Source organism: Nicotiana sylvestris, chromosome 3 (genome assembly GCF_000393655.2).
Source record: "Nicotiana sylvestris chromosome 3, ASM39365v2, whole genome shotgun sequence".
NCBI lineage: Eukaryota > Viridiplantae > Streptophyta > Magnoliopsida > Solanales > Solanaceae > Nicotiana > Nicotiana sylvestris.
Window position 1 is genome coordinate 198983170 of NC_091059.1, and position 72089 is coordinate 199055258.

The following is a 72089-nucleotide window of genomic DNA, read 5'->3' on the forward strand; positions in this document are numbered from 1 at the left end:
CAACGCCCCCTTGCTGGGGACCACCTCCTCGCCGTCCCCCGCGACCCCGTGGAGCACCCCTACCTCGTGGGACACCCCTACCCCGATGGTAGTCCTCTGGCGCCGCATACTGAGCCTCGTGGTCCAACCTCACGGCATCTCTCGCCTGAAACAGGGTCCGACGAGCCAACTGTGCCATCCGCCGGCCATAGTCAACGACTGCAGGGAGGTCAGTATGCTGCTGCATATCCTGTCCCAACTGGTAGAGGTGATGATGCCCAATAGCCTGTAAAATATTTAAAATATTAATTAAATAACGCAATATCACAATTATACGATATTAATAAGCCAAAGAACATACCAAGGCCTCGTGTCTCCCGGCGTATGGTCTGTAGCGCTAGCCAAGTACATGAATAGGGTTCCCGATAATCAGTCGGGTGTGACGGCGGTACCATGATGCATACATATGAATAGTGGCCTCCTAGGTAAATGTAGGTGCTGGCGGAATACGGTCAGCTCGGTGCTCTTCCCAAATAAGGACCTGCTGCTCTAGCCATCCCATATATATATCGTCCATCCTGGCACGGTCATCCCGCTGATAGTGTATAGCCACCCATCCAGGATCCCTCGGTATAGGCTGGGGACGGTGAAACTGGCGAAGCACACGCTCTGTGGCATGATACTCAACCATAGAGAAGATCATCGGAACGGAGGTGCTCCAAAGCATTCGATCGACTAAGCAATAAAAGGGCAGCTGAGCTACCAACTCGTCACTGTATGGCGTCCAGATGAACTGCCAAATAATAACAAAAAAGTGAGTATGCGCAACACAACTCAATTTAAACAAGTAAGTGTAAGTACATATCTACCTGTCCGTCCACCAGCATATCTAGCACATCCCTGATAAGGGGGAGATTATGATGAGCATCGGTCCCTCGGTAGTTCCCACCTGAGAATCCACCTAGAAGATAGAGGGAGAAACGGATAAGCCTCACCAGGCGCAAGTGCTGATAGAGGTGGCTGCAACGGCATGATCCGTTGCCAGGCCCAAACCTAAGATAAAAGGTTGATGTAAAATTTATGAGTCATTTCGACCATATAGAATTCGGAGAAATGAACAGAGTATTCGAAAATGTTGTCACCTGTAGGAGGGGCAGAAAACCACATATGTCCACCGTTGGGCCCATGCTCGCCCGGCACATGCTCCTATACAGGTATGCGAGAACAGCAGCACCCCAACTGTATTGGGGTAAACCATCCAACTCCTGAAGATGGTGGAGAAAGCGCATACTCACTTTACTCCCCGAAGTGTTCGGGAACAAGACACACCCGAAAAGTAGGAGCAACGCCAACCGCGTGTACCTCTCAATATGGAGATCCTCCATCTCGCCGGTAATGTCTGGGTGCAAAAACGCCATATGATCTCTGATGGCTGACAAAGCAACGCGACTGCCCCCAGCGTCACCCTGAGGTCTATAACCAGTAAAATGCATCATCATATCCAAAAATTGTGCACGCGTCATGGACCTAATGTACTGGGGCAGTGCTACGGCCCGTCCATCTACGCGCAGCCCGTACAAAACCTGATCATCCTCCAGCGTGATGGTGGCCTCTCCAGTGGGCAAGTGAAAAGTGTACGTCTCCGGTCGCCACCGCTCTACCAAGGCCGTGATGAGAGACCAATCAAGCTGCATCCGTCCAAGCTCAAAAATCGTATAGAAGCCCGTAGCTTGTAGGCGCGCAACTACGCGGGCATGGAAAGGATGCTCCCCGATGAACTCCCATAAATCGTCAGGTCTCCTGGGGCGGAGAGGCTGCATCGATAGCTGTCCCTCCCATACAAATGAGGACCTATGGTCGCCCTGCAACACTAGTAGTTGATCCTCGGCAGGTCCGGGATGCGCAGGCGGAGGAAAGTCCATGTCGTCTACTATAATTTAAACAAAATTAATTGTGTGTGTTAGCTTAATAAATTAAATAATTAATTATGTTTAAAATTGGACTGAATAATTATGTACGGGTTCCAGGCTCGATATTTGAGGCTCGGTAGCACCGAGTTATCCTTAATTATTATGCGTGTTAATTTCAACATTTTTAGAATTGTGTCTGTTAGCTTAATAAATTAAATAATTAATTATGTTTACAATTGGACTGAATAATTATGTATGGGTTCCAGGCTCAATTTTTTGAGGCCCGGTAGCACCGAGTTATCCTTAATTATTATTCGTGTCAATTTTAATATTTTTACAATTGTGTGTGCTAGCTTAATAAATTAAATAATTAATTATGTTTACAATTGGACTGAATAATTATGTATGGGTTCCATGCTCGATTTTTGAGGCCCGGTAGCACCGAGTTATCCTTAATTATTATGCGTGTCAATTTTAACATTTTTAGAATTGTGTGTGCTAGCTTAATAAATTAAATAATTAATTATGTTTACAATTGGACTGAATAATTATGTATGGGTTCCAAACTCGATATTTGAGTTAATTTTACAACATATAGGAATTTGTTACTTTTGTAAGTTTATTGTTATAATTAAATAATTAATTTTGTAAAGTGTAATTGGATAGAGTTTGCAGTTACTGCATACTTAAACTACATAGACTCTACGCTAAAAGGCTCTATATTTTACAACACTAACAGGCTCTATATTTTACTACAGTAAAAGGCTCTATATTTTACTATGCTAAAAGGCTATTTATTTTACTACGCTAAAAGGTCACTATTACATATAAAAACAACTAACATAAAATACAAATATGAACAACAAACAAAATAAATAATATTAATTTTTTAACAATACAAATAATTTATCAAATTTTAATAATTTTTTGTACCAAAGCTAATAAATCAATCCGGGTATAAATAAGATACAAATTTAAACACAAACATAACACAAATTAACATGGAAACACATTAAACAATACAAATATGCATGTACTATACGAGTTTCGACATAAACAAAATTGAAATACCTCGATTTAAGTTTTTTAAATTTGATTGAAATCAAATTTTCGCACCCGAAAGAAGGAATCCAAAGCTTGTCTTGTATGTGGGACCTACACTCTTTGCTCTTTAGGTGACGGGTGGGGCCCAAAAATTTTTTTTTTTTGAAGTTTACGCAGGGGGGAGGGGGGACCAGCAGAATCGAAGGTTTTGAGGTCCTTCGGTTCAGTGGTCCAAGGAAGAAGAAGGGCTATTTATTGAAGTTGTTCGCAGTATTATACTGCGTTTTACTTAAAACGCAGTATAATACTGCGAACTGATTCAATAAAATATAGTTGTGCCCAGCATCTTAGTAAAACGCAGTATAGTACTGCGATTTACAAAAAAAAAATTAAGTAAAACGCAGTACTATACTGCGAATTACTTTAACGGCAAAATTTCCGTTAACAAAAGTGTTTTTTGTCCAAAAAATGATTAAAAAAGTTTGGGACTCGCAGGAAATAAAGAAGGATAAGGAGAAAATAACTCAAGTAAACATCCTTTGTTCCCTTAATTAAATTGCAATGCAGCTACTAAGAGAGTACTGATATCTCTGCTCATTCCACACCTAAATGGCAAATTAAACTAGTCATTTTTCTTCTACAACTCATATGCAGTTGGGGTGAAAAATAACAATTTGTATGTATAGGATAATAGAACTCCTAGTACTAGCAAAGGGATTAAGAAGTACTGAAAAAGACCAATCATAGGGTCCTATCCAAGACAAAAAAAGACATCACAAACACCAGGCTGCTCAAAGAAGGTCATGGACCAAGGACTGTTTGAGGAAATCATTCACCTTGGCCTTCGAATCTTCAAACTGCTGCATGATCCTTTCATTTTCACAACGCGCAATGCCAAACTCATCCTCTTTTTTGCGGATTCTTTCTTGCAAAACATGGCATGTTGCAACACAAGCGGCCCACTCTTCATTTCCTCCAGCTCTTTCTTGCTTGTCTCCATCCCCGCGGGGTTCCTCGTTTTTGCCTCCTTCAATTTGCGACTGTCCTTGACAAGTTGCTTGGCCTGAGAGATATCGTTCAACCTTTGACTGAGCCACCCTACATCTAGGTTGGCAGACTCGAGATCTCTAACTTCATCAAGCATGGATTGGAGCTCCTTGGGGTTTATGCTTCGGAAATTATCTGTTTCCTCCAATTTCTTATAGATGTCGCAAACTAACTCCAGGAGCGATGAAGAAATATTCACTGAAGAGAAAGAGCTATTCTTTGCAATGTCTCCGTACTTGAGGAAGATTTTCTGGAGAACAGGTGCTGCTTCCTCCTTAACTCTGTAACCGTTAACCACGACGGACAGATGAGCAGGTTGAGATCCAACCTCATCAGCATCAGAAGAATAGTCATTCATAAGTGCAGCCATCCTTGTAAGGTTAAGGCTCATGGTTTTTGTTGGATGCGCACCACTCTGGCTGCTTCCGGATTCTGGTTCGGTGGCATTAGCATTTAACACCATATCAGCCTTACTTTGTGTTGCATTGTTCTCAGCTACAACTTCAGGGAAAGAAGCTGTTTCAGTGTGGTGCCCCGGTTGCTGATTCTCCACATCCAAATACCATGGTTTGATAGAATAGAATGATGATTAAGTTCTGCATGCACGGAATCATCAACCTTCTCATTTGTTGCATGAGAGATTCCAGTGATAGGGTGAGCAGGAAAGTCACAAGTAGCACTGGAAGAATACGACGCCTGTAGAATAACAAACCAAGTTTAGACTGAATTCGTTATTAAATGAAGTATACTATTTAAGCCATAACTTTATCAGAAAGGACCGCGGAAAAAATGTTGAGAAATATAAAGATTAAAGATAAATACTCATGACAGCCTCATTCTGCAGAGTCACACCCAAAGTTATATACTCCCACTTTGGCATGTCAGACACTGAACTATATTTCTCTATCTGCTACAATAATTTCAGAAGGAATATGTTTGACTGTGAAGTTGACGAGTGGCATAGTCAATAGGTTTGTGACTCCATTAGTCTGGCATCTTACGACAGGCACAGGCTAGAAGACTCCTTAGGTTTTCTCTCAAGGTTCTTCCAAGGAATTCCCCACGTCACTTGAACAACCATGGCTGAAGGTACGTTCCTTGTTTAATTTCCGTTGCGTTGGCTATGTGCATGTGTTTAAATTCTACAAGATCGCCTCAAAAGGGTCCCAAGCAAAGATGATAGTTTTTCAGATAAATCTTGCTATCACTCTCTTTTTGGATTAACAGAGGAAGCACAAATCTATCGCTCACACAAAACAGCACTGCACACCATTGAGCTTGGTAAAAGGACAGAATTTTCAAGACAAAACCACAGCTATTTTTTGCTTTAAATCACCAAAATCCTTTTGAACTTCAGTTCAGAATCTTTTCTAAAAGGAGTCATTTGCAATTTTAGCAATATGATTGAGATGAATAAACCCTCTACCTCTAAAACAGAGCATACATCCTAAAACTACTTGACCTCTTCAACACTTCTCTTAACACATTTTAGATTTATTTTTTTATTTTTATTTTTGCTAATAGACATTTTAGTTAACGTGACATGCAATACAACCTTACCACAGAAACCCTTTGTTTTCTCTGAACCAGAAAAGGAGGATATGAACACAAAAAAATGTAGAGCTGAAGAGTTTAACCGGAGGTGGTGATACTGATAGTGCAGCTTGAAGAGATGAAGCAGCGTTTAGTCTGGATTCTAGTTTCATCATTTTAACACTTTCACTCCCAGCATCATCTCTTCTTCGTCTTCCTCTCTTACCCATTTTTCTCTGGGTTTTTTTTTCTTGCTTTACTCAAAAGTTCAAATTTTTCTCTCTTTTGTTCAAATTTTTCTCTATTTCACTCACACAAAACAGCAGACGCACGCTACTTCTTTCACTCACACAAAACAGCAGACTGCAGGCTACTAAGTTTGGGTAAAGGACTGAGCTCTGCAAAAGGGCAGAAAGGATCCTCTTTGTTACACGTGTTCAAATGCTATTAATTGCCAGTACTTTTTTTCCAACAATTGTATGAGGCAGGTTTCAAAGTAATTTGTCATTAATGCGGTCTTTAGTACTTAAAACTTGAGATATCGAAAAAGATAAAATATGATGTTCTAGAAATATTGATAAATTTGTTTATATCAGAAATATTCAGAAATTTGTCTACAAAGTTTAACGACGGATCTGTAATAAAGGTCTTAAATCCCTACGGATCAGACATATGAACTATTAAAGTGGGGGAAATTAGAATAAAGAAAATGTGCAAAAGGAAAACAAGAATGATCGTAATTGACCAAAAGAGAAGTATAAGAAAAATAACACTATTATCTACCGGTAAAAGTGACTTTTACCATATACTATAAGTTACCATCCAAAGCATGCTTGCTTCAACTAACTTTTTAAGTAATCTGATAATATAAATCTTTTTTCACATTACCATAAGAGTAGTATATTAGTCAATCTCTTAAGATATATGCAGTCAACCAACCCGTTTCTTTTCACAAGCACGCTTAGATATCTGCAATTTAGGCTTAATTAAACATTCACTTAACTATTGCTTTAGCAATCTTGATGAAAGAAATGTGGGACTCTTATAGTAATGAAAATTTACGCAGCCCGCATAGGATGATGTGCAGATAGTTATTTGCCATGAAGCTTTCTAAAAGAAAAATACAGAAGAAAAATATCACACAAAGGATCCACCTCGAGACCAACGTTCTAAACTTTAGTTAAGCCCCTCTCTTTCACATTAGTCAAGCCACTCGAGAAAGTTTTCAGGAGAAAAACATTTATGCCCCGTTAGCTCCTCGCAATGACAAACATACCCCTCCAACCAGTTAGTTCTACATCCACTAAAAGAAAAACAGCACTGCAGCCGCATAAATTTATCATTTTCTCTGAATAATAATACTATTGCAAAATTTATTTCACATAGAAGCATTTGTACAAATAAAAATTGGAGAACTAAATGGAAAAATACAACACGCCCTTTGAAGTCATCTTCTTTCTATGCTGATTGAATGCAGGATCCATAAGACTTCTGAGAGCTCACATTTCATTGAAAATGCTTTGCGCCAAGCCACAAACACTTTCCTGGTATTTGACCCGACCCCTGGCAAGACGAGAGTGCTACTACCATCTTCATGTCAAAATCAGGGGTAGAGAACCAGTCTTACAAGCAACAAGAACATCCTCTGTAGACCTGAAAATTTTCCTATCGAACCATCCTATTGATGTCAGTGTATACTCTAGAAGCTCGATACAACTCCCGTTAGCTTCTCCAGCACTCTTCAAGAGAGATTACTTCAGGTCAATGTGTATAATCAGATGTGTAGATCCTTAAGCGCGTTTAGTTTCTCTAATCTCCCATTTGATGAAAGAGAAGAATCTCCATCAGCATTTAAGCCCACAGCTCCATTTGCAGCGGATTTTTGTATCTGATTGTTAGCTGAACTTGTAGCAGCTGAGCTTTGAATACCTCCAAAGTAAATCGAGTACGAGAAGTACTCGGCGCAACGAACTTTCCATCCTACAACAATGCCTCAAAAACATCAGCACCCAGAGAATCACCAAATATCATGTAAAATTGACTGTTACTGATGTATTTGACAAAAAGGTATCAACAGAAAATTAGTATACCCAGCAACCACCCAAATCAACAGAAAAGGAATACATGAAAAAAGAACAGACTACAACAGCGATATACCAAAACCAGAGTCAAAACAAATGCATGCACTTAACTTTACCTCAACAACAGGCCATGGAAAGACTTAAAGAAGCTTTGCCTATACCACAAAGCCATTTCCTCTAGGTGTCACTCCTGATGGACACGGAGGATCTATATCATTTGTTACTTTGATGCTTATAATACCATTACCCAAAATTTCATCAGAGATTAAAGGGGGGTTTGGGTGGGAGCGCACCCCCAAACACTAATTCACTGAAACACAGAGATGCATATTTTTCAAATAAACAAGCTATTAAATAAGTGTACCAAGCAAGATGGTCTCGTTCAACTCCAATGAAGATTAAGTTAAGGTTAATATTGATTAGTGTATTGGCCTAAAATAAAAGACTGTTTGGATGTAGACATATCCACTTGAGCTAAGAAGAGCAGAAACGATCAAGATGGTTTCTATGGCTCATGCCACTACTATTTATCTACGTGGGCCTTACCAATAGGAGTCTCAAGTGGATGGTAACAAAATCTATCCACTGGTGTACAAATTGTCCAGTCTCCCTGAGCACTTTAACTCTTACCTTATATGGCGACTTTCCTCCATCCAAAATTTAAAGATAGACCATATATATTATACACTGAGATGACATCATTGACTGATGCATTTATTTTCAAACTTTAAACGCTTCTACTCCTAACTCAATTTTTTTTAAACTATTCACACATCAAACTTTATAACTCCGCACAAGTAAAGAATACGTCATACTTTTTTGGACGGGGAGAAAATTGATAGAACTACAAGTTAATAGTGGTCTGAAGAAGATACACTCGGCCATTCTGAAGTCAATCATATATTCACGATTATATACAACAACAAGAACAACAACAACAGACCCAGTGAAATCGCACAAGTGAGGTCTGGGGAGGGTAGTATGTACTCAGACCTTACCCATACCTTCAAGAAGGCAGAGAGGTTGTTTCCAAAAGACCCTCGGCTTTGGAAAGATAAAAAGGAAGGGCAGCAGCAAGCACACCAATTAGAAAACCAAAGCAAAAATACAAAGATACAAAACTAAAACTGAGTATTGTAATCAGAAGGTCGAAACGAAAGCAAAGACAAGTAATCACAGAAATCAAGGAATATTCACGATTATATGCCGAGAATAAACAGTGCAGTGGAAAAAGGTTTAGTGATTTTGTCAAGACTTCTTTTTCATTAATATAGGTGGACATGCACGTAGCATATGCATGCCCCATCTTCTCATAGGTTTAAGGAATATGTATACTCTTTTACCTCTAAGGGCTCGTTTGGTATGAGGGATAAGGAATAATTAATCCCGGGCTAAATTTAAGAAGAGTTATCCGGGTATTGTAGTGTTCTTTTATCCCCATGAAAAGGTGGAATAACTAATCCCGGATAATTAATCCCGGAATAACTTCTTTCCAACCAAACGACCCCTAAGAAAACTACGGGAAAATCATGACAGGTTAACAGAACGAAAAAGAAACATTCTGTAATCTGCTTTATCAAGAAAAGGAAACCTTCTGTAATCTGGCTGTATTTTAAAGCAGAAATTTCTGGCATATGCACTGTATGACAGGCAGAAACTTCTTCAACATGTATAAGCATCATGATGCATCATCCATTGTGGACATAGATCCATAGGGGTCTCATATAACCCCATTTTAACTTGGAATAATTTCAAAAGGACAGTGAAACTTTTCAAACCACAAGGGAGTTGCTGGTCATAAAACCCAATCTAAGGATTACTGTCCTCACCTCTGACAAAAGTAACAAGATGTACAGTACGAAAAATTAGAGAAGGATGGCAATAGTAAAGAACTTACTGGATGCTGCATCACGGTCAGCCAGAGTTGTCTCGAGGAGTTTGTGAACTGTAATGCAGTCATTCAGTTTCCACGAACTGACATTTCCTTGTGCCCCATCTCTAATTTGGAGAAAAAGTTAAAATAGAGTTGATGTTTGCTAACACGCATATATAAAGAAATATTATTAGCTATGTGATGATAATACAAATTAAATGTGATGAAAGCAGAAACATACATAGGAACCAGATCATTAGCCGAGTCTAAAATCAATTTGACAGCCTCAGCCTTCTTGTTTGGTTCCAGAACATATAGCAACTCAGCCACAGCAGCCCTATGCATCAACGATTCTGCAAATAACGCGCAATGAGAAATCATATGTTCAGCAAGAATGAGAAAATACTAATGATGTAAAATATGTGTATAAAGTAATAAAGTATATTCCTGCCAGAGACTGACCTCTATGTTTTTCAAGAAAAGTGTTGTTTGCGTCAATTAGAGACTTCCCGTGCAACTGACTGAAAAGATCAATTAGAAACATAAGAAAACTTAGTCTAATAACAAGATCCAACATGTAGAATATCAACATTTATAACATTTAAACATAAGATACATAGAGAAAGGGAAGTCATCCAAGATAACCTAAAGGTAGGTCGCTCTGCTTCCAAGACACCCCAGATGAGCTTTTCAGTGTCAGTCACTGGAGTAGGCAAGGAGTCAATTTTATGGAAGAACTTTATCTGCAAGAGATCATAGTCCATATGAGAAAGAAGCAAATATGAATACTTTGAGAAATAAAGCATGAATACGATAAAACAATCATATTATTAAAAATTTTGATACCAAAAAAAGCATACCAAGCACAGATGTGATTTTGGATCATCTGCATCCAACCGCATTAAATACTTTATAGCCTGGAAAAGAGCAAAGATCAAAGAGATTGTTTATCAGTATTCACAAAACAACTAGTATTATGAGTATGTCCTAAACTCAAACTAGATGAGGGTCAGGCAAACGATTCCTCAATAACCATTACGTGACGTCTAGGTACCCGTTCCATTCTAACACTAAAATTCGTGAAACTAGGAATACTATTAAACCTCACACTCATCCTGACACCGGCATACAATCTCTAACCAAAACTAAAAGGGCCCCTATCAATCCCGGACATGGTGCAAAAGTACCAATAATAACTAAACCTTAATTCTCGGTATCGGCTATAAAGATTAATTGATTCCATGCTTTCATTATGTTCTATGTAAGTCTTTGAGAAAACTACATATGATGAGAGGTCTACCTCATCCTTTTTAACATACTCAATGGCGGAGCATTTAAGGATCTACATTGAACATGACCCAACTATTTATGGTGACATTCTCTCATTTTCTTTTCTGTGTGCGCTACAGCAGAAAAGGAAGATGAGAATTCCTTAATCCAGATACAACTAGCAATGGATAACTAATCCAGGGGGGAAGACAAGGAAGCATAGTAATCTCAAGCTGTTAACTAAATGCACGGTCACTACTATGTTACAAAGATATAGCAATATAAAACTTATATAAATTTCTTTATTTTGAGAAAGATAAAAATTAAAAATATAGAAAATTGACAAAATCTTGGGCCAAGGAAAGGAGAATTTTTCCAACCTCCAGTCAAATTATAAAGGAAACTACCTGCAACGCTAGCAAGATCTTCTGCTTTCTCATGTTTACTTCAAAGGACAGCAAATGTGTCTCCAAGCAATCTGACGAGTGCTTTAGGAGAAGTTTGAGGTACTTTGAAGCTTCTGCCAGAGGATCTTCAATCTGAAAGGTTTAGGGACAAGATAATACTCTGTCAAAATCAGAAAATATTGAGTGGCTGAAATTATAAAACTTTGTTCTTCTCCATTTTACTGGACATTTGCATTTTTTTAGCATGCTAAATGTTTGATATGACATCACAAGTAACAGATGTTGATCACTCAAAATGTCAAACTTCAAATTCCATCCAAATTCAAATCTGAAGTGCAACAACATAATCCAGCTTAATTAAATCCACAAAAAGATTATGGAATAGTTTCTCCTGACTGCTCTAAAGTCATACCAAGATATTGTGCAAAGACTGGAAGACAATTCATACCTAAAAGATGTGACAGACGGCAGAAAAGGCAATACCTGAATCAATTTTTCACCATGTGGGTCAGGATCTACAGGCTTCACATGGCGCTTCCCTGATTTAGTAACATTAGCTGCATTGGATTCCTCATTTTTAACATCTGCTTCCTAAAATCATTCAAAAGATTAAGGCACCTACACTACATTAAAATTTCCAAAGAGCAAGAGCAAACAAATTCGAGTACTTTCTTAGCTCGTGCTTCTGCTTTCCTCAGTTTTTGTTTTAATTTCTTTTTCTGAGAGGGAGGCAACTTAGACATCTCATCATCCTCTTCAGATGCTGACTTCAAAGGAGAATCATACAGCTTCAGATAGCATCTGATGTACAGGCAAAACAAAGCATAACAAGACATAAAAAGCTTCAGCAGCAGCAATTCTCAGTATGCTTGCAGGTAAACAAATGGGAAAGCTAGGACACTATAAGCAAGACTATTCCAATCTTCTACCATTCTACTTCAACAGAAAACGTCACTTATAATGCAAAATAGCACCACATAGTTGATGGCAACCAAGAACTTAAAGGTTGAGCAAGTCAATAGCCTACCTGATAGCACCACAAGCTGCTTTGCGAAAATAAGCATGTGAGTGAAGCCGATCTTGAAACTTCAGCATTTCCACGTAGGTCCGCAGAGTCATTTTCCTTAGGCAGTAAGAGTGGAAATCAAATTGGTCCTCTGTGATATCCGCATAATGCTTCTCGACCGCCAGAAATTTCTTTAAGGCCCTTCCCAGCTCACCTTGGCGAAAATAGCTTTCCCCTGATGCTAGTTCATACCTTTCATATTAAACAAGAATGGTAAGATGCTCACACACAGAACTTCAAATCATGATCGGGATCCAAGAAGAGACCTACCACATGCACTGCATGTCGTAAAGGTTATTGTGTTGATCCCCATCTTTGGTGAATAGTACAGCAGTCTTTTCAGCCAATGTGACCTTCAGTCCAGCACGAAGGAGTTGGAAGAGAAATTAGAAGCCAAGGTAATTCACAAGAATTGAGAACTCCCAGAGAAAATACAGTTAACTAAAGAGATAACATAACAAAGATCTTCACCTGATCTGCCTGAAGCATACGCTTAACACATTCGCTATTAACATATCGATCTGCAAGATCCATACACCTAGCTTCATCAGCAAGTGCAGCAGCTGCTGTCAAGTCACCAGCATGCTTTAGTACGCGGCTCTGTGTTGAACAGAAAACAAGAAAGGTTATTCAAGTGTAGATACATGAGGCACAAGCAATGATTTATTAAACAAATCTTAGGTTACACCAGGTACCAAAATCCTGGAACATGATTAAAGAATTTCAGAGGAAAGAAGAAAGTACACTTCTCCATTACTAGTCAAGTAACTAGTTCATTCAAAGTTTTCAATGTCAAAAAACTTGCCATAGTATTAATAGGCCTCTCACCAATGTGAACCTTGCAAGGTAAATTTTTGGCTTTTCTTTTAATAAAGAATGCTAATTACAAAAGACAACGGAGAATCACAAAACATGCAAGAAAATGATAATCACCAAAAAGACGAGATAAACCAAGCCACACAATTTATCATGTGTGAATAATATCTTTAATATAGATGGTAAACAAAGGCCTAATTTTGGGGCAACCAAAAAGGGAAGATGAAAGTGAGTTCGAAATCATTAACAGATTTTCAATGAGTTTGGTGCCAATACTAACACTGAAAGGGAAATTTTGAAATACAGCCAAAGCCCATACTTGGGTGAAACACAAAGGAGAATTATTGATAAAGGAGAGAGGTTACTTTGTAGCAAACTTAGAGCTTTGACAAAATGAAGAAAGTTTACTAGAAGAAGTAAAGCCTTGCAATACTTATATGAAGTAGTGGAGCTCCTTCATTTTCCAAATGATCCTACAGATCCAACTTCAAGCAGATAACATCAGAAAGAGCAACAAATAAACAGCAATTCAGAAATCCAGCAATCATCTTAAAAGCCAAAACTCATAGTTGATTTCTCAGATGTAAATATAAAACTCTATCAGCTACATTAGAAATGGATAACTACCATTCATGTTCCTTTTCCTTTCCTACATTTAGTAACAGGTCTAGTGTTATTGGATAGTGCGTAAATGTCACCAGTCTTAAATATCAATCGGTCAACTATGCCTCAATTCCAAACTAGTTGAGGTCACGGTACAAATCCTAGATTTCCTTTCCACTCTATCATCACCCATATTCATGTATTAAAATAATTTGCCTTTAGGTGTTCTCTAAAACTAGAGGTTTTTAAATCTCACACTTATCCTTACACTAACATGCAATCTCTAAGAAAACTGAAATGGAGACCGGCCAAGTACCGGTGGTAATACAAGTGTAACACAAATCGTCTTTTTCTTCTTCTTTTTTTGGATAATGGTGATGTTCGGGCCAACTTGCACGCACCTCGGCTACTCCACTGGATATCTGTTATCTCCTAACAGCACACTTATTAGGTAACTCCACCACCAAGTCTTGGATACAAGAGAAAAAATCACCCCCAAAAAAAGACGGTACGTATAGCTAGGCCGTGAACATCCAACCATCGCACTGTAAAAATTGGATAAATTCGATCTATAGTCATTAGGGCCTCCTAAAACAATCTACTAAGTTCATTGAGTTGTTCCAAAAGGATCAAAAAGGCCAATTATTAACGGAACTCCTTGTCGGCTCTAAGTAAAATACACATTTAGCCGAGGGCGTTTTTTTTTGTCCCCGCTGGGGTGAACCCCGGCTCAAGGACACCACACCCTAGGGTGCAAAATTTAAAGGATCATTTGGTTCCACTGTAAAAAAAACAAAGGGAAAGAGACTGGATAGCCCCCTTTCATTTTAGAATCTTGAACAAAGCAAAAATCCTCCAGAAAACTACTATTTACTTGACGTAGACCAAAAGAATTTAATTCAACAATTCCAATCCGTTACTTGTTTTTCTTTTGCACCAAACTAAGCAACAGTTCAACAAGGGAAAAGACTGATTTCAGTATTACTTCACAACACTTTTAGAGCATAATATTGGTTAAACATTTATGTTTGATGATATCTGAAATATGGAAGCTCATCTTCATGTAAGGAAAGTAACATCAAGATACAAATGTGGACAGTAAAGTCAAAAGGACACAAAAGTAACAAAAATAAAAAGATAATAAGCCAATATACCTTGACAGAGTATAAATCTATTACAGTTGGAGTGTGCTCAATTGCCTCGTCAATTTTAGTAAGAGCAATGTCATACTTGCCGCATCTATCATAGTGCTGCAGGAGCATAGTTATTCAGCAATTGGGAAGGTGAAAAGGAAAGAAAGAAAGGTTTGACTAATACGGAGCACACTGAGCAAACCTGAGCCAAATAAAATAAAGTCCACATAAGTGTTGAAGGGGGTTCCTTTTCCACACTGCATTTAAAGCATAAAGTTACATCTATAACTATATAACCCTAAATAAACATAGCAAAGCCCACAGAGACCAAAAGGAATCAAGATAGGCATTGAACACACGAATACAAATTACGTTTACAAGTTAACAAAGGCAAATTGTGTCCCAATTGATTTGGTTTTAGTTGAATTCTCAACTGCAGCCTGGCTAATTGACATGGCTTTTGAGATTACTCAATTACTATTACTCCAAGTTACATGGTTTTTTATATACAGTTGATAGATAATAGCAGTCAATAGTGCCTTCGAGATTCCTGAATGGCAATGACTATAACAACAGAGCATCAGCAGGAGGAATTATCAGATTCCACAAGAAAAGGCAATGCATTTGCAAAGTTTTCGAAGCTAAAAGTATTATGGACTAGCAAATTTTTTCCTATCCATGTAAATTAAAATATCCAATGTGGTCCAACCCTTCCCGGGACCATGCGTATAGCGGCTCTTTAGTGCACCAGGCTGCCCTTTATGTAGATTGAAGAATAAGAATGGAGAACAAATCATCTGATCAAATAACAAAAGGGCAAAGGCTCAGTCCTCAAGGCTCAAACTTCCTCCGTAAAGTTGTATTGACTAACAGAAGTACATTATCCGGCGAGAACATAGGGCAGTAATTGAGTAATACTGATGAGGATTTCTTTATATGAAATATAGCAATTCAGGATATTCACCTTAAATATGGTAGTTGACGTCTAACACAAGCAATACATCTTCAAGAGGATATATAAGAATTATCCCTCAGAAAAGAGCATGTATAAGAATTCCCATGAGTTCAAGTTTCATGATAAGTTTTTTGATTAACTAAAAATTGAAACTTTTCAGGAACGTTTCAGCTACCCTTTTTAAACTGTGTAACATTTTCAAAAATAAAGAAATTCAAAATATGTATAGGTAAGATAATAAGTGAAAACAAAGAGGGTTGAACAGTAACTTCAATCCATACAGGACCCCCCCCCCCCCCAAGGCCTCCCTTACCCCAAAACAAAGTTTGAGAAAAAGAGGAATAAAATATTTTAACATAGTATACAACCTATACACCACACTAGTTCCTGGATTATTAACAAAATCAAAATACACAATTGTTTGTGCATCAAAGATATAGTATGTTTTTGAGGATTGAGAAGCAAAATATAGAATTTCGATGTGATAAGTATGTAGAGTTCAATGAGAGTGATGTAGTTCACCAAAAAAAATTTAAAAAAAAAAATACATTTCTCTAACTTTTTTTCTGAGTGCTAGATGCGCAACTATATCATGTGATGTTCCGACAACTGTGGAGACTGTACATCGCATGACCATATGTCACTAACTCATTAAAATCGTGTTTCTTCTTTCGACACGCTCAATATAACATACATATACAACGCTTACCCCCAAGACACAGGAAAATAACTTCTGCTAAAATAGTTTCCAAAAAAGAACTGGAAATTGGTAATACTTATCAAGAAACACCGTAATTTCAAAATTGTATTTGAATATCTTTTTGTCCTGCCAAATTTGCATAACGCTGAATTAGCTATCACAGGAACTTCTTCAAAACGGGTCTAATCTTGACCCAGAATACTCATCAGAGACTGTCAAGCCCTCGAGGTGATCTTAAGAAGGGTTGAGATAGTACCAGATGGTAAGCACACAGACTAGTCAGGCTTCTTGCTGAGATGAAAATGACTAAGAAGCAGTTAACAGGGTCACAACAGCAATTTAGTTATTCCTTCCATGTAATTAAGAAACAAGCCATAGTGCAACATAGATCAAAAAAAGGGGCATTTTTATACCTCCCAGGGTATCCACCAGTACTCTTAAGTGACTGCTCAAGCTTCAAAACCAATTCCCCTAGAATATCAGCCTGTAAGAGATTTAAGAGAAGCAAACATTAATCAAAAAAATAAGCAGGATTACATTAACCATGCAATTCTCTTTTACGTCAAAGCAATCAAGGAGCATCTGCACTAACCTTGCCAGGATGATCATATAGAGGATGAAGGTCAGAAAACAAAGAAGGAACTCCCTACATATGCATCAGCAAAAGAAATATTAGCTCAGCTCTAAGACCAAGGAAACCCAACAGGATGAAGTCTAAATACTTTTGTCAGAAGAGGTCGAATATAATTTTCTGCAGCTTCCCGAAACTTGTCATCTCGGAGAAAATCAAGTGGAATTCTCTGCATAAGAACATAGAAAAAGGAAACAAAGGAATAAGAAAAAGAAACAAATAGACAGAGAAGTTAATTATGCAAACTGAAAAATGATGTTTAATAAGATCATCACTTTTCCTACATCAGAAAAATAAGATCATGACTTGTCCACAAGCAAACAAAGAGAATATTTTGGCTAGTACTACACAAGAGCTTCATTTTCTAGTTATATTATTTTTTGATAACCGAGAAATCCTCGAGGGCTAGAGGCGCATGATTAGACGGTAAATAATGCCATAATGGGCCCACTCCTCTACCCTTCTCCACTTAAAATACATAAGTGCCCCTATTACAAGGAATATAACATTAGAAAGTGAGGAGCAATGTAACAAACGTGCAACTAAAATCTCCAAAGAAGACCAAGTTGGAAATCCTTCACCAAGAACACTGTCTTGTCCTTAGTTCTTTCATTGCATGTGACATAAACTATATGCTACAGCCAAAATGTTATATCCTACACTTGCTGAACATATTCAGTGAAACGCAATGCTTAGGACATAAAACAAAATACTGAGCCTGTGCAACTGAAACGCAATGCTTAGGACATAAAACAAAATACTGAGCCTGTGCAACAGTAGAATATCAACAAAAGTTTGCTGTTTAACATTAAAAAAGGTGTCATCAGTCATGTTGAAAAAACATCAAAAATGTGCCATAAAGGCTAGCATCAGCAGAGATCATTAAGCAGGATAAAGCCAATTACCTTTACGGCAGATGATCTATTATACTGCTGGGCAAGTGCTCTGTACAAAGTTTCTAATCTATCAATCTCATCAGCGGTATATTGCCCATTTTCAGAACACAGTCCCAAACATCTTTGTAAACCTTCATAGTATCTGAAAGTTACACAGAACATATGGCGGGGACAGTTAATTCATCAGATTAGAGTAAACACAAGAAAAATGTCGTGTTATTCAAGAAAATAAAAAGTGCAGCAACATGAGAAGTACAAATGCATGCCTGCAATTATAAGAAACCAGTCCAACATACCCGAGTCTGAGTGTTCGAAAAGAGGGAAATGAGAAGAACCAATGTAAAATTAAAAGAACGATTTCATAACTCGATCCAACTTAATATTGATTCCTTTCATTGACTTAACAGAGTTATACAAACCAAACAGGCAACAAAGGAAGTCTCAGACTCACCTCCCCTTTCTCTTGATTACCTTGTACCCAACACATACGAGGTATGATGTTTCATTTTAGACCTTAGATACCAGGAAATACCCTTACCCAACCTTACAGATGTTCCTGGCCCTTGCCAAAACCCTTAAAGGTTGCTCCACTAGCACGTTCACGGGTAGTATGGAGACAGAAATAGGAGAGTTTTTTGGGATAGAGAAAGACTTTGTACAGTTGGGGAATAGGCTTTTATCCCTTGTTTCCTTTTGGTGCACCCATGAGGTGCAAATTTGTATAGAAGTTTGGGTGTCTCCTGGGGAGGATCATTTTGTTTTTGTAGGTTCTCTACTTTTTTGGTATGTGACTTGCATACAGGAATTCTCCCTATCTTTAATGAAGTTATTTACCTAATCAAAGAAAAGGGGTTAACCTGGACGTTGAATCATGAGGTGAACAATTATTTTAGGTATTTTTGCTTAATTTGTACACTTCGCAAACACAAACCAGACGCTACGAAAACCAACTAATTAAGAAGCTTGTTAGATCTTCTCAGTAGTTGCATGTGTTTTTTTTTAAACCTGATTTCTGCTGAAAGGAAAGAGAACAACAGAGAAGACCTCCAAAACAGAAAGGACAAAAGAAACCAAAAAAAAAAACTGAATGGATGCAAATAAAGACAAAACACTACATCTTCCGAGTATCACAAATCAGTTTCTTCCTGATGTTCCAATACAGTTTACTAAACAGCAGAAATATGAATTGGAAAATCCCATTTTGTACTTGGCATAATTATTGAAAAGAATGACTCAGGAGAACCGCACCAAATACAAATCTTGAACCCAACACGTGATTTTGAAAGGAAAGATTTGCACAAATAGAAATGATTTAGGTATAGTTTCACCTGATGACAGTGATTTTATTAGATAAATGCTACATCACAGCAAAGTTCAACAAACAAATTAGATAATTATGTACCTATAATTGTCAGGATTCATGGTGAGAAGCACTCTGAACAATCTTTCACCTTCCTCGAAGCGGCCAAGCTTCAAGAGAATTGAAACTTCTTGCTCCTTAAAGGCCAATTTGTCAACCTAAGGCGGCAAAATATATAGTCAATACCCATTGCCAATTTGAAAACAATTTCATGGGACTAAATTTTATGTACTCACCATCTTTGACTCCTTCTTGTGTAATTCTTCAAGAGCCCTCTCAGGAAAGCCACATTCCTCTAATAAAGAGATCTGAAACAGTTCATACGCACACATGACACTGAAGTTACAGGAATAAAACAACATCATCTTCACAGGCAACTAATATCTAAAAGCTTCATACTCAACAATGCGAGCATCAGGTTATCCCAAACAGTAACACCCCCCCCCCCAAATGAAAGAAAACACTCATCTACATTAAATTACTAGCTAAACAAAATCAGTGATTAAAGAACCAAAATGTTTTTACATGACTCATGATCATCCAAAATGTTCTTCCCAGATATATAGCAGGTTAAGTATTTTGCATGACTATACCACGATTCTATAGCTATCCTAGGCAGCACTTTCAGGTTATCCCAAACAGTAATAATCAGAAACATTACAACGGATGTGTCCAAAGTGCAACTATGGGATATACTTCACGGATAGACTCCTTTCTGCATATGGAGCTAAATCAACCCCAATGTATATGAAAGGTAGAAAACCTACACCATCTGACTCATTTTATTGACAGTACATCCCTGAAAAATTTCCAGCTTGAAAAACTATTCTCATTCTACTCCATTTAATTTCTGAAACAGCAAATTCTAAATAAATCAGGCTATGGTAAGTTTCAAGCCTAAAAGTGCAAAACCTTAATAGTACCAAACTAAAGCAGATCTGTATTTTGCACAAGAGTCTTTACTGCAGCCAAACACAGTGCCCAGATTAGGAAAAATCTTAAACAAAAGTAAAACCCTATTCCTAGCAGCGATTGTTACCTTGTACAGGAGCATCTCCCCATGTTCACAACGTTCATTCTCTGGGGGATAGTCATCATCAAGAGTCCCTTCGTATGCCTCGAGGATATCAACAGCTTTTGATCCACTAACAAATAACAAATGGAACTACCTCAACATGCACAGATTAGATAATAGAAGTATAGAACTGAATGATATTGAATCTCAAGGGCCGAAATATTTGTGAAATAAATGGTATAGCAGCAACAAGAAGATACTATTACCACCATGCATGAAACTGCCTAAACAACCAAGTATTTTCAGGCAAAAGAAACTTACTAAAGATTACAAGAAAGAAAACGATTAACTTCCTCTTAAACACTAGATAATAGAAGTTTTGATGATGCAATATATTCACCCAGTAGCTATATCAGACTTCAAATGTTATGACGACTTTTATTTCTTTTCCTTTCTGGTCTATTTCATTGCTTTTCAACAGCATAGCAGTCCATGCCAAAGTGATAAGAAAGACTCAAACAGTACAGCATACCAAGTGATAAAACATTTCTGGTATCTTCATGCTTCAAGTATCTTAAAAGTCGTCTTATTTATTCTATTGAAGCAAATTAGCTAAATGATGAATATGACTTAAATAACAAATTAACCACTTAAGCAACCTAAATGTTGTCCACACATAAATTCAAAAGAGGTGCTATTACTGGAATCTAACAAGAGAAACTGAAATTAAAAGAAAAAAATAAGTAAGAGGACTCCAAGCAACTGCCAATTTCCTGATTTGTAGATTGGAAAAAAGAATTTCATTATTGTAAAGTCAAATGTCTTCAAAATGTATATTTTTGCTGTAGGAGGAACATTGTAATTATTTTATTTTTTTTTATAAGGAGGGACATTGTAATTATTAAAAGAAGTTTTATTGGACTTGGACTCCCTCGTGTGATAAGAGTCAAATCCACATTTTGCAGGCTTTTGCTACCTCCTTGGTACTGATTAGCAGAAAAGATCAACTCCCAATTTCCATTCAAACAATATTTAGGTGTTGATATTATCCCTCACATATGTTGAACATCAAAATGAACAACATATAATGCAGCAGTCCTCAAAGGGCATCAAAAGAAAGTCAACAGGAAGGAAACACACGTCTAAATTCTAATATATCAGTAACTATTTCTTCCAAACTAGAAGCAAAGCGTACTTTGAGTTTAAATGATGAGCAACGGCAAAGCCGATCCAATTCATACGATGATTTGGTTTTAGAGTGAGCAATTGCTGTCTTGTTTCAACAAAACCTTCCAAGTCACGCATTTGTGCCTGCAAAAGAATCAACGCATAAATTGGACAGAGCAGGATAGGTGAACTTAACAATGAACGGAAAAGGTAGTCGGCATGACAGAATATATTATTCTAGAGTTGGTACTGGATAAGCTCTTAGTTATAAATCTAATAACTAAACTTTTAAAGGCCGATGATTAGTAAAGAAGCCATTCCGCTGACTAAATTAGACAGACAAAGATGAGATCAAGTAACCAGAGCAATTCACAGAAGCACATAATAAAACAAAATATGCAGTCCGTATGGGCCAGACTTTCACATTTACAAGTTTCTGAAAAATCAGCAGCTCTATGTAATAAGCAGTGTCTTAAGAACCCAATTGATGAAGATGACAGATATGCCACATCAAATACAGTACAGTTTTAAGAAGAGCACACAAAGGAATTGCTGAAATGCTATAGAGATAATAGATATGAGCATAAGCACATGTCAAATTGCAGTTGGACCAACAACAGAAGGAATGGAACACCATCACTGTGTAAGACTCCAGAAACAGCACTTGGATCAATGAAAGAAGGCATAAAATACGTAATGAGAAATATATTTGTCACAAGGAAAATCACAACAAATATGCTTCCAAAGTATGTGTGAGCTTGAAAATAAAACTAAGTACCAATGGAAAAAATAATGGCAATAATTATAACTGTATATGACGAACTCCTAGTTCACCCTTTTCTAATACAAAAACTTCCTATAAAATCTGCTTACTATACTACTTGTGGAGCAGCTTTACCTCCTTAAGGGACACAAGGGGGAAGAACTTAAACACATAATATTAAGCACTAGCAAACACGTTCATGAGGCTTTAGGTTTGACGAGCTCAAGGGGGAAAGAAAGATAAATTGAAGTGCACAAATGTTCAGAAAGAAAGAAAAAAGAACAAAAACTGAAACCAGATCAGTTATTAAGAAGAGTCTCACCTGAAGAAGGGATAGGTCTCGCAATATCTCAATATTGTCAGGATCAATCCTGAGGGCATTTCGATAGCACTTAATTGCTTCTCGGTACTCTCTATCAGACCGGTATAGTAGACCATAAACATGCCAGCAAACGTGGCTCTTAAGGTCATTCTGCAAAGATAGAAGGGCAATTAATTCCAAAACATCACAAACTAGAATCCAACTTAAAGGACTAGGAGTTTTTGTTCTGAAAATTCAAAAAAAAAAACAGGAAAGAAAAAAAAAGGCAAAAACTACACCTTCAATCCAAGCCGGACAAGTTCGTATGCTTCTGACTTTCTGTCCATACAATTCAATGTTAATCCTTTCATTGCCAATGTTTCTGGTAACCACAGCATAAAGTAAAACAATAGCATCAGCATTTAGAAAGCCACAGAGAAAATGATAGTCATCAAGAATATGGGTGTCTTATCGATAAACAGTACATCAGCTACCACATCGTCAAAAGCCACACTGGTGATAATATCAGGAGATGAAAATAGATTATGGTTTTGTTAGGGTCTTTAGGGTTTTATGGGAGACAACAATGACGTTGGAGAGCGAACAGGGAATTAGGTTCAAAGGTTCTGTGAGGTGGTTCAGTGCCAAAGTTCCAGATTCATTACTCCTAATGACAGTGGCCAAGATATGTAATCAGATCTGAGGGCTTTCATAGCTTAGTTGAAGTTGAAGCCATCTAGTTCGAAGTTGATCCACAGACAACGGCCACATACCAAGGCTATCAACGTCACAGCTGGTGGTGGACCTGTCTAAGGCAGCTCCAACAACAGTGGCAGTGGCGATAGTTGCAGTGACGGGGGATACGGCAGTAGAGGTGGAAGATACATTGGTGGGGATACGGCGGTGAAGGAGGTAGATACAGAGTTGGTGATGGTGGTTAGGGCAGTGAATACGGCACTTGGAGGTGGTTGATTTTTTTTTTCTTTGATAGGTACTTGGAGGTGGTTGTTATAGTGGTTGTGATGGTTGATATGGCGATGGTGGAGGTAATCAATACGGTGGTGGTGGCAGAGGCGGCATGGTTATGGGTGAGGGTATCGCAGTGGAGGAAGTGGGTGTCTCAAGTGTGTTATTGCTGGGCATTTAGTAGTAGTTTCTTGAAGTGTGGGAAAGGAGCATTTTGCACGAGAAATCCCCAACGGTAATTGTTTAAATCTGGTAGAAACAATAAGATAAGTGTGTATGTCCACAGTTCACAAAATTTTCTATGCTTTATACCTTTTAGTAAGTCATTTCATTTTGAACTGGTAAAGTGGTAAGCTAATGATTTCGACTGATCATTGCATGTGGCCACCATTTCCTTTCTCCAAGTATGATCAGGATATAGTAGTCCAGTTTGGAATTTTTGGAACTGGTACTGGTACCACAAGAACGCACTTTCTGTACACATAATTATATATGTTTGGAAAATCGATCAATTATCAACTGCTAGCTTTAACTACCCTTTCAACAAAATAACCCCTATATATATTGCTCAAGCTCTACTCCTCTATCTCTCACCCTGCACACACATGGTTTCACGACTTGCACTAGAACTTATTGAATGATAGCAGTTTGAACGGCAAATCCAAAAAAATTAAAGGATAAGAGCCCAGATGCCTACAGCCTTTGACTCTCATAAGTAGCCATCCTTCATCCCTTTACCGATTACAAAGTTCTCAACCCCCATTTCGCCAACAGCTGACTTCTGCATCTATCAGTGCCAATTTATGGATGTCCCCGAAAGACCAACTTCATCCATCACTGCTACTGAACCAAACCTGACTGGGCCTAAAGACTCGTAAATAACTGGCATGTGTGTGTGTTTCTCCATCTTCATATCATTAAGCAACAAAAAGGAGAGTACATAGCACCAACTAGAAATATGCCCTCAAGTTTAGGACTTCTAGCCTTGGTATCAAACGAACTCGTTGCTTCTCAGATGGCTATTATGTCCTACTGCCTTCCAGCATCTACCGCGGAGAGAACAAGCTAGATGCTTTAAACAGGTGAAGTTAGTTAACTATTTCAAGCTGACACTCTACCATGGTAGAAATGGCTTTAAAGTTGAAAGTCACCACCGCATATAGATGTACAAAAGAATTTTAAAATGAACAAACAGATGTTTATGTCCAACAGAATCGTCACCTTTTTTAAAACTTTCATTCTAGATATGCCGCAATAGAATTGGACTTACCTCCATGATCAGGAAATTTCTTGAGAATTGTGTCAGCAGCTTTCAGTCCTTTTTTATACTGCTTGGTCTCGTATGATTTCTGCAGGAATTGAGAAATAGGGTATCAAATTAGCCATATTTTCAACAATCATAACAATGACCAGAACAGAATAAAAGTAGTGTCAGATCATCTTTTCAAGTCAAAGTCAAAGGTAGTCAAAATGAGGACATAGATTCCCAATAAATTAACTTAGCTGTCTTATGTGGTTAACTAAGCTATGTTAATATTAGTCAGATAACAAAGTTAAATTTTATTATTTTATCAAAAAAAGCTATTTTCTTATGACTTGATAGTGAAGTCCTACAAGTGACTCCTGCTACTTTACGACCAAAATAAACTTGAATGATTCAAAAGCCTAAACTGAAGCTTATCATTGGCATCGGCAATTGCCTCAAACATTACAAATAATGGCATTCAAAATGAAGTCTATGCATGTCAGCCTGCAATCATAATCTTCTCTACATCACATGACCAGATAGGAAAGAAGAAAATTCTAACCAACTAACTCAACACGAGTACAAGGATGATGACTTGTGTCAATGGCAGAGGAATACAAAGCATTAGCATTATTAAAATACCTTTTTCATGGAAATAATCTCAATTTTAAGATTATTCAGTCGGCGCCATTTTAAACTCACTCAAAACAGATGCTTGATATGGAAAACAACAACAATAATATGTCACTCCATCCAAAGAAGTATTTTGACCGAATGAATAGTCACCAGTATTAGTTCAAATTGGCAGAGCTAAGTGAGGATTGAAGTAACATTCAAAATTCAAATCAGACATCCAAATTCGAATGTTTCAATCATCTTGAAAAGTCAATAAAGTAACTGGCATAAAATCTAGGGTTTAAAATGGACAAAGATTACGTGTGAATAGAACTTGATGCGACAAATAAAACTCGATTAGAAACAATTCACTATAAAGCATAGATTGAAGTAAAAGATAGAATTAATTACTTACAACGATGAGTTTGAAGAGGTTGGCCTCCTTGGGAGGAAGCGAAGCCCCCATTTCTGAGATAGTGAAAGATGGTTAGATTGGAAGTGGAAAGTGAGGGCTTCTTATAATTTAAGGGCTGCGATAGAGAAATAGGAAGGTGGAGGGCATAGGAAGAGTGGCTTTTTATCTGCTGCAACCCGACTCAGAGTAAGGAATTAGGCAAGTAGAAGCGCTCCAGGCTTATGAATCAATATAAATAAATGAGGGATTTACTACTCCTATATCAATTAAAACCTATTACTCCAACTTCCAACTGGAATGGCTAATTATAGTTCTCTTTATAGAGGGAAAATTAAATATTTTCATTTTAAATATTTTCATTATAAGATAAATTAGTATCCATTCCATATTTATTGACATAATTTTTTTTTTCAAATTAATGTGCTCGACTGTTCGTTCAACCATTATTTTATCTTATTGTTACTCTAAATATAACGTTTGTTTGATTGTTACTTCCGTCGTTACGTAGCGAAAAATGTCACTTTATGGAACGATCGATTTGGTGTGGTCGCATCACTACTTTATTTTTTCCTCTTATCGTGTCCTTCCTTATTATTAAATAATTCCATTTTATCCATTACCCTACCTGTTTATAAAATAATTCTATCTCGTATTTTACTTTTTCTTTATAATATTACAAGTTTATTCTTCATATTGTTGGTGCATGACATCGTGAAACGACCACAAATAATACAATCGATCCAAACATTGTATACATCAAAACAATACAATACAATACAGTACGTTATAAAGTGATACATAACAACCATCCAAACATGTTGTTAGTGAAAAATAATGGTAGCTCGGTACACTAAACTTCCGCTATGTGCGAGGTCTGGGGAAGGGGCGGACCACAAGGGTCTATTATACGAAGCCTTATGTTGCATTTCTGCAAGAGGCTGTTTCCACAACTCGAACTTGTGACCTTCTGGTCATATGGTAATAACTTTACGTTATTATTGGTTATTTTTTGTTTCTAAAAGATAATTTAGATTAATTTTTTCGTAAATGTAGAATATGTTTTAATTCAAACGGCTTTGTTTTTGTCCTTTGGGCAAAAACTCTTCCAAAACCAAAAAAGTAAGAGCTTTCAAAAAAGTAATTTCTCGTGTGAATTAACAAATTTACAAATTCTCAATTGTGTTATTTCTCATAATAATAAAAAAATATTAGTGATATTTTGCAAATTTATTATTATAGTAATTGATTAATACGAAAAATTAAAAGAAAGCATGAAAAAGAAAATGTCAACATCAACGTAATCTTTAAACGTTTAATCTTATTTTTATAGTTTGGTGAAGAAATCCATTGTGTTTAGCCTCTGAACTAAATTGAAATTATTTTATTAAATAGACATTAGCAAATGTGTGTACAAACACTCAATTACTCAAATTCATCAATCACAAACAAAAAAGATTTTTATGCGAACAAACAATTAATTTTTAAAAGCATTAGTAAAGAAACTATTTTCATCTTTAGTGTAGTTTAGTTTTTTGTTCTTTTAATTTATTATTATTTTCTTATTTTGTTATTGTTATTATTATTTATGTTAATTTATTAAATTTTTCATATTTTTAAGAAATTTTGACATCAGGGTCAGTCAAATTCGACCTTAGTTCTATGTGTTGATTAAGCTTCACTTTTAGATGGGCTGAAAATATCGAATCTTCTAATTCAAAACGGTCAATCGAATCTGGTATATTTTTCACGTTCGTAGAAGTGCTTTTATGTTACTGTGTTAAAAGCCTACGCTATATATATATATATATATATATATATATATATATATATATATATATATATATATATATATATATATCATACTATATTATAAGTAGGAGGCTAGTTGAATGACACAAGTGTGTGTATCATACATAATTAGTGTGTGTGACACAAGTAGGAGGCCCTAACTCTAAAGTTGAATGACACAAGTGTGTGTATCATACATAATTAGTGTATATTTTAGTATATTTGGCTAGTTGTAATTATTTTTAGGCCGAGTGACCAAATGTGTTAAAGCCCAAAATATTATATAGTCTAATTTACTAAACTACAGATTGTATCAGCCTCAGAATCCATCCATTTTAACATTTTTAATTTAAATAATGTTTTGTTCATTGCACTTATTTAAATATTAGTTTGCTTTTCTTCTTTCTATTTTTTAATGGTGATTCTAAGTTTGTTTTTAGGCTTTTATATATTGAATGATTATTATATATACCTATAACAGTATTTGATATTTAAATATTTTTTGGCCGTTACAAGCAAAAATTATCCAAAAATTAATTTTTTTTAAATGTTACATATAAAATATAAGAAAATTATTAATATTAAAATATTCAAAAGTGCATATTTCACAATTAAATATTAAAGAAAGTTAATACATTATTAATAAATTTATAATTATTTAGACTCTAAGAGACACATTTCAGAGCCACTAGAAATTTGAATTCTTTCAAGATTGATGGAACAACTGTGTAATTATAACTTGTTTTGTATATTTTAGTCTCCTACCAGTAATATAACGCTTCAATTGGCAAATATTTGTATTCAAACATTCAGCAAAAGAGTATCTGATAGCTTTCCCTTAGAGGCAAATAGTTGAATTTTCCAGCTCAGTCTAATTAGTAGTAGTTTCAGGTAAGAAAATTTAAACTTATTCTTGGTGATTTTAGAGATTCCACATGACTATTATAGAAGGGCAATTTTATAAAGAACTATAATTATTATGATAGATGTTGTTGTTATAGGTAAAAAAAAAAATTATAAAAAGATAAAATATAACATAAAAAATCAATTTCGAGAAAAACTTGACTTATATAGAAAATGACTTTTATATAAGGTAGTTATTATAGAAAGGCCTCACTGTGTAAGCTCTTGCACGTATAATTTATTTAGCAGATGTTATGAGATTAACATAAAATGAACTCCAAATAGCAATCATGGTTCTAAGCTTTCCCTTCTTTAATCTCAACATTCTAAATGTGTCATATTTTTCATCTCAGTGAAATATTCATATTCAGAGTTATTGTTGATAGATTCGCGAGAGCAGTAATGCTATATTTTAAATATTTCAAATAACTTATTATATGTACTTTGCGATAAAGTTGATAATGTACATATTTACTTATATTTCTCCATTTCTATTATTTATTTTGTTAAATTCTAATAAGCTCCAAAACACATACACGAATAAATATTATAACTAATATTAGTCATTATCACGTAAGTTTAAAAAAATTCAAAACTATTAATGATTATAGCAAATTCGTACATGCTTTATTCTTTACATTGCATTTTAAACCGTAAAAGGGGAAAAAAGAATGGAACTTGTAATGTATAATTGAACAAGAAAATAATCAAACGAACCATCAAAACTAATGGTGTGCCTAAGAGATTGTGCTCATGTCGCGACCCAAAATTCCTCCGAAGGAATCGTGATGACACCTAATTTCTAAACTAGGTAAGCCTAGTATTAACAGAAATAACATTGGTATTCACTAACTTCAAATTAGATAACTCTAAACACTTAAAATTCTCAAAACCGGTAGTACAAGTCATAAGTCTTTCTAGGAGTAGTTATACATAATAAATACATCATTGTTCCGGAACAAAAGGAACCAATTGAAATAAGTACAAATGAAGGTGACTCCGAAACCTGTGAACGCAGCAACAGGTTTACCTTGAGTCTCCATCGCGACGATCCGCGCAGCTACTATTGATCAAATACCTGGATCTGTACAAAAATGTACATAAGTGTAGTATGAGCACACCACAAAGGTACCCAGTAAGTATCAAGACTAACCTCGGTGGAGTAGTGACGAGGAACAGTCATGATACCTACTGGTCAAATAAATTGAACATGATATGATAATAAACTATCAAGATAAAGATAACAAAGTAATATCAACAATAGGGATAAATCAAACTACAAACAGTAAAGACAATAAAGGGAAACACGGATGGAAACAAAAGATAACCAAGTAAATTAACACCAACATAGCTGGGACACAAACAAATAAAAATGTGCTCGAATAAAGAAGGGGATGTTAACTCAATCAATCACATCATTTCCGATACACAATTATGAATCCTCGATGTCTCATATTAACCTCAATTTCCAAACCTTTAGCACACATGGCACCTTGTGCCCATATATTTCTATCTCACTTTGCACAACAACATCCTCGTGCTACCCAGTACATAATGTACGTAACAAATGCAATTAAGATGTTCGAGGGGTCTCATTTATACAGCATAGGGTAATTACAGTTTCTAAACCAATTAGGAAATTAGCGAGAAGGATGAAGTTATTTTTAAAAATCGCTTGAGTGAAGAAAATACCCCTTTCAAATAAAAATACAACGTCGAATAGATTATCGCCTTTAATATATGTTTTATTAAATTAACACTTAATAGAAATTTCTTTTTAAATAAAATACAACCTCAGACGGTTTAAGAAAAATTTAATTGAGAAACTAATTGAAATAAAAATATAACAATTATTGGAATTTGAAATATTGAAATGTATATATAAATACGGCGAGTTCAAATTTAAAAGTCATACAAAGTAGCGTAATATTATTTCCTTTATTTTAAATCACTATATTACTAACAACTTAGCATGACATGAGGAAATGACCCAACGTAGTAAATTTACTTTGAAAATTAATTCATCAGAGTAATAGTTTCAGGATAAGAATTCAAGGAACAACGACAAGTCAATAACTCAATGTCAATAACTTGATCCTCAAAACTCAGTGAAACCCGAAATACAAATTATCAAAGTCTTGAACAAATAAACTAGGGTCTTTTCAGTATCCAGCTATAACCAATCCCTAAGTGAAAATGTAAAACTACTAAATAACTTGCACAGTCAGAGAGGAATACATAAGCACATATATTGATGTGGCGCGCATCCTAATCCCACTAATCCTCCCTTATTCCTCCGCAATAATTATAATAAGAGTAAATAGTATATATATGTTGCGGCGCGCAATCCAATGCCACCAATCCTCCATTGTTCCTCCGTAATAATTACAATAAAAGTAAATATAATATATATATATATTGTGGCGCGCAACCCGATCCCACTAGTCCACCTTTATTGCTCCTCAATATATCACTTTTATTTCTCCTTTTGCGGTGTGCAACACGATCCCACGTGTCCACCCTTACTACTCCTGCTGCGGTATGCAACCCGATCCCACCAGTACACCCTTATTGATCCTCAATATATCACCCTTATTTCTCCTGTTGCGGCGTGCAATCAGATCCCACCTGTCAACCCTTATTACTCATGTTGCGGCGTGCAACTGTAACGACCCGACCGGTCATTTTGAGCTTTTGCACTTCGCTCACCAGTTCTCAGGCATGACTCACCCCATGTGATGTATTATGACTTATGCAAATCGTCAGTTTTGGTTTTCAGGGTAATCAGAATGAATTTGGAAGAACAGTTCTAAGTTTGAAGCTTAAATTTGAAAGATTTGATCAAATTTTGACTTGTTAGTATATGATCTCGGATTGGAATTTTTATGATTTGATTAGCTCCGTTAGGTTATTTGGGACTTAGGAGCATGATCGGAATGTATTTTGGAGGAACGTGGAAGGTTTAGGCTTGAATTGGTGAAATTGGAATTTTGACATTTTCTGGTTGATAGGTGAGATTTTGATATAGGGGTTGGAATGGAATTCCGGAAGTTAGAATAGGTCTGTTATGTCATGTGTGATGTGTGTGCAAAATTTCAGGTCATTCGGACGAGGTTTGATAGACTTTTTGGTAGAAAACAAAATTTGAAGGTTTTTGGAATTCTTAGGCTTGAATCCGATGTGATTTTGGTGTTCTGATGTTGTTTTGAGCGTTTCGAAGATTGGAACAAGTTTGAATGAGGTTATGGGATATGTTGGCATGTTTGGTTGAGGTCCCGAGGGCCTCGGGTAAGTTTCGGGTGGTTAACGGATCAATTTTTGGACTTTGGACTTGGCAGTTTTGCTGATTTTTGTTTCAGAGATTTTTGTTCATCGCGTTCGCGGAGGGTGCATTGCGTTCGTGAAGGGTGATTTCTGCGGTGATGATTTTGTTCTATGCTTTCGCGAAGGAGATGACGCGAGCGCGAAGGTGGAGGTAACATGTGCATCGCGGACGCGTTGGACGCCCCAGGCCCTTGAGCTATGCGTTCGCAATTATTATCGCGTTCACAAAAGGCTGGAATGGCGAAGTATCACGTTCGCATGGCAGCGTCCGCGTTCGTGAAGGGAAAAGTGGAGAGGCACGAGAGGGCGGTCGCGTTTGCGAAGAAGGAAATTTTGCCTGGGGCAGAATGTTTAAAAGCGGGTTTTCGCGACTTTTGGTCTATTTTCTCCATTGTTGAACGGTTTTTTGAGCTTTTGAGAAGGATTGAAGAGGGAATCGAAGGGAAGCACTTGGAGGTATGATTTATGGACTTAATACTCAATCCTAATGTGATTTCTACCTAATTAATCATGAAATTTGTGAAATTTAAGTCTAACAAATTGGAAGTTAGGGCTTGGAAATTGGAGATCTAAATCTAGGGATTTGAGGGGTCATTTGTGGTCGAATTCTGATGTATTTGATATGTATGAACTCGTGAAGTGCAAGGATTTTAGTTTTGTGATTTTTATCGGAATCCGAGAGGTGGGCCCGGGGGTCGGGTTTGGCCAATTTCAGGATTTTTGATGTAAATTGATTATTTTTGAGTGGGCTTTGTTCCCTTAGCATATTTTGATGGTATAAATATGTTTTGGATAGATTTGGAGCATCCGGAGGCCGATTCGAGAGGCAAAGGCATCGCGGGCTAGAGTTTGGACCAGATAGAGGTAAGTAATGATTGTAAATATTGTCCTAAGGGTATGAAATCCCGTATTTCACATCGTTGTGCTATTTCAAGGTGACACACATGCTAGATGGCGAGCGTGGGGTCGCGTACTATTGGGGATTGCGACGTAGTCCGTCCCGTATGATTGTTTTTACTGCGTATTTGATTGAAAACTATTTGCTATCATCATATTTTGGGTTGGATGCCATATTTGGGCCTCGTGCCAACTGTTTTGGACCCTTAGGGGATTTTTACTACTATTCATCACTGTTTTGACTTCATATTTGTACTCAATCATGCTATATTGTACTGTTTTCATAACTCAGTCATATTTACTCTATTTTGACATCTTAAATGATATTTTGGGCTGAATATTGTATTTTACTGTGTCCGAGTGGCTTTGAGAGATTTCTGACTGAGTGAGGCCGAGGGCCTGTGTTGTGAGGATATTATGGGATCGGGTTGCCTGCCGCAGTAGTGTTGTATTGATTCATGATTATGAGGCCGGGGGCCTGATTTGTTACGCCATGAGGTTGCTTGATATGAGGTCGAGAGCCTGTTTGATTATGCCACGAGATGGCTTGTTATTGCGCTTGGTCCGTAAGGGGCCCCTCTCGGAGTCAATACACCCCTAGTGAGCGCGGGTACCAAGTGTGAGTGATATGATGTAGCCTGATGGGTTGTTGTTGTTTCATGTTGTTGCCCGAGGGTCTCTTCTTGATCCATGTTTGCCTGATGGGCGATTCTTGATTTAGACCTTAGTGGCAGAGTCATCGAAGTTAGCAAGGTAGCTGCCCGACGTTCGCATCATTGCTTTTCTCTTACTTGTCTTCCTTACATTGTATTTAGGATATTATTAGATCCTTCGTTGTATTCAGACCTTAGTAGATGCTCGTGACTTGTGACACCCCGATGTCGGGCTTGTGTATTTATTCCGCACTATTCATTTAAACTTACATTATGAGATATCTGATTAATTAAAGGCTTAAAATGATTGTTATTGATTAAATGGTTAATTTGGGAGTTGTGTTGGCCTAGTTTCACGATAGGCGCCATCATGACCGGGTCGATTTTAGGGTCGTGACAAGTTGGTATCAGAGTCTAGGTTACATAGGTCTCACGAGTCATGAGCAGGTTTAGTAGAGTCTCATGGATTGGTACGGAGATGTATGTACTTATCTTCGAGAGGCTGCAGAACCTTTATGAAAAACTTCACATTCTTGAATTCTTATCGTGCATCCTTAATTCATCTTGAAATATAACTCCTTGAATTCCTTCCACGCATTCGTATGTGCGCATGGGTGCTCGGTATTAGTTGTGCATTGACGGCTTGCGATTCCCGGATCGAGGGGCGAGATGTGATCTCTGTATGTTGATGTTGTTCTAGTCTGGAGGACTTGAGGCCGGATTTTGCCTATAGTTTGAGCTCTGAGGCATTGATCGTGTGAGCATGTGCTTCTGGATTTATATGTCCGATAGTGTCCCTATTAGTGGTAGTGATGACTGTATAGCTACATGACGAATGTGATGTGATTGTGAGATGTGTTCATATGAATTGAATGAGACGAGAAGGGTCTGCCTGAGGACAGAAAGAACTATTTGGTACTTGATTTCCATTTTGATTTGAGGTATAGCCCTAAGTTATGGGTTTGTTGAAGAATCTTTTCATCTTGTTTAGTTAGGGAATGAAGTAGATTTCATGTCATGATATGAGTTCAGACTCGGGAAGATTAAGTGACTACATGATGTTTATGACAGTGGAAGGGTATAAAGAGATGTTAGTTTGAGACGAAGCATGCGGTTTATCTCCTACGGGGTGTCCTGGGGGCGTGTGATCCCTATGTTGTTTTGTAGCGAGTCCTCCTTTACTAGTGAATTATATGTGTTGCAAATTGAGTTTGGATCGCATATGAGAGTTGTCTTGACTGTTACGAGAGTTAATGCGAGATTTGTAGAAGATTTGAGGTACTAGATGATTTGTGTTGCACGAGCTTATGAAGGACTTAGTTCAATCTCACTATGGTATTATGGCAGTAATATAGTATGGGTGTTGTGCGTTATTTGTGTTTTGACCTATGGCTTTGAGACACGTGGGGGAGTCTGCTATTGATTAGTCAATTGCACGGTTATGTGCTATGTTGGTTCCAGTTTGAGGCATACGGGCGAATTTGTAATGGCTTACGGAGATTGATACCGAGAATGGCTCGAGTAAAGGAAAATTTTGACAAAGGTTGTGTTATGCTTCATAGGTGTATGAGAATCACGGAATGTCTTGAGTGTGTATTGGTAAAGGATGTGCAGTGCATAGAACAGGAAGTTGCTTGGTTGCATTAAGGTGAGGTTACATTCTGCGGTGTCGGGGTGCTAATGGAGCACAGGACGTCGTCCTGTTTGATCAGTCTAATTGCGGTTTGAGTAGAATGGGTGACTCTCGAGAATAGTTCTAATGGATTCAAGATTTTACATGTAATAATTGGAGACTTCAAGTTGTATAATCGGATAGAAATTGAGGTTTGCATTGGCGGGTGTCAAGACTCGTGGTATTTCTATATCATTAGGGGAGTCTATATATCAGTATCAGGAAGGTGAAGGTAATGGCTTTGGGTTCGCAGTGAGTCACTTCAGGGTAGGTATTGTGAGTGTGGTGCGTTTGGGAATATTTAAGAGAGTATCCAGCGGCTTAGGAGCCTTAGACGGTGTGGTTTTATGCTTGGGTCTCGTGCGGTGAGTCTGGGTTGAGGAATTGTGGTGTTATAACAAGAAGAAATATCAAGTTGAAGGTAAATCAGAAGGAACTTGGATAGATAGGATAACTTGGTAGTAAGCCGGATCGGCATGGTAAGGATATGATTAGTTCTTTAGATGCTTACGAGGTAATGAGTTTCTGCAGGTGTTTCGCGGCAATGCTTTTGGGTTTTAGTGACATGCGTAACTTGGTTGAGTTAGAAGGATTCAGTCCTGACGGTTTAGTTTTGTGCAAATAGAATTCGGAGAGTTCTTGATGGTTTCTACCACGGTTAGAGATGTATATTTTCTACTAGCATGAGGAGCATGAGATGTATAGCGATTTTCTTCTAGATGGGATTAATGGAAAGTTCTTGGCTAGTTGAGTACGTAGTTGCTTGTGGCTCTAAAAGGATATGAAGTTCTCATGTTTATCCTATGATGGTATGGTATATGCGGTATGTTGTGTAGGATTGAGATTTGCATGTGTAAGGTCACGGTTCAGTTTTGAAAGGAAGGTCACAAACTCTTAGGTGGCATAAACAGTTCAGATGACTAGGGAAATGATATTATTAATTGGTGTGGCTTTATGAGGGTATACGGTTCAGAAAAAAGGTAATGTGATTGAGTTGTTGATACTTCATTAGTATTGCGGCACTCTCTTGTTGGATCGACTACTGATATTCGAGTTTGCTTGGTAGCACAGAAAAATTATAGGAGTACCTCTCGTGGGATGATTGGGTATTAGGTGTGTTGTATATTCGAACGGTGGAGTTGGGATCAGATATGGTAATGCACGTGCGGTATGAATTTGGAGACTGAGAGTTCTCATAAACAGGTTAGGTCGTGGTTGTGGACAACATATATCGGTCTTGTGTGGTAACTATTGGAGGTTTGGAGGCCCGAGTGGATCCTTGTTGCTTAGTATGCTAGATTTTGGTGTGATATTGGGTATGGACTGGTTGTCTTAGTATTGTGTTATTCTGGGCTATTGCGCTAGGGCGGCAACGTTGGCTATGCCGAGAATGCCACAGATTGGGTGGCGAGGTACGACAGATTATGTTTTCAGTAGGGTGGTTTCATTTTTGAAGACCCAGCAGATGTCTGGGAAGGGTTGTTTTTCTTGTTTGGCCTTCGTGATGGATGGCAGTGCAAAAACTCCTACCATTGATTCAGTTCCGATGATGAGAGATTCTTCCGGATATGTTTCCTGTTGCTGGACATGTCGTCAGACAGGATTGTTGATTTTGGTATTGATTTTGTGCCGGGAACCGTAGCGTGTGGCACCGGCGGAGTTAAAAGAGTTGAAGGAACAACTTCAGGGACTCCTTGATAAGGGGTTCATTGGTAGGCCAATGTATATGTATGTTCTAACTTGAGTCGGTTTGGTTGACTCCGAGTTGTATTGTTGAGGGATATATTGATCCGATTGTTGTTGAGCTTATTAATGACCTTGGGAGATCTATGAGTTACCTTTACGTGTGGCGAGGCATTGGTATTTGTTGGTTATAGGCACATGTGGTGCGGTTTTAATTAGGGCCTCTCAATGGAATTCGAGCGGGAAGAGTATGGGGTATTGCTCGGCGGATGGCGTATCGATTGTGTCCTTTCGGGTTTGTATAACGTTATGTCAATTGCTTCGTTGTGGTTATGATGATTTGCTTTGGTTCTAGACATCGAATTACGCGTGGTTGTCAATTTTGAGCACAGTGACTTGAGGTGTTTCATGTGGGCCAGTGTTTGGATAGGGTCGCATATTGCAATGAAGTTATGTGGAGGTATGATCCTTTAGGTTAGATTTGTGTGTTCTGTTTCTACGATGTGTGACGGTTTATCAATATTGCGTGTGGTGGTAATGGTTAGATTGCGGTATAACTCTCTCATTTGAGTCATTTTCATGATTCGAGTATGTTCGGATTGTTGCTTATTGGTGCGCGGATTGCACGAGTTGTGGCTTTAGTTTGTATTGATGTAACATGTAACCATAGTAGTTGTGTTGGATTAGATGAGATCGTTGAGATCTATAATAAATATAAACGTGTTCGATTTCAGCATGTTGGGAGGATAATATCGAGGTTCGACTCAGAAATTTGCTGTGGTCCTTGCCAAAAGAGAAGAGGCTTCACGAATGGTTGATCTGAGGAATGGTTATGACTTTCTACGTGTTTCATTTATCATTAGCAGTATACGGAAGTGTTGGAGTGAGGCTTTATTGGATAAGAGGTTTATTATCGATATTCGGTTGCTTTGAGCAACTGCCGTGATTAGAAGTTATCGCTATGAGTGGTTGAGTTATGGGGTATATCATGTAATTGCATATGAGGTTGCAGGTGTGGTTTTTACAACTTTTTTGGGCTTATTCAGAGTATAGATGTGAGATTCTGGACGTAACGATGATTTTAGAAGTGGAGGTGTGGTTCTAAGGTTCATGGGCTAGGTTGGATTGTGAAATTTCAGTTACATTGTGTTATCGGAACTATATGAGATAGTATGTGCATGGTAAGGTTGCACATCAAGTTGATGGTTTTCGGAACAACTCTGGGTACGTTCGAGGACGAACGTATGTTTAAGTGGGGGAGGATGTAACGACCCGACTGGTCGTTTTGAGATTTTTCACTTCGCTCGCCAGTTCTCGGGCATGACTAGCCCCGTGTGATGTATTATGACTTATGCAAATCGTCAGTTTTGGTTTTCAGGGTAATCAGAATGAATTTGGAAGAACAGTTCTCAGTTTGAAGCTTAAATTTGAAAGGTTTGACCAAGTTTTGACCTGTTAGTATATGATCTCAAATTGTACTTTTTATGATTTGGTTAGCTCCGTTAGGTGATTTGGGACTTAGGGGCGTGATCGGAATGTATTTTGGAGGTCTGTGGAAGGTTTAGGCTTGAATTGACAAAATTGAAATTTTGGCATTTTCCAGTTGATAGGTGAGATTTTGATATAGGGGTCAGAATGAAATTCTAGAAGTTGGAGTAGGTCCGTTGTGTCATGTGTGATGTGTGTGCAAAATTTCAGGTCATTCGGACGAGGTTTGATAGACTTTTTGATCGAAAACAAAATTTGAAGGTTTTTGGAATTCTTAGGCTTGAATCCGATGTGATTTTTGTGTTCTGATGTTGTTTTGAGCGTTCCGAAGATTGGAACAATTTTGAATGATGTTATGAGATATGTTGGCATGTTTGGTTGAGGTCCCGAGGGCCTCGGGTAAGTTTCGGGTGGTTAACGGATCAATTTTTGGACTTTGGACTTGGCAGTTTTGCTGGTTTTTGTTGCAGAGATTTTTGTTTATCGCGTTCGCGGAGGGTACATCGCGTTTGTGAAGGGTGATTTCTATGGTGATGATTTTGTTCTACGCATTCGCGAAGGAGAGGGCACAAACGCGAAGGTGAAGGCAACATGTGCATCGCGGACGCGTGATTGGGATCGTGTTCGTGAAGAGGAGTGAGATCGTTGGGCGCCCAGGCCCTTGAGCTATGCGTTCGCGAAAGGCTGGAATGACAAAGCATCGTGTTAGCGTGGCAGCGTCCGCGTTCAAAAAGGGAAAAGTGGAGAGGCAGTGAATTTGGTCTACGCGAACTCGAGAGGGCGGTCGCATTCGCGAAGAAGGAAATTTTGCCTGGGGCAGAATGTTTAAAAGTGGGTTTCGAGACTTTTGGTCTATTTTCTCCATTGTTGAACGCTTTTTGGAGCTTTTGAAAAGGATTGAAGAGGGAATCGAAGGGAAGCACTTGGGGGTAAGATTTATGGACCTAATACTCAATCCTAATGTGATTTCTACCTAATTAACCACGGAATTTGTGGAATTTAAGCCTAAAAAATTGGAAGTTAGGGCTTGGAAATTAGAGACCTAAATTTAGGGATTTGAGGGGTCATTTGTGGTCGAATTCTGATGTATTTGATATGTATGAACTTGTGAGAGTGTAAGGATTTTAGTTTTATGATTTTTATCGAAATCCGTGATGTGGGCCCGGGGGTCGGGTTTGGCCAATTTCGGGATTTTTGATGTAAATTGATTATTTTTGAGTGAGCTTTGTTCCCTTAGAATATTGTGATGGTATAAATCTGTTTTGGATAGATTTGGAGCATCCGGAGGCCGATTCGAGAGGCAAAGGCATCGCGGGCTAGAGTTTGGACCAGATAGAGGTAAGTAATGATTGTAAAATATTTTCCTCAGAGTATGAAACCCCGGATTTCACATCGTTGTGTTATTTCGAGGTGACACACACGCTAGATGGCGAGCGTGGGGTCGTGCACTGTTGGGGATTGCGACTTAGTTTGTTCCGTATAACTATTTTACTGTGTATTTGATTGAAAACTATTTGCTATCATCATGTTTTGGGTTGAAGGCCATATTTGGGTCTCGTGCTAACTGTTTTGGATCCTTAGGGGATTTTTACTATTATTCCTTATTGTTTTGACTTTAATTATGCTATATTGTACTGTTTTCATAACTCAACCATATTTACTCTGTTTTGACATCTTAAATGATATTTTGGGCTGAACATCGTATTTTACTGTGCCCGAGTGGCTTTGAGAGATTTTTGACTGAGTGAGGCCGAGGGCCTGTATTGTGAGGATATTATGGGGTCGGGCAGCGCACCGCAGTAATGTTGTATTGATTCATGATTATGAGGCCGAGGGCCTGATTTGTTACGCCATAAGGTGGCTTGATATGAGGTCGAGAGTCTGTTTTATTATGCCACGAGATGGTTTGTTATTGCACTTGGGCCGTAAGGGGCCCCTCCCGGAGTCTGTACACCCCCAGTGAGTGTAGGTACCCAGTGTGAGTGATATGATGTAGCCCAAGGGGCGGTTCTTGATTCATGTTATGTCCGAGGGGCTGATTACGAGGGATTGTGAGGTAGCCCGAGGGGCTAGTTCTGTTGATATTATGCCCGAAGGGCGGTTTATGGTACATATTTTGCCCTAGCGGTTGTTTACATTTTCTATCAGTTTTACTCACTATCTTATCACTCATTTGAAACTATGGAAAGTTATTTTAAAAGGTTTTTACCGGAACTGAGCATGATTTCTGAAGTAAATGATTTCTGTACTGTGTTGGAAATGTCCTGCTTTTGTTGTAGCATTTTCACGTGGTTTACGTGTTTTCTTACTGCTCAGCTTTTATTTACTTTTATTACTTACTGAGTTGGCGTACTCACTTTACTTCCTACACCTTTTGTGCAAATTTAGGTATTTCTGAACCCGCTAGCGTGTGTTGATTGCTTAGTGGCAGAGTTATCGGAGTTAGCAAGGTAGCTGCCCGACGTTCGCAGCACTGTTTTTCTCCTACTTGTCTTCCTTACATTGTATTTAGGATATTATTAGACCCTTCATTGTATTCAGACCTTAGTAGATGCTCGTGACTTGTGACATCCCGATGTCGGGCTTGTGTATTTATCTGCATTGTTCATTTAGACTTACATTATGAGATATCTGATTAATTAAAGGCTTAAAAATAATTGTTATTGATTAAATGGTTAATTCGGGAGTTGTGTCGGCTGGCCTAGTTTCACGATAGGCGCCATCACGACCGGGTCGGTTTTAGTGTCGTGATAGCAACCCGATCCCACCAGACAATATCAATTCTCCCTTATTCCTCCTCAGTAAGTCACCCTTATTCCTCATATTGCGACGTGCAACCTGATCCCACTAGACCAAAGCTTAAATCAACAACAACAACTCAATAACTCAATTACAAGAATTTCTACGACCAAGAGTATAAGTACACGACAACAAGAGAATCACGTAAAAATCAAAGGAATACAACAGCCTTTACAAAAACAACAAGACATGTAAGGCATGTGATAACTACACAGGTAATCACAACAATTTAGACAAGTAGCACATATGCACAGAGTCATAGAGGAACTCGCAATTAAGAAGTAACAAAACAACAAGAAAGACAATAATTTCAACTAATGCAACTAAGGCCAAACAACGAGCAAGAGATAAATAAATGCTAACAACATCATATAGAGCATGTAAGTGTGGCTAACAACAATATACCACATATTATGATAATTTGATCAAAGACATGAAAAAAAGACTAGACAATCTAACCGGTCAACACCACATATAAATTGTGTACCCACTCGTCACCTTGCGTATACAGCTTTCCATATCAAGATAGCACAATTGACTCAATTCCTAAGGGGTGGTTCCCCCCACAAGGTTAGGCAAGATACTTACCTTAATTCGGCCAATTCAATACTCAATTTAGCTTTTCCTTTACCAATTCACTATCGCTCGGCCCAATCTATCCAAAGAAGACTTAAATACATCAAACAATGAAATAGGAAATAATTTCAATTAACAAAGCTATGATCCTTATACAATTTGTAAAAAGTAAACAAAAGTCAACTCCCTGGGCCCGCACCTTGGACCCCAACAAAATTTACAAAACCCGAACACCAATTCAATTACGAGTCCAACCATACTTGTTTCACTCAAATCCGACTCTGAATCAATATTCAAAACTCAAAAATTCACTTTATGAAATTTTGGGCAAACCCCCCAAATTTCACTTTGAAATCATCAATCAAATGCCTAAAACGAAGATAAATTTATGAAATATAACCAAAATCGAGTATAGAACACTTACCCCAATCCATATAGTAAAAATCAACTCCAAAAATTGTCCAAATCCGAGCTCCCCAACTCAAAATATGACCAAATGAACAAACTTTTGATATTAAGAATTTTTGCTCAGCTATTCTGCCTCGTTTTGCATGCCAAACGATCTTGAAACTCGCTTTTGATGCCTCCAATTGATTCCTTGTAAAATTTCAGTCAAGTTAGGCTTTTGAATCACTCCATTTGACCTTATAATGAAAGAGATATGCTGGTTTCAATATTTGGAAATAATGCAAATTTTTAATTACGAAATCAGTGGAAATTTCGTAATTAATCTGAAAAATCTGGCAGCCCAATTCTTAGCAAAATAACCATAAAATCCTCATATAATATCCAAATTGGATGATTCTTTTTGATATGGTTCCTTAATTATCATACAGTTCTAATGCTTCAATCAAAACAGAAATCAGAGCTCATTTATTTAATGTGGTACCATTTATGCTTGAAGGAACGACGTCGAAACATAATAAAAACGAGCGCAACACAACCCAAACCTATCCAAAACTCACCCAAGCCTCTCGGGACCCCGTACAAACATACCAACAAGTCCCATAACAAAATTCAGACCTACTCGAGGCCTTAAATCATGCATAACAACATTGAAACGACGAAACGCACCTCAAATCAAACTTAATGAACTTTCAAACTTTCGACTTCCAAAAACTCGCGCTGAAACATATCAAATCAACTCGGAATGAACTCAAATTTTGACACAAGTCCTAATAAATCATAAAAGCTACTTGTGCCCCGAAACTATCGAGCGAAGTGCAAATTCTCAAAATGACTGGTCGGGTCGTTACATTTCTCCTCCACTTAAACATGCGTTCGTCCTCGAACGTGCTCGGAGTCGTTACAAAGCCATCAACCACTGCATGATCCCACCATACATACACCCGTAGGTGATTCCCCATCACTCAAACCTATATAGGACTGATAATGCAACTTAACTGAAGGTCTCACCTCATTCTTAGTTCATAACCTTAGGACAGAACCCAAACCTCAACATCTGAAATTCATCAGAGGACCCGAATCTCGCATCATCTCATTGTACACACCTGAACAAGTCAAATCGAGCCATAATTCCAACCCAGGGTACAAACACACGATGTTCCACATCAACTCAAATGCTTGTAGCAATAAGTTCTGACCACCATAGCTGCCCAAATAACATTCTGGACGTCGGCACTACGCTTCACATTGAATAGAACCTTGTTCCGGACCTCCATAATGCTACCTATGATAAAGAAACATTTGGGGACTCATAACTGCCCATGAAGTCAATAAATCAAGAAGCTCTCTCATCCGTCAAGGGCCATTGCCGAAATCTTAGCAGAAACAGCCTCATAATTCCAAACACTCCTCACCCCAATACGATAATGCGAATCCCATGTCTAAGAACCTCATCTCAGCCAATACAAGCAGCCCAACTAACAACTCATCACGGAATCACACGGATTCTCACGCCAACAGAGCTCGTACACCAACTCAACAATAACTCAGTTATGCAATACAAATAGAAGGAAATCAAGGTATAAGGATTATCTAACAAATATAACATATGTAACAACAAAAGTACAATTTTATTGAATCATCCCACAAAGGGAAAACAAAACATCAAATAAACACAAGGAAAGGGTATCCCACATAACATCTACTGCGGCGTGCAGCCCACTCCCTGATACTCATCAAGCCAAAGTGCTCGGGTTCACTGATCACATGAGTACGATATCAAACACAGTAGAGTGCCCAAGTATAACTGTGGAAAAATGAATAGAATTAACAAAACATGGAAGAAAGCAAGCACAACTAAGGTGCAATGAAGCAATCAACATCACGAGGGCCATTTTGCCCACATCTCCATAAGGCCTGAACGGAATTACAACATGTGTCGAGAATAATCATATGATCTCTCAACAAGGAAGGTTGTATTTGCAAATACGATCTCTCAACAAGGAAGGTTGTATTTGCAAATATGATCGAAATATGATCCAAGCTTATCCCTACTAGTTTTGATTTTTCCGTTCACCGGAGTTAAGGTTCCATCAAGACAGATTTCGTTTCTGGCATGGCAGATAATTTTTTGAGCAATTTTCTTTTTTTCTGATTGGGCAGAAAATATGAAGACATTCAAGGAGATGGTTTCTGGAGAAACCTTGTCCTCAGATGAAATTCAGCTACTGTGTCGCATGTTAGCCAAACTTAACTCCACTAGTGTTGCCACATTCATTCATGTGCAATCAGGTACTACCTTTGCTGCTCACTTTAATTCTTGGATTGTTAATTCTGCTGCAAATAGACACCTTCCAAAGGCATTCAAAACTATTCTCCCTATCTCAAAGGAGACAATGTTAAAATAGCCAATGGTTCTTTTATTTGTTTTTTTTTTTGATTTGCACCGGGTGCCCATCATAACATAAGAGAGTAGCACATAACATAGGCCAGGGGTACAAATAATATCCATTCTGCTCGGTAACATATCCGTGATAACAATCTCACAAGAGCACACAAACTTGACTTGATATAAAATACATATTCTCGTTGAGCTTTCAAACAACCCCCAACTGAATCCTGATCCTTCCTAATTAGGTAAACATCCTTCCAAAAGTCCATAGCAACCTATCGATAATGTATGCTACCAGTTATCCCATTCTTACATGCCTTCACAATCTGCAAACAAGAAATAGCCCACATATGGGGACATCCAGCCCCCAAAAACCTAAGGAATACCAAAATTTTCGTACTCAAACTCAACTACGCAAATCAAATGGCTGATACATCACTCACACCCCATCATCTTACTGAAGCACCCATATAGATTTTCCAGCCACGTAACAAAACCTGAACCTCAAAAGCCTCAAGACCCAGTAATCACCATGCCACTAGCCACACATCTACAACCCAAAACTCAAGATCCTTTCCAAAATGCACGTTTTTCACATATGCTATCCAATAATGCCAACATTCTATTAAATTCTGATATCCATACAGGAGAAAACCTTCATGTACAACATTTTCCTTGTACCCATAGCAGACAACCGACTCAAGCCGTGGCCAATACCATCGAGAACTCTCTGAGATTCGCCCACACGCAACTAAGCCATCAAGACTGTACCTCCCCACTCAACCGAGTCACACAAACCATCCAATCCAAGAGTATTACCACAAATGTCGGTAGAGAATTCCCATTCAAAAGGACCAATTACCTCCATTGTTATGCTGACCCAACACCACAAAGCTTACCCATTTCTTCGGATACTCCTTGTCTTTCTGCAAGGGTAATACTTCTCCCCATAAATGTGCAATGGTTCCAATCAAAATCCAAGTACAGATAATCCTAGTATGAACCACGTAGCTTAGAAGCTCATAAACCACCGCATTTCCTTTGAAGCACCCCGTTCTACCGCAAACACGATTGCCCATGCTAAATAGACCTTCTGTGAATCTAGAGTTATTTCTTCGACTCCCCTTGATACTGAAATGTAGATTCATTAATGACGCAGAAACATCGTAAGCCCCAATATCATCCCATGCAAGATCTCAGGCCTTAGTCATATACAAATATCGGAAACCTTCCAATACCACATATATACATACCTCAGGTCATAACTGATGCAAATTTGACTCTGCAATCTGAATGATGCTAGTGGACTCCTCCACTTGGCGCGAAGCCATAGAAAAACAATAAGTGATGATCCGCAAAACTAACCTTCATAGCTCGCACAACACCAATCACAAAGTACTCCAATACCAACAACTATCCTCAATCAACGTCCACCTCGTGACCTTGCCATAATCTTGACGACCGGTCAACCAATTAAACCTTCTCAAGCTCGTACTCATCAACCAGATGTCGGAACCTGGTGTACCCCCATATGAACAACTGAATAGCCTCTCAAGACCTCTGTATATTCAATTTGGATGACACGTTGAGACAATGTCTGAGCATCCCTGACTCAGTCGTAGCCTGTATGTAGCATCACGAACCACTTGAGCATGGCGGACACTGAGAGCACAATATCATACACGAGTGGATGTAAAGGAACACAAGTTATATTGTATATGGTAAAAATCAGAGAGTCCGATTTTGTGATTGTTATGGCATCTCGAAAAGACCGCCCCCAGAAGGATCGAGGCTCAACTCGGGGTTCGACCCCGAGGGTTCTCAATGATCGACCTCGAGGCAGTGCAAATAAATGGCTATGATGGACAAATGGGAAGTTCCCAAGACACGAGATTAAAGCTGACCAAGTCTATTAGTCTAGTTCAAAACTCGTACCGTGGCATTAAATGGATGTACCAGCCATATATCTTTGTAATAAATGTATTTGTACTATGTTGGGATTCTCCCTCATATATAAAGGGGACCCTTGTCATTTTGTAAGAGAACAATATACAACATTCAATACAAGAACATTCTCTGCTCTCTAACTTAAACACATTCTTCCTTGATTCTATTATTTACATTTATTGTGTTTCATTAATTTTTCTTCATTTATTACCCATTATTGATCATAAAGATCTCTTATCAAATCTCTTAGAATTGTTAGACCTTCATCGACTGGTCACTGCCTAATGCTTAGCTCGACCTCGAGGCCCCATATAGGCCAGCTCGAGGCCCCATATAGGCCAGCTCGAGGCCCCGATTCTCAGCCTCTCGGTTTGCTTAAACACACTGCCTTCAAGCTCTTATCTTATTTTCTAGTTTCACACTTAGCATATATTGCCTAACAATTAGCACAAAAACAAATTACGTAGTTTTAGAACCACAAAATCAAATCTAATTGTGATTACCATTTTCAAGGTAAACAGTTTGGCGCCCACCGTGGGGCTAAAAATAATAGTGATTGTTTTCTTGTTGGTTTACTACATAACGCAAGCTATCTTTCACACTTTTTCTTGTCCAAGAATCTTTGATTTCAAGTCAAAATGTCTAACTCAGTGAACGCATATGAAAACAACGGTCTTGAGGACCATAGAGAGAATGGTGTAGTTGTTCCAGGTATCTATGTGCCACCACGAAACCTTGAGGATGCACCAGAACTAATTACCATGGATGTGGTTTCACGCAACTCTCAATACATCGATGGAAGCTCCCACACTGACAGGAGTATACAGCAAGAAAACCAACAAGAAGCTTAGGAAATCTCAGCGCGAGAGGAGCAAGAGGTTAGCCTTCATGTTATTTTTGAGATGTTACTGGTACAACAGTTGGAGATTGATCAACTACAAAGCCACCAAAAAACTCCAAGCACAACAACACTGGAAACGGCTCATCGAGCCGGACAGGTACCGGAAAGATCGAGTAACAACGGGTCACCAGCCGACCCCGCTATTATAAAGATACTTAAGGACCTCACAAAGAGGATTGAATCGGGTGAAAGATGATAGAAACCAACGACAAAAAGGTGGAAACCTACAATTCAAGGGCTGATCAGATTCCGAGCGCACCCCAAATCCTGAAGGGCGTTGATTCAAAAAATATCGTACAAAAGCCATTCCCGTCAAGTGCGGCTCCGAAGAATTTAGAATGCCCGATCTCCAGAAGTACAATGGGACCTTGGACCCCAATGAGCACGTCACTGCTTACACTTGTGTCGTAAAGGGTAATGACCTGAAGGATGACGAGATCGAATACGTCCTATTGAAGAAATTCGGGGAAACGCTTTCAAAAGGGGTGATGATGTGGTATCACAACCTATCCCCGAATTCGGTAGACTCATTTGCCATGCTGGCAGATTCTTTCATAAAGGCACATGTCGGCGCCATCAAGGTGGCTACAAGAAAATTCGACGTCTTCAAAATCACGCAAAGAGAAAATGAGATGTTGCAGGAGTTCATATATGGATTTCAAATAGAGCGAATTGAATTACCACCAGTCTCTGATGACTAGGCAGTGCAGGCCTTCACCCAAGGTTTGAACGAACAAAGCTTAGTGGCTTCGAAGCAGCTGAAGAAGAATTTGGTTGAATATCCCGCTGTGACTTGGTCGGATGTCCACAACCGATACCAATCAAAGATTAGGGTCAAGGACGACCAATTGGGAGCCCCTTCGGGCTCGGTATTACAAGCAGACTCCTGGCAAAGGAGCCAAAGCCAAACAAGGAAAGGTACCAACCATACACTAAAGATCGAAGAAATGCCCCAAGGTGTAACATACCCCAAAATGACAGAAGGACAGATCGAGGTTAGAATCATCGGGGACTCGTGAGTAGAGCCATATTCGACAGACACACAGGACCGACGGAGGCACCTCGCTTGTCAGAATACAACTTCAGCGGTGACATCTTAGACACCGTATCTACCATCGGTAAAATCAGAGACACCAGGTGGTCGAGACCTGTACTATCAAATCCGTCGCAGAGGAACCCTAACTTAGTGTGCGAATTTCACGGCAAACACGATCATAGGACCGAAGATTGCAGACAGCTCTAAGAAGAAGTAGCTCGACTACTCAGCAAAGGACACTTCTAAGAGTTCCTTAGCGACTGGAAAAAATTAGTTCCGGGAAAGAGAGGTGAACAGGAAAAATGAAACAGATGAGCCGCAACATGTCATCCACATGATCGTTGGAGGAATTGATATCCCGCGGGAACCCATCGTCAAAAAAACAAAAATATCCATCACCAGGGAAAAACGAACTCGAGGTTATATACCCAAAGATGCTCTCACATTCAGCGACGAGGATATCGAGGCCCTGACTCAACCTCATAACGATGCCTTGGTAATTTCTTTCCTTGTGAATACATTTCAAATTAAGCGTGTGCTTATGGATCCAGGTAGCTCGGCCAACATTATCAGGTTAAGGGTGGTGGAGCAGCTCAGACTGCTCGACCAGATCGTGCCCGCCTCTCGAGTCCTCAACGTATTCAACATAGCGAGCGAAACAACGAAAGGGGAAATCACCCTCCCGGTCAACGTGGCCGGCATGACCCAAAATGTCAAATTCCATATTATCGAATGAGACATGAGGTACAATGCCTTGCTCGGAAGGACATGGATAATTGTATGAGAGCAGTACCATCAACCCTTCATCAAATGATGAAGTTTCTGACAATGGACGGAATAAAACCTGTGTATGGGGAACAACATGCAATGAGGGAGATGTTCGCGGTGCACGATGTGGCATCAGAATCGACGCCTTCAACATCAAAGGAGCCAAAAGATAAGCAAATAGTGAAGTAGCAATCACGAGACACACTCTCAACTACACCCGAATAAAACAAGCAAAGGACCGTGTTGCATCCCCGAAGCAAACGTTTGAAGCATATATAGGCTCAAAGCGCCATCACCACTAAGTTATAACCGTCTCCCTTTTTATTTATATCTTACGCTAACCTTTGTGCAGGTGTCCGACCAGAACAGTCGAAGCATTGTCCTGCTCGAAGACCTTAAGTTTTAAAGTATGTGTTGCACTCTTTTCCTTCGATTGGATTTTATCCCAAGAAGGGTTTTATCGGCAAGGTTTTTAACAAGGCAATACCTATATGCTACCTAAGGAGAACTCAACAAGTATTCAAGGCTTCTCTTCAATCACCTCGAATATTTGGGGGCATCCCCCCGGGAGATCACATTCTCAGAGAAGTCAAGAATGTGACAAAAAGGGTCTCGATAGGAAAATGATATATCGGGCCAAACGGTTGAACTAAACGTGTCCGCATAGAATAACCGAACCATTGACAACGAAAATATGTATACTTGTGCCAAGTAATCAAAGAATATTTTCTCCTCCATCAAAACGCTTTACACTTCAAAGAAGTCTGCCATTTCCGAAAAAACGGCTCTAAAGCCAGAAATTTCCCGAACACTCGGGGACTGACGCCAAAAACTCGAGGCCATATGACCTCCGGGTTGGAAACTTAGAATTCGTAAGCCCTCAATGAGGCAATACCTAGTTTATAAGGAATGGCTCCATAGCCAAGAAACTTTTCATATCTCAGGGACTGTCACCGAATGTCACCCCATCGATTTGTCGAAAAGTCGAGGCTATAAGACCCCATGCAGGCAACCTCGAGCTCGTATGACCTCCATAAGGCAATACCAAATGCATAAGACCTCAAAAAAGGCGTGAATTATACTTGTACCAAGTAACCAAATCTGCAAGATCTCAAGTAAGACATGTTTAAAATTTTAAGACCTTACAAAAGGCATAATCCCGATCTTAAAGTTAAGGTTATACATTCGAAATTGTAAGACCCCTAAAAAGGCATACCCTCGATGTAAACGCCGAAACTACTTCACTCGGGGACTAAAAGGTTACGATCAAACGCAATGACTATGGTCACAAGGCTTCGGCCAAACCCACGCGACTTGGGGACGCCCGATCATCACTATAAAATCACAGGTCTTCAAATTGCTTTGAAAATACTTCAAAAAGAACCAGTTAATCAGGCTACCCTCGGCATAAGCAAAAGAGCTTCGATCGTATCAGCTCCAAACAATAGGCTTCGAAACAATCCAGCCATCGAGCGAAACCTCCTGAGGTGCTCATTTATTGCTACATAAAGGCTCACAATCGATTCTCTCATCGAGCCGTCGAAGAGTCGGGCAAACACGAAAACTCCAAAAAGTCTTTAACGAGGGAAAACAAAGCCCACATTAGAGGTTTATCGACCCAATGCGTAAGAGCCACTGTTGCCAGTTTAAAATTAAAGGTCGTACTGACCTAATGCGTAAGAGATACTGTCACCAGCTTAAAATTAAAGGTCCTATCGACCAAACGCATGAGAGCCACTGTCTCCAGCCTATGTTAAAGGGCGTATCGACCCAACGTGTAAGAACCCAGACGCCAATTTACATTGGAGGTTGTACCGACCCAATGCGTAAGAGCCTAAGAGCCAACTTAAAATTCAAAAACTTAAGGGTCGATGAGCTCGAGTCGAAATCTGACTCGGAGACTGAGCCTGAAACAATTAACTAAAAATGCCTAAGGGCAAATGCGTAAGAGCCTACGAGCCAGCCCAACAAGCCTTAGGTCCGATTTACAAACCTATGGATTTTACCTCAAAGTCCAGTTCACCTGGCCAATCATCAATGAATATATAATTTCACAACAAAGAAAGACATGCACAAGCAGAGGGAAATGCATGAAAGATAAAACCGAAAGGTTTCCTTTTATGCGTAAACGTGAAAAAATACAAAAACTCCATTTACAAAATTCTCTAAGAATACTGTACAAAAAATTTAAAAGAAAAAGCATAGTCTATTTTCCCCTCGGGAACTGCAGCCCCATTGGCCTCTTCTCTATTATTTCGGCATCAGATATGAGGAATTTAGCGTCGTATTCATTTGCCTTGGTCTGTGCTATCTCTTCCGAGAGATCGAAGCCCCTAGCGTGAATATCTTCAAGAGTTTCCCTCCGAGATTTGCACCGGGCATATTCATTGCTTCTTCTCTCTCGATTGGAAGCACCTCTCAACTTAGCCCGAGCTTCGGCAGAATCTTTTAAATAAACAGCCACTTTCTTGTCGGCCTTAGCTTGAATCTCTTTAGCTTCAACCCGGGCGTCCTCGACCTCGGCCTTCATCTCCAAAAGGTCGAACTCGAGCCTGGCAATCATGCTCGTCTGAACCGAGTGTTCTCACGGGCATTCCGGAGCTGCACCTCGAGGGCAGAAACCTTGGCCAAAGAATCTCTTGGTCGCAACATGGTTATCTATCTAAGCCCTTATCCTGTTACACTCATACTTGGCCTGACCAACCTTGCCCCAAAGGCATTCCAGATCCTCTGTCTTGTTCTGTAACTGAAGTGTCAAAATATTAATCTTTGAGGATAGAAGAGGAAGCGGGCATGCCCTCGAAGCAAAGGTTACCTGTTTCTCAAGGTGGCTTTCATAGTTCAAGCTTCGATTCGCCTCGTACTGTAGGTATACCAACTCCTCACCCCTTTTATCGCAAAGAAGCCTGAGGGATTTCTCCCCGTCCAAGGCTTTTAGCAACATGGCTTCACGGCGAAGCAACTCGGACTTAAGCTTGTCGAAAGCCTACAAAAAGAGGGCTCAATAAGGAAATGAAAGTGCAAAACTGAAAAATCAATACAATCGACCAAAACTCACCACAGAATAGAGCCGCTGAGCCTCCTCAAAAGTCAAACGTACATCTACGGCCTGGTTTCATTGGCCCTAGCAGAACCGCTCCCAATAGGAATATGATCGTTCGAGACCTCGCTTAAGTTAGGCGGCCCCTGGCCTCGAACATCCCTCAAAGTACCTTCGACGGGAAAAAAAGACGGCGTCAGAAAATCCTTGTACCTCAAAGTACCTTCGACGGGAAAAGAATATGATGGCAGAGGAGGAACCATTTTTCTAAGGCCAGAAGCCTCGGGTGCTGCAGGCTCAGCCGAGACATCTTCTCTGGGCTTCCAGCAGGACTTGTCTCGCTATGAGCACCTCCATCCTGCGAGGGTTCCTTTCGTTTGTTATTATTCCTCGATCCCGAAGCCGACGACCCTTCCTCCTCCCTGAGGGAGCACGATCTCACCTTAGGAAATTCTCCAATACCTGTGATGGCGGAATTAACACACATAAAAGAAAGTACCTTTCAAAAAAGAATAAACTATGTAACACGTACCATGGTGTTTTGCCTTCCATCTACCCTTTGATAGGTTTCGCCACTTGTGCTCATCGTAGGTCGAGCGAGCTGCCAGCTTCCAAGCCCAATCCACCAGGTCGGGGATCTTGTATGGCATCCACAGGACTGCTGCAAAAAAAAGAAAAAGAAAGCTCCTTTATGAAATCCGCTTCCACCATGAGCAGAAACTATAAAAACATAAGTGTACCACTTACGTGTGACATTCCATTTCTCAGGAAACGGTAGGAACTCCATGGGGATAATATCGATAGTCCTTACTCAGACGAATCGATTCATCCACCCCATCTTCTTCATCATCAATGACAAAGGGCCTGGATCAACATCGCAATGTTATCAGGTCTCAGTGATTAAAGGGCCGATACAGCCTAATGAGATGGCTAAGGGTGAACTCAAGCCCAACTTCATCCGCAAAGAACCTCATCATCAATACTATCCTCCAGAACGACGGGTGAACCTGTGCCAGGATAGCCCGATATCTTTGGTAGAAGTCGAGCACAACCCTATCAAGAGGGCCCAACATGAAGGGGTACGTGTATACTTTAAAAAACCCCTCTACATGAGCCATAATGCTCTTTTCCTGGGAAGGTACCTGCAATACCACCTCTTCCCCCATCTGCAGTCTCTCCTCACTACCTCGAGGTGTCCCTCTCCTATTGATGAAATTAATCTCGATGCATACTCTCAATGGCCCTGAACATTGGGAGGCCTCTCTAACGAAAAATCCCTCTTTGAGATAAAGCCTCTCGGGGTTAGCTCACCGGACATCGGTGGCGTACCACCAACCGAGCGGGAAGCGAAGGCGAAACTCTCCTCTACTGGGTGAACAGGTTTGGGCGTGACAGCTATAACTGTGGTGGAATGAGAAAAGGGAAATGAGGGCTTATGAGAAAGCTTTGAATTAAAAAGGTAAAAGAGTTGAAGCAAAGAAGAACTCTATGAAAAGGGATAGTAGCTCAAAATAGCGAAATCTTCAAAAAGGGAGGAAACAAACTCATATATAGAGCAAGCGCCGACTGTCCACCTACTCTAAAGGCCAATTAATTCCGACTAGGCCATTATTACTTTCGGGGAAGTATACCGGCGGGATCATCCTGGGCGCTTCATGGCCATTCCATACAAGTGATTCCCGTACTAATCCAGCCTCGAGATGGTGCCCAATCTCGATGATCTCTACTGCCATAAATATAGGCTCTAAGGAGCCATCAACGTCAATCTAGCCTCAAGATGGTGCCCGATCTCGAGGATCTCTACTATTGTAACTATGAGCTATAAGGGGCCATTCATATAAATCTAACCTCGAGATGGTACCCTATCTCGAGGATCTCTGCTATTACAAGTACGGGTCACCCGATTCATTGGAGAATCGGGCTACCTGAGCCCGAGACAGTTCTCACTCGAGAATTATTAGTAAAGCCTCAGGGCTATTTTCGCCTTCAAATCTATTCAAATGCTCTCTCAACTACTTTAGCCCAGGGGTCATTCGAGTTTAAGAGTATCCTCATTCAGGGACTATCTATGACGCCTTAGGGCTGTCTTCATTTTTTAAAGCAAGTTTTCGAGGCCGCTCGAGTTCAGGTAAACTCTTACTCGGGGACTATTTGAAAAGGCCCGAAGGTTGTCTTTATTTTCAGGTGACCTAGCAACTCCGTCTCTCGAGGAATATCAACAAGGCCTAAAAAGGATAAGTTTGTTCTAAAATTTGAAGCCCCACTCTCACTCAATTCGAAATCGGAGGTTCCGACGACCTAAGTTTGTATCGAGTCAATCCGGACTTAGACCTATGCCAGGTTCGGTATTCAGATCGATCGGTAAAGTCACATGCTAAGATTCTTTACAAACGCAGACAAAGGAAAATCTAGCACAAATCAAAGACAAATTGAAGAAACATTTTTGTATTAATAAACGATGACTACAAAAGCCCACGAGGGGTCCTTACATAGAAACAAAAAATAACAGCTAAAAGTCTAATCTACTCTCGGAGGTGAATCCTCGAAAGCAATATCTGCGAGAACCATTTCCTCGGGGGACCCATTTCGATCTTCATAACGGCATCTTCAAGAATCTCGAAGAAGCAGAAAAAGATAAGGAAGAGGTTGTAGCCTATCAAAGAGCAAAAGCTTTCAACAGGCAGGGAAAATTGTGGCTTGGTGAAAATTTTGGCTAGTACGGGTCTCGTTATCACTACTATTGGGAAGCCACTTTTTGAGACATTGCACCGGTGTGGGATGAAAAAGTTAGTAGGTGGCACCATCTCACTCCATGGAAAGCAAAAGCAGTGAAGCACCACACCTGCTTGAAGTTAAAAGAGATGAGCAGAAGCCCCTCTATCTTTATTTTGGGCCAACAACAACAACAAACCAGTGTGATCCCACTCAGTGGGGGAAAGCTCCGAAAAGAGCAATGACATAACTGGCGAGAACGTTGCCGTGTGACCTTACGATCACGGGCTTGAAACATGGAAAATAGAGTTGGATGAGGATGAAGAGAAGGAAAGAGTTAAAGGCTGTTGAAAAATGACTAGATGGAGTTTTGGTTCAAGAAAGCTTCCATTTATAGAAGGGCGGTAGCGTAACCAATGGCGCAATCAATGCCTTGGGGAAACGTATTAGCAGGCGCAATCAATGCTTTTTGGGAGACGGATCGGCGACGATATTATCGTTTTGATAAAATAAACCGGCGGTACAGTGAACACTTTTGGGAAGATGAACCGATGGGACGTTTCAGTTATCACAAAAGCTTACATCATAAGTGTGACGTCATCATGAGAGGCTCGAGGAAGACGATGTCAAAATCGTTTCTTATCATTTTTCATTATAAGAAATGCGGGGACTATCTGTATACGGTAAAAATTAGAGAGTCCGATTTTATGATCATTATGGCACCTCGTAAAGACCACCCCTAGAAGGATCGAGGCTCAGCTTGAGGTTCGACCCCGAGGGTTCCTAATGATCGACCTCGAGGCAGTGCAAATCAATGGCTATGATGGACAAACGGGAAGTTCCCAAGACACGAGATTAAAGCTGACCAAGTCTATTAGTCTAGTTCAAAACTCGTACCGTGGCATTAAATGGATGTACCAGCCATATATCTTTGTAATAAATGTATTTGTACTATGTTGGGATTCTCCCTCATATATAAAGGAGACCCTTGTCATTTTGTAAGAGAACAATATACAACATTCAATACAAGAACATTCTCTGCTCTCTAACTTAAACACATTCTCCCTTGATTCTATTATTTACATTTATTGCTTACAATTATTGTGTTTCATTAATTGTTCTTCATTTATTACTCATTATTGATCATAAAGAGCTCTTATCAAATCTCTTAGAATTGTTAGACCTTCATCGACCGGTCACTGCCTAACGCTTAGTTCGACCTCGAGGCCCCAATAGGACAGCTCGAGGCCCCGATTTTCAGCCTCTCGGTTTGCTTAAACACACTGCCTTCAAGCTCTTATATTATTTTCTAGTCTCACACTTAGCATCTACTGTCTAACAACTAGCATAAAAATAAATCACGTATTTTTAGAACCACAAATCAAATCTAATTGTGATTACCATTTTCAAGGTAAATATATATGTTTCGAGTTGAATCAATATCGCACGATAAGGAATGGAAGAAGTGAGATTATCCTAATAGTTCTGTAGCCTCTCGAAGATAAGTATAGAAGTCTCAGTACCGATCCGCAAGACTCTACTAAACCTGCTTATGACTCGTAGCACCTATGAACCTAGAGCTCTGATACCAACTTGTCACGACCCAAAATCCCTCTGAAGGAGTCGTGATGGCACCTAGTCTCTAAACTAGGTAAGCCTAACATTAACAGAAATAACATTGATATTCACTGACTTCAAATTAGATAACTCTAAACACTTACAATTCCCCAAACCGGTAGTACAAGTCATAATCCTTTCTATGAGTAGTTATACTGTTGATACCCAATTTTTCCCTATATATCTTCAATATACAATATACCTTCAAAATAGCATATATATATGCATATATAATCATGTCCAAGGTTTTTATCATTTTTCTATAATTTTAAAGGTTTAAATTGATTTATTTTCTCTCTTTTTATCCATAAAATCCCCAATAATTATTTCCAAAATTATTTTTTTGATAATTAATCTATTTGATTTCTCTATTTATGCCAAAATATGGTTAATGTAATTTTTAAATATTTTTATAATTACATTTAGTATTTTTAAAGTTAAATTGCATATAATTGCAATATTAGCTCTTTTAAGATTTAATTATGTTTTATATGCATAAAATTGGATCCTCTATTTTTAAATTGCTAATTATGTATTATAAATTATTTTAACATTTTAAAACTATTTTTAGAAATTATATACTATTTTCTATAAATTAAATAGGGAAAAACTGGCTATTTAACTTATAGCCAAAATTGGCTTTCAATTCTAGCCTAAATCAAACGGACCCCCAACCCAATTTAAAACCCACCTACCCCCATTAATCTTGACCGTTGATCATTTAGATCAATGGTCCTCATTCCTCTTTCCTAAATTAAACCCAAACAACCCTCCCCCCAAACCCTTTCATTCTCTCATTCACTCAACCGGTCTCTCATCTCCCTCTCTCTATCTCTGGTTCTCTCTAGAATCTTCTTTTTTCTCATCCTCTCCGATGTACCTTATCCATCTTCTCCGGCCATCTCCCTGCCGGAATCCATGGTGTTCTCGCCACCTACCAGCCTTATGGCTCCCTCTTAAACGTGTGTCATCGTTTTGAGGCCTCCAAGTGAACCAGAGGCGTTTCACTCGCCTCCCATGGTTTCTCATGCCATTTTCCGGCCATCCATGGTCGTTCTAGTAAGATCCATGACTCCTCAAGCTAAAACCGGTAACATTTTAAGGTTTTCTCACCTTCTCTGGGTTCTCCGAAACCCTAACTCTAAAAATTTTCCGATTTTCTCTTAGATCTATCTTAGATCTGTGTATATCATGGGCTTTTGGTGTTTTCCTCAAAGGTTTTTCCCGATTTTTTCAAAGTGACTTTTCGTCTTCAAGACTAGGGTTTCTTAACCCTTTTTTTGACTTCTCCTTTTATTTTTAGTACTATCATATGATTTTACTATGTTTAAACGGTTTATTTATGTTTTTTTTCTACCTGATTCATCACGTTGAAAACCCTAATATTTTGGTTTTATCCGGGGTTCTGGAACTGTCTTTGTTTATTTGATTCGATCAATTTCTTTATGGTTAGACCCTTTTCTTTGTTTATCTTGACCGATTCTAAGTTCTTATCGCTTTTAACTCAATTCTGTTAAAAACTCTAATTTCTTAAAATTTTCTTCACTTGTTACTGTGAGTTTTAAAGACTTTCTTTACTTGTTCTATGTGTTGGCCTGATCTTGTTTACCTGTTGTTGTATGTTAGATTGGTTTTTTCACTCTGGTTCTTTGTGTTAGCCATGACTACTTGACTTTGTTAAGCTTCTGTTGATTACCATGCTTCGAGTGGGTTCTTTTTGGTCCTTAGCCTACTCGTGTTACTTCTGTATGATTGTGTTCATCTAGTTTGTTCACCTCTTGCTTCTTTTTGTCGACATGGCTGACCTTGCATGTCTGATACGCCTGTGCATTCTTCTCTATTTATATGTCGAAATGCAGAATCATGACTCCCTATTGATTGATCCTGATTTCCTTAAATTATGGTTTGATTGCAAGGTTTTCTTATAAACCCCTAAAATTTTACTCGTTTGTTTAAGTTGATTGATTCCATTCCTTTATTTGTTGTGGTGCTTCAGTCTTGCTGAATCCTTTCCTCAAATTAATATATTGTGTACTTAGACTCAATCATATGCTCTATACTTTTACTACCCCTTATTTGGTAAAAATCAATCTTTCTCAAATTGATTTTCTTTCCTTAATTATCCCTGCTGGTATCCGTTTAAGCTGTAATTCCTTGATTAAAGGGGAGTACTTGTATTAATTGGATTCTAATTGTGATTACTTCCATAATTGTGCTAAACCTTTACTTGTTACCTTATTTTCTACCTATTTTTCAAAGCTATAAATACCCTAAGTCTTTTATTAACAAGACACCAGACTTGGCTTTCAAAAAATCCCTCTCTCACTTAAAGAAAAGTTATGTGTTATTCTACTACTATTGGTCGGCTGCAAGCCAAGACTAATCATCTGTAAACCTTGGTTCCTTCATTTTGTTTACCTCTATCTTCACTGGTATGTCCTAGTTTAATTTAAAGCCTCAGCAACAACATGTTTCAATTCCCGCTTCAGTTTCTTTTATTTTTGGCCTGCTTTTACTTGTGGTCTTATTGTGAAGTTTGTATCTAAGCATGCTGATATGATTCCCCTCCTTTTAAATTCATGTAATTGAAGCATGCCTGGACGATTGTATTCTTTTACCTACTGTGCACTTACCATTTTGTGAATCCCAAATCCCCTATCCCTTATCTATGTGTTTCATGACTGGTTTGTGATTATACCAGTGTCCAACGATCTCTGAGCATGTCCCTACCAGTCCTAATACTCCTGCTGAGGTCAGGTGTTTATAGTCAATATATATGTATCCCCAAATCCCCTTTTACCCCATGTGTGATTACTGAATTTATCCATTTGTTGTGTGTGGTTTTACCATGAAGTGTTTGAACTTTGTCTTGCTAATACAACTTCTTTCAACCCTCTCTATTACTGATCGCTTTCAAAATGGATATGTCTGTCCAGTTTTTAAACAAACTCCTTTCAATTATGTGTCCTGCATATCACTATACTCTTAGAATACTAGGTTTTGCCCCTTTTTTGTGAGCCTTGACTTGGGACCCTTGAGTTCCCTCTGAACTTGGACACATGAAAGCTGGTCTTTCCACACTGCACTTACTCTGTTTTGGCTATGAAATCTAGGTGTGAGCATTGCCCGGGATCCCTTGAAATCCTTAGAGAACTCTAATACACCTAGATATGAGGAAAGCTATGAAACCATATTGGCACTTGAGGTCATTGATTATATAACTCAGAGGGGAAGTCCTAATCAGGCTTCCTATAGTGTAACTTCTTATTTTTCATTGCTACTTATGTAATTCATTTCGATGTTAGTCTGTAATAACCTATTGTAAACAAGTATTGGGGTTGGCTAGTGAAAAGGGATGGGGTAAATTTGCATGCTATAGTTGTTAAGGGGTAGAAAACATGTTGTTAGGTTTATATTCCTAATTGTGCAATCGAAACCATGCTTAGGGTTCATACATGCATTAGAAATCATGCTCTTAGGTCTCATGTTTCTTGCTTCAGCATCTCATCTGTCACTAATCCATGTTTTGTGTCTATCACTTAAAAATTCTGCTCTTAGTACGATATCAACATTGGCATAAAAGCTGTTACTCTTGTACTTTCAGAAGTCTTACTTCAATAATTCTGCAACTCTTGAGTGCATTTAGAAATCATGCCTTAGGGATTCTTTTTTTTAATAACCCTGCCATCTGCATGTGCATATTAGATATCATGTTCTAGGATCCTGTTTGCATGTTGTTTAAAACGCCTAGTTACCAATTCATGAAAAGGTAAATAAAAAAATATAGTAATCTCACCTTGTGATGTTTTATGAATATAACTGGTAATAATCTCTCCATTCGTATCAACTAGAACAATATGCTCTTAGGATAAAATAATTTTCACACTGTTTTAATAATTCTGAATAACTGCTACATACTATTTTACGCCTAGGTAATCCTTAGGTAATAACTTTAAATAAAACCATAACCGTCTCTGTGATTAGTGTTTAATTATCAACTGTTAAAATCAGTAGACAAGCCTGATTCAGACTTCTTTTCTGAGACATATAATAAATCTGGTTCTGCTTTCATCACTTATATACCATGCATAGGATTTAAATTTAGACTTTAATTGTGTATGAGTCATGCTATCTATGTACATTACCTGTGGAGGTATAATTGAGCCTTTTGTTTGTCTTCCTTGCTTCCCTTAATTGAAGTCCTACTTGTCATTGTATGTCGCCTTAGTATTTTGCCTTTAAACTTGAGGGTCTACCTAGAATCCCCTTCTTATATGATAGGAGTCCTAAATTCCTCCGGGACTGATAGGAAGGGACGGGTAACAGCATGCAATAGGGGTCAAGAACAACTCTCGTTTTAGTTACCTTCACGGGGTGGGAAATGGTAGATATGGATATGATGATTGGTGCGTTAATACCACGTGTAGCCCCTCTTTGAGGAGTGTCATACCGGGTATTGCATAGATGTGATTCATATTATAAACAAACCTAAGACCCCCCTCTTTACATTCATAAGCCTGCTTAGATTGTAATTCTTTTCAAATTTCGCTCTTCACTAATTGTTTTCAAACACCTATGTATTTAAATTTAAATCCCCTACTATTTGAGTCATACTTGTTTATTTGCTACTTGTACAAATTCACGAAAACTGTTTGGCCGGGAACCACACTAGTGGATCCTGAGGGATGCCTAATACCTTCTCCTTAAGATAATTTCAAACCCTTACCCTATCTTTGGTTACCAAACGTAGTTATAAATAAACACTATAGGTGCCCTAACGCATCTTAAAATCGTTAGGTGACGACTCTTCAAAACTGCAAACCCCCTTTTCCCAAAATGAGTGAGTTGTCCCATACCAAAATATCATAAACCCAATTTTCGCGGAGGAAAAAGGGGGCACGACATATACATAATAAATACATCACTGTTCCGGAACAAAGGAACCAACGGAAATAAGTACAAATGAAGGTGACTCCGAAGCTTGCGAGCGCAACAACAGGTTTACCTTGAGTCTTCACCGCGACGATCCGCGTAGCTACTATCGATCAAATACCTGGATCTGTACAAAAAATGTACATAAGTGTAGTATGGTCACACCACAGCGGTGCCTAGTGTCACACCTCCTTTTTCCGCCCCGCGAGGGGACAAGGGAGTTTTTTCCAATTAAAGGACAATCGAAACGGGATTTGTTTATTTATTTCAGAGTCGCCACTTGGGAGGTTTTAAGGTGTCCCAAGTCACCAATTTTAATCCCGAATCGAGGAAAAGAATGACTCTATATTACAGTCTACGTACCAGAAATCCGGATAAGGAATTCTGTTAACCCGGGAGAAGGTGTTAGGCATTCCCGAGTTCCGTGGTTCTAGCACGGTCGCTCAACTGTTATATTCGGCTTATTTATCTGATTTTTAATACAATTATGAACCTATGTGCCAATTTTATCTTTTATCCGCTTTTATCGTTCACTGTTATTTTTATAGGACTTGCAACGTCGTGAAAACATATCTCGAACCACGTTACATCAATGCACCCGTGGTTATTGATATATCTCGACTCGGTTGAGATTTGGATTTGGGTCACATAAATGTGCACCCGAATTAAGGAAAATAAATTATTTAAGGCGCGCCTAAAGCAACTAACGCATGGTTGTTTTAGGAAGAGGTCGTGAAGGTTCATTAAACGGCCAAATCCAAAGTCTAGTCAATGGTTATGTATTTATTGAGGGCCCCAGCGATGCGTGATTTATTTGGCGAGGCTCGTCTCATTTTATTTTAAGGATAAACCTACAGTGACTACATTTCTTCTATTAAGTTTGTCTCTAAAAGCAAAAGAAAATTTCTTAATTAATTACATGCTGAAAAACGTAACTTATCAGTTATTAAGTTACGACTAATGTGAACGGAAAATTGCGATCGCGTTTGTACAAGGAAAACTGCTTTAATTCTACATTCTATTATTTACTAATGCTAGAACATGAGATAGATACACAATAATATCAAAAACAGATTAATTATTCTCCGATTAATTTAAACTAACATTATTAGATGAAGAAATTATACATATGCAACCTCATTACTCATTAATCATTCAACTACATCTTTATACAAAGAAAGAAAAATTATATTCAACCACAAATCTAAACAGGAGGAATTCAACAGGAACAAAGCCTGATTAATATTTCATTTTTTGCTTCAAGCCGAGATTGTACAAATGTGTACCTGGAAACAGCAGTACAAGAACAAAAGAAGGAGAAGTCAGCAGCAATAATACCACAGCAACAGTAGGTTCAGCAACACCGCAAACCAGTAACAACCAGTAGAATAACCCAACAACGGATTGAAAAATCAGCGATCCCAAAGTGCAATCGCAGTCAAAGCAGAAGAGAGACGGATACAAGATGCAGTAGTTTACTGATTTTGAATAACACTCGAGAAAAGACAAACAGAATTTATTCAAGTAGAAGTTCAAATTGCATTTCTCTTTTCAAAACTCTATCACACTTCTTCAGATTTTCAGAATGTATTACTCTCAAAGAATATTCTCCCCAAAAATCTCTCTAGAAAATAATCCTCCTCAATCTTCAAGTCCAAGTCTAGTCTCGTCTCATTCAAGTCTAAGTCTAGTCCCCTATCTATGTCAAGAATAACTCTTATTTATAGCAAGACCTTGTCTTGAATTCCCAACCCCAAATTATTCCCCCAATGGCATGCTTTGTCCCACTTATTAATGTTTTCTTTATTTTAAACCTTGTCCCCCATGCCTACATTAAATAATTACTTCATCCCCAACCCATTATAATTTGTCCCCCATGCCTACATTAAATAAATACAATATTCCCAACCCATTATAATTTGTCCCCCATGCCTACATTAAATAAATACAATATTCCCAACCCATTATAATTTGTCTTGTCCCCCATTATGTTAAACAAGTATATCAAAAACCTCACCCCATTATATTTTGTCCCCCATGCTTAACATAAAGAATCAAAATAATGTTCAATTACCAAACTGCCCCTCCGACCTTATTGCAATTACCATTTTACCCCTGAACGGATTGCAATTTATCAAACTACCCCCATCAGCTCTAAACAATCAATTAATCATAACTTAACCAAAATATAGCCAAGATGACCAATTTCTCAACAATCTTCAACAACAAATCATATGAACAACACAACTCCAAATTAATGGAAATAAATTAACCATATCGGGAACCAATCCTGGTTAATTTAGACCAAAAATGGATGAGCAAGGATACAACAATATTAACAACACAATACATGATTCATCAACGAATCAAAAACCAAAACATGAACTCACATTAAATCACTGGATTTAACATGAACTTCAAACAAAGATGAACATGAACTAAATATATTTTTAAACAACAAACATGACGGATTCAAATGATTCAAACAACATTAATAATTTCTGGAGAATACATAACACATGAAACAAATTGAAGAAATAATTAATTAAATTTCAATTTGAATCTAACAAACATCAAACTAACAAATATTTATCTAAACAATAATACAAACATGAAAAACAACTAATTAAACTTTCATTTGAAATCTGAAAAATTAATTTAACAAAGCACATGAACAAACTAAAAAAAAATTAATTCAAACGATAGACATGAACAAAACAAACATTTGCCGATTTTAGATTCGAGAATATCAAAACAAAATACGGACAAAAATAAAACTCAAAATCTACCAACCGAATTGAAACGAAGAACAACGACCATCCAACGCCGAACTCGGACAGTGATCGACGACATCGACCAAAACTCGAATAATGAAATGGTGGCCTCTAACCAGCAGGTGCGTCTCCTCCATGTACGCAAGTCAGAAGTGAAGAAACAAAGGCAGCTGGGGGTTTGTTTGGTTACGTGAAAAAGATGAAAGCAGCCACAACAGTGTGGCCCACTTGGTTGATGACGACGCAGCGGCGACGGGGGCTTGGGAGCTCAACGGTGGACAAGACAAGAGCAGAAACGTGGTCGACGCAGCAAGCAAAAAGCTCAACTAGTCAAGCAGCATCAATGGGGTTTCAGGAACAAAAGCAGCGGCGAGAAACAAAGGCAGTAGTTGCTCGTCGAGGAAGGAGATGAAGCGGGCAGCGGTGGGTTTTTAGGTTCTTTGGTTGAGGGTTTTTCGGCGAAGCAACGGCGGAGGAGCTGGTCGTGAGGCGAAGAAGATGAAGCAGAAACAGTTGATTCTGGATGCAGCTCGGTAGCAGCAGCTCGGAAGCAGTGGTCGACGAGGGCAATGGCGGACTGCTTGGTGGAGCTGGGCAGCCATGGATGTCGAGCTCAAGCTCGAGCTTGACGAAGGACGAAGAAGATGAAGTGACGACACTGTGTGTGGAGCTGACGAGCTGTTTGTTGGTGGCGTTTGGACGTGAGCGAGTGGGGTCGAGGGCAGCCATGGTTGTGTGCTTGGAGTTTGGAGGAGAAGAAGCAAAAATGGAGGGGGGGGGGGCGGATGGTTTAGGTCTTTTAGGGTTTTGTTTTTTTTTTTTAATTTTTTTGTTTTGTTTTGTGTTGGACAAAAAATGAAGAAGGGGTGTTGGGTATTTGGGTTAATGGGGCGGACCGGGTCGACCCGGTTTGAAGTGGACCGTATCATGTGGAAGATTGGGCAATTATTTGGGCATGTGGTTTGAAATTGAAGAAGTGGCCCAATCCGTCTTTGTATTTTTGTTCTCTTTTCTTCTTTTATTTTTCTAAAACTAAATTCTAAAAATACTTAAATTATTATTAAGAACTAAATTAAATTATAAAAGCTCAAATTAACTACCAATAACAATTAACGCACAATTAAGTAATAATTAAGCATAAAATTGTATATTTGGACATTAAATGTTAAAAATGCAAAAGATGCCTATTTTTGTAATTTTTAATTTTTGTAAAACAAACTTAATTACTAACAAATTGTAGAATTAAATCCTACATGCAAAATGCGACATATTTTTTTGTATTTTTTATTAATTTAACAAATAAACATGCACAGACAAACACAAATAATTATCCAAAAATGTCACAAAATTCTCAAAATTGCACACCAAGAAAAATCATTTTATTTTGCATTTTTTGGGAGTAATTCTCATATAGGGAAAAAATCAAGTGCTTACACCTAGTAAGTATCAAGACTAACCTCGATGGAGTAGTGACGAGGAACAGTCACGGCACCTACTAGTCAATTAAATTAAACATAATATGATAATAAACTATCAAGATAAAGGTAACAAAGTAATATCAACAGTAGTGAGAAATCAAACTACAAACAGTAGAGACAATAAAGGGAAACACGGATGGAAACGAAAGATAACCAAGTAAATTAATACCAACATAGCTGGGACACAGACAAGTAAAAATGTGCTCGGATAAAGAAGGTGATGTTAACTCAATCAATCACATCATTTCTGATATACAATTCTGAATCCTCAATGTCTTATATCATAACCTCAATTTCCAAACCTTTAGCACACATAGCACCTTGTGCCCACATATTTCTACCTCACTTTGCACAACAACATATTCGTGCTACCCAGTACATAATGTCCGTAACAAATGCAATTAAGATGTTTAAGGAGTCTCATTTATACAACATAGGGTAATTACAGTTTCTAAACCAATTAGAAAATCAACGAGAATGATGAAATTATTTTTAGAAATCGTTTGAGTGAAGAAAATATCCTTTTCAAATAAAAATACAACATCGAATAGATTATCGCCTTTAATATAGGTTTTATTAAATTAACACTTAATAGAAATTCCTTTTTAAATAAAATAAAACCTCAGACGGTTTAAGAAATTTGATTGATAAACTAATTGAAATAAAAATATAACAATTATTGGAATTTGGAAGATTGAAATGTATATATAAATACGGCGAGTTCAAATTTAAAAGTCATACAAAGTAGCATAATATTAATTCTTTTATTTTAAAGCACTATATTACTAACAACTTAGCAAGGCAGGAATACATAAGCACATACATTGATGCGGCGCGCATCCTAATCCCACCAATCCTCCCTTATTCTTCCGCAATAATTACAATAAGAGTAAATAGTATATATATATATGTTGCGGCGCGCAACCCGATCCCTCCAATCCTCCCTTATTCCTCCGTAATAATTATAATAAAAGTAAATAATATATATATATTGCGGCGCACAACCTGATCCCACCAGTTCACCTTTATTGATCCTCAATATTTCACCATTATTTCTCCTGTTGCGGCGTGCAACCCGATCCCACCTGTCCACCCTTATTACTCATGTTATAGCGTGTAACCCGATCCCACCAGTCCACCCTTATTGCTCCTCAATATATCACCTTTATTTATCTTGTTGTGGTGTGCAAACCCGATCCCACCAGACAATATCAGTTCTCCATTATTCCTCCTCAATATATCACCTTTATTCCTCATATTTCCGCGTGCAACCCGATCCCACCAAAAAAAAAGCTTAAATCAACAACAACAACAACAACAACTCAACAACTCAACAACTCAATTACAAGAATTTCTACTACCAAGAGTATGAATACACGACAACAAGAAAATCACGTAAAAATCAAAGGAATACAACAACCTTTACAAAAACAACAAGATATGTAAGGCACGTGATAACTACAAAGGTAATCACGAAAACTTAGACAAGTAGCATATATGTATACAGTCATAGAGGAACTCACAATTAAGAAGTAACAAAACAACAAGAAAGGCAATAACTTCAACTAAGACAAATAAGGCCAAACAACGAGCAAGCGATAAATAAATGCTAACAACACCATATAGAGCATGTAAGTGTAGCCTAACAACAAGATACCACATATTATGACAATTTGATCAAAGGCATGAAAAAAAAGACTAGACAATCTAACCAGTCAACACCACATATAAACTGTGTACCCATTCGTCACCTTGCGTACACAGCTTTCACATATCAAGATAGCACAATTGACTCAATTCCTAAGGGGTGGTTTCCCCCCCCCCCCCACAAGGTTAAGCAAGATACTTACCTCAATTCGGCCAACTCAATACTCAATTTAGTTTTTCCTTTACCAATTCACTATCACTCGGCCCAATCTAGCCAAAGAAGACTTAAATACAACAAACAATGCAAGAGGAAATAATTTCAATTAACAATGCTATGATCCTTATACAATTTGTAAAAAGTCAACTCCCTGGACCCGCACCTCGAAATCCGACAAAATTTACAAAACCCGAACATCCATTCAATTACGAGTCCAACCATACTAATTTCACTCAAATATGACTCCGAATCAATATCCAAAACTAAAAAATTCACCTTATGAAACTTTAGGCAAAACCCCCAAATTTCACTTTGAAATCATCAATCAAATGACTAAAACAAAGATGGATTTATGAAATATAACCAAAATCGAGTATAGAACACTTACCCCAATCCATATAGTGAAAATCACCTCAAAACTATCCAAATTCGAGCTCTCCAACTCAAAATACGACCAAATGAACAAATTTTTGATATTAAGTATTTTTGCTCAGCTGTTTTGCCTCGTTTTGCATGCCAAACGATCTCGAAACTCACTTTTGATACCTCCAATTGATTACTTGTGAAATTTTAGTCAAGTTAGGATTTTGAATCAGTCCATTTGACCTTATTATGAAGGAGATATGTTGGTTTTAATATTTGGAAATAGTGCAAATTTTTAAATACGAAGTTAGTGGCAATTTTGTAATTAATCTAAAAAATCTGGCAGCCCAATTTTTAGCAAAATGACCATAAAATCCTCATACGATATCCAAATTTGACGATTCTTTTTGCTATGGCTCCTTAATTATGATACGGATCTAATGCTTCAATCAAAACATAAATCGGAGATCATTTGTTTAATGTGGTACCATTTATGCTTAAAGAAACGATGTCGAAACATAAGAAAAACGAGAGCAACACAACTCAAACTTATTCGAAACTTACCCGAGCCCCTCGGGACCCCGTACGAACATACAAACAAGTCCCATAACAAAACACGGACCTACTCGAAGCCTTAAATCACACATAACAACATTGAAACGACTAAACGCACCTCAAATCAAACTTAATGAACTTTCAAACTTTCGACTTCCAAAAACTTGCGCCGAAATATATCAAATCAACTTAGAATGACCTCAAATTTTGCACACAAGTCCTAATAAATCATATAGAGCTACTTGTGCCTCCAAACAATCGAGTGAAGTGCAAATTCTCAAAATGACCGGTCTGGTCGTTACAACTCATGTACTTATAAATTAGATATTCAATCAATCTATTGCGAACTAAATCAAAACTTATTAAAAAAGAGTTTCATTATGTAGGGTTGTCCAGATAATATTTTGAAAATGTTTCCGAAAAAGTAAAAAAGAATTACAAAGAAATGGGTCAACAGTTATGACTTAACCTTCGCTAATGAGTCATTTGGTATAAAAATAAGTTATGCATAGATTAGTTATACAAGCACTAATATTGCAAAGATTAACTTTAACAAGTGTTATTCATTATACTGTATTAAAAACTAGACGTGTAATGTATAGCTTAAACTTGTGCTTGGCTTAAAACTGTACAAATATTTATTTACAGTTATACCCGTGGACTTTTGTAGGATTCTTTGTCTCATCTAAACTAACTAAACAACATTCTTTAGCCACCAAATCATATTTTATAATATTTTTCATTAAATCAATATCTGAAGGATTGAAATACCCCAAGAACAATTTAAGCACAAGCAAAAAATTCAGCAAAAGCTATATAGAAGAAATTTATTAAACTAGGGAGAGAACTTGGTAGGAGGCTTTTTCACAACTCATAAACTCTTAAATCTCTCTACATCGTAGTTATCTCTCCACAATAGAAAATATGTAGTAGCACCCTTATTTATAATACAGAAAAGAGCCTAAACTATCCCTATTGTTTACTAAATGGTTTACAAATACCCTCCGTCCATCTATTCGTCCGAAAAAGCACACAACGTTATTTATATACCTAAAATTACCCCTCCTTTTAACGGCAGCAGGCGTAGGCCCCACTTTTAATGCGTTGGCAACAATTTATTAAGCCACGTGGCTCCTAATTTCACTTCATACATATGGTTATAATATACTCATCCCATTTGTTTGACCCGCCCCATCTATTTGACCTGCCCCATCTTCCAAAAAAAAAACATTTTCATTATTATTTTTCCATATAATTTCTATGGGTAAAACAAGAAACAAACTCATTACAAGTAATGTTAATATTCAGAAAATTTCAAGCACAGGCACATGGATTATCAACGACCACAACATCCTCTTCACCGGTCCTAAAAAGCAAATATCTGATCGACAAACCCAAAACGACGGCAACAAAATGCCGCCGTTAAACGACATAATAGCCAACATAATCATATACCCAAACACCGAATTAATCCCAAATAGAATCGCCATCACAAATCTTGCCGAATTCCACACACCGCCGACAGTCGGAAAAAAATAAAGAAGAGGGGTATTCACGACGGCGTTGGACGACGACAGAGGGTAGTTTTTCTTGGAATTTGAAGAGAGAATCTTGAATCGCTGACGGCGATCTTCCATATACTGATAAAAAATAGAGACGATGAAACAAGCGAGTATAGCGAGGCATCGCTTGACCAAGAATCAGTTCTCCAAAAATCAAACAAAAGGGTCACTTTGTTACCCCAGTAAAAGGTCATGTGCATAATTTTTGCTTTGATTTTGGGTTTTTGGAATTGTGATCGGAAGAGGAGGAGTTTGAGGCAGGGTTTTTGAGGAAGATGATGGGTTGGTTTTAGATTATTTGATTTGTTGAAGAAGTATGGACCTTTGAATTTGTTGTGTTTGATTTTTTGTTGGGGTGGGGGAGTGTTGGAGTAAGAATGATGAGAAGGTGGGGAGAGATTAAGAAAAAGATAAAGTAATGGGTCGGGCAAATAATTGGGCAGGTTTGGTTAATGGGGCGAATATTTGGATTCTGAACGAGAGCCACGTGACAACACATTAGATGTGGAGCCCACGTGCTGCGCCGTAAAAAATAGGGGTACTTTTAGATATAGAAATAACATCGTGTGTTTTTTTTGGATGGATAGATGGATGGAGGGTATTTATAAACCATTTAGCAAACGATATGGGTAGTTTTGACCTTTTTCCGTTTTTAATACTACAAAAAACAAAACCTATTCCAATATAAAATTGATAAACAAATCCTAACAAAACATGAATTAAATAAGCTACCAAATATCAAATCCTAAACAACTTAGGAATACTAATTAATATTGGTTTAATTTCCAGCAGCCTCCCTTAAACCAAGATCTTCAAACTTGAGCATGCCATAAGTAACATCAAGCCTAGTAGAAGTCAAGAACCTTAGACTCTCCACCAATTTCCTAAAATATGTAGCATCAATAAAATCACGAGTGTCATCTTTAGTCAACTTCAATTTATCTTGAATATTGCTCATATATGATTTGTCTCTACTCATGATAAATCCCTTCAAAATATTGTAGACATGTGATTTTTGACCTTCCCCAAGATTTTTTATATTTTAGCATGTAAATATATAATTTAGGCATAATATCATTATTTTAATTAATTTTGACTCTTTTACTTTATTTTATTACAACAAAATAAAAATTACAAAAAATAGTTTCATTAATGTTTTGTAGTCATTTTTAATCTTGAAAAATACCAAAAATAGTTTTGTTTTAACGATCAGTCTTATTTTAACAGTTATTTTACTTAAGTAGGATTAATTAATAAATGAGATCATATTTTTAGTCTCGTTCGCGGGGAAAGAATAAATTTGGGCTCAAACATCCCATTTTTAGGTCTAATTTTTGGACCTAGCCCATAATTCCTAGGCTCATACCCCTTAGCCTAAATATAACCCTATAACCCTAAATCTATAAAAAGAAGCTAACAAAAAAACGCTTAAGGGATCTATTAGTGAAAATACACACAAAAATCAGACCTAGATGCATAAGCGAAATCAGCGCCGCTGATAACACAAGAACCCCACCCCCTGAAAACTTCATCTTCCTCACACCTCATCCTCTCACAAGAACACAATAACCTAAACGACCCATGGACTCCAGGATTCTTCTTCACACCCAAAATCTCCAGCCGTGACAACCCAATCCCGCTCCATCTCCGCCAGCTCCTCCCTTCACCACCAAATCAACAACGACACTCCCCCATCTCGTTTGCAGTCGCCCATACACTCAAAGAAGGAACGAACAGAAGCAACTAAGAACGAAGTGTTGCCATTCTAAAACTTCAATTGAGATCTTGTTTTCTTGCTTTGAATAGACCTAAGTCAGCAGTTTCAGTCCGTAGTCTTTTGCTCCTTGGGTCATGCTTCCGCTCGAGTTCGTCAGTGTCCGGTCCATCGAGTTGTTCGTTGATATGCCATCCAAGGTATCTGTTTGCGGTTTTCTGTTCTGTCGAGACTGCAGACTGCACGTTTGGAGCCGATTTTCTTCATTCTATAATTAGAGAAAAATTGCTAAGCAGGTGCAATTCATGTAGCGTGGCTTACGATGTATTTTAAATAACCTTGAAATTTCCTGAAATATTAAAAGCGGCTAAAAAGTTAAAAGGGCACGTAGGTTTAAAATGTGTAATTAAATCAGATAATTAGGCCAATTGTTAATAGTTGAGCGACCGTGCTAG

The 72089-nt window shown here is 38.3% G+C and overlaps 2 protein-coding genes across 2 annotated transcripts; both read right to left on the minus strand.

Annotated features, from left to right (window-relative positions):
• Positions 1-3765: 3765 nt before the first annotated feature.
• Positions 3766-5743, minus strand: LOC104228253 (uncharacterized). Its single transcript, XM_070170444.1, has 3 exons — positions 5618-5743; positions 4599-4676; positions 3766-4521 (listed from the first exon to the last, which is right to left on the minus strand). The coding sequence occupies exons 1-3, from the start codon at positions 5741-5743 to the stop codon at positions 3766-3768; spliced, it is 960 nt and encodes a 319-aa protein (XP_070026545.1).
• Positions 5744-6838: 1095 nt separating this feature from the next.
• On the minus strand, positions 6839-25976 carry LOC104228252 (N-terminal acetyltransferase A complex auxiliary subunit NAA15). Its single transcript, XM_009780691.2, has 26 exons — positions 25792-25976; positions 24786-24864; positions 22849-22931; positions 22571-22720; positions 21514-21629; positions 20343-20448; positions 19540-19611; positions 19346-19461; positions 17953-18085; positions 17139-17216; positions 17009-17062; positions 16830-16900; positions 14964-15018; positions 14783-14878; positions 12681-12809; positions 12480-12562; positions 12171-12401; positions 11812-11944; positions 11627-11734; positions 11144-11275; positions 10328-10384; positions 10113-10210; positions 9930-9988; positions 9709-9820; positions 9492-9592; positions 6839-7493 (listed from the first exon to the last, which is right to left on the minus strand). The coding sequence occupies exons 1-26, from the start codon at positions 25840-25842 to the stop codon at positions 7288-7290; spliced, it is 2709 nt and encodes a 902-aa protein (XP_009778993.1). The 5' UTR covers positions 25843-25976; the 3' UTR covers positions 6839-7287.
• Between the last annotated feature and the right edge of the window lie 46113 nt (positions 25977-72089).

What these genes read in the sequence shown, in the direction of transcription:
- LOC104228252 (XM_009780691.2), bottom strand. Translation starts at nt 25,842, where the DNA reads ATGGGGGCTTCGCTTCCTCCCAAGGAGGCCAACCTCTTCAAACTCATC. An exon ending in GCTCATCATTTAAACTCAAA is followed by an intron (nt 20,449 to 21,513) that starts GTACGCTTTGCT and finishes GTTATTTGTTAG; the next exon opens with TGGATCAAAAGCTGTTGATA. An exon ending in CTTTATTTTATTTGGCTCAG is followed by an intron (nt 14,879 to 14,963) that starts GTTTGCTCAGTG and finishes ATGCTCCTGCAG; the next exon opens with CACTATGATAGATGCGGCAA.
- LOC104228253 (XM_070170444.1), bottom strand. Translation starts at nt 5,743, where the DNA reads ATGGGTAAGAGAGGAAGACGAAGAAGAGATGATGCTGGGAGTGAAAGT. An exon ending in TATCAGTATCACCACCTCCG is followed by an intron (nt 4,677 to 5,617) that starts GTTAAACTCTTC and finishes GTTATTCTACAG; the next exon opens with GCGTCGTATTCTTCCAGTGC. An exon ending in CTCATGCAACAAATGAGAAG is followed by an intron (nt 4,522 to 4,598) that starts GTTGATGATTCC and finishes GTGGAGAATCAG; the next exon opens with CAACCGGGGCACCACACTGA.